Genomic DNA, 72089 nt, shown 5'->3' on the forward strand with positions numbered 1-72089 from the left:
AGGAGTACTCTTTTTTCTTTATTGAAATATATTTGACATATTACATTGTGTACATTTAAGGTGTACAACACATTAATTTGATACATGTATAAATTGTAATATGACTGCCATTGTGGCAATAATTAGCACCTTTATCACATTACATAATTATCTTTTCTTTTTAGTGGTTGAAATAATTAAATTCTAGTCTCTTAGCAAGTTTGATGATTATAATACAATATTGTTGTCTATATTCACTACTCTGTGCATTAGACCTTGGGGCTTATTTACCACTCATTATAAGTTTGTACCCTTAAACAACATCTGCCCTATCCCCCATTCCTATCCCGTGGAACCATCATTTTACTTTCTCTTTTCACGAGTTTGGCTTTTTAGATTCTACATATAAAAGGCATCATACAGTACTTATCTTTTTCTGTCTGATTTGTCTCACTTAGCATAATATGCTCAAGTCCATGTTGTTGCAAATGGCAGGATGTCTTCCTTTCTTGTGGCTAAATATTATTCCATTTTATATATATATATATATATACCACATCTTCTTTATCTATTCATCCATTGATGGGCCCTTAAATTGTTTCCATATCTTGGTTGTCATAAATAATGCTGCAATAAACATGGAAGTACATACAGCTCTTGGAAATCCTGTTTTCATTTCCTTTGCATATATACCCAGAAGTGGAATTGCTGAATCATATACTGGTTCTATTTTTAATTTTTTAAGGAATCGCCATAATGTTTTCCATAGTGATTGAACCAGTCTGCATTCTTAAAGGGTAACTCTTTGCCTGAGTTGTGGGCGCATGGACATTCAATCTAGAATTGCTTGTTTACTTATATGTTTTTATACATTACCTTTTGTAATAATAATATATTTGAGAATAACAATTAAAAGTACATATATTTTAATGTAGATTTGTCTTTCTTCTCTTCCAGCAAGATTCTGTTTCTCTTATTTGGGGAGTGGGGAGGTGGAATGGGAAAATGGGCTATTTCCCATTTGACTGTCAGAGAGAGGGAGACCCTTTGGACACTTACACAGGGAATATCTTTGTCTTGTTAAATATGATGTTTAAGCATTTTGTCTCCTTGGTTGATTGGGAACTCCATGAGTGCAGGGACTGTTTCTCCAGCCACTTCTCTGCTGTATTCCCAGGGCCAGGACAATGTCCTGCTCAGCCTAGGTGCCCAAAACCTGTCTGGTGAAATAAAGAATTTGCCCATGAAACTATTATTGAATAAATTCATTCCTCAAACTTTTTACTCAGGTGGGATTCAAAACCTAGAATTACTTTTCGCCTTCTCTATGACATTGGGTAAGTTACATCTCTTAAACTTAATTTTCTCATCATGATATCATCTTTAACAAGGTTGTCTGAAGATAAAACATAATTAGGTAAAATACCAAGCACAGTGTTGCCATCTAGTAAGTCCTCAGTGGTTACCATATTGGGGATCCTTTATAGCATTGCAGAAACATCGTAAAACTTATCTTTAAAAGCTAAAATGTTCCCGATGACTTTTTTCCTATCAAATGAGATCTTCAGGCACTCTGCCGTGGTTGGAATTCCACTGCAGAAATCGGTTGTATGGGAAGGACTGAGGGCAAAATAGTTCCCAAGCCCAATTATCTTTAACAATAATGACAACACAACTTAGCAGCATGCAAAAGGATAGTAAGAAGAAAAGCACTTAACAAGTGTATTGGCTTTAGGGCTCCAACTAAGAACGTGTGATTTGTTGTGCCAGTGTAACAACACATTAAGGGGCAGCCAGATCACACCTTTTCCCTCGTTTCACATTAGGTCACAATAAACTTTCCACATCCACGAGGTATTATAACAACATGTCAAGATGGTTTTAAATTTAATGGCAGAATGCACATTCTAGTGCAAGGGAGATATCCTTTGAGCTGGGTAGAAACGAATGTCCTTCCCAGTTGAGAAGAAACAGGAGGCACCAAAACTTCAACTGTTGTCAGAGCAAAGTAAAACAGTACCTGGCTGTTTGGGGATTCCTTTGGTGCTTGTCTGTGACGAGGTGTAGGAAACTAATGCCAGACACCTACTATGATAATTTTGCCAAGCAGAGAAAAAACTTAGCATAATTTTAGGTGTATTCTTTTATATAATCAGCCTCACCCTCTCCTGCTTTATACAACTTCGAGATTAATTGGCATCTTCTAGATCTGCTTAACAGAAAAAAAAACTATTAAAAAAACAAAAAGAAGACATAGTAAAAACGTTAAATTTGTCCAGTTACTAAAACTTCATGGTTGAGCTATGTAATTTTTATGAGAGTATGAAATATTTAGATAGCCTATTTTTCACAACAGTTATTTTTTGCTTACCTGTTGCTTCTTCGTGTTCTACCTTTCGCAATTAATCCTTTCTCCAACTGCTACACCCTCTGGTTATGCATAAACTTAGAATCAAATTTCCTTTCCCTCCCTCCCTCCTCTCTAGCTTCATCCTTTCCTTCCTTTCAACAGACATTTATGGAGCACTTATAATTAGGTACTCCGCTAAAAGCTTTTAATCATCTCGTATTCTTCATGATCACCTTAAGAGGTAGATAATATTATATTTTTCCCCATGAAACAAGAAACAGCTTCTGGAGATGAAGACTGTGAAAAGGCAAGAAGTTTGTTCAAAGCCACGCAAGTGAAAGGTGGTAAAGCTGAACTTCATCCTCAAGTTAACTCCAGATTCTGTTCTTAAACACCAAGCAAAGCTCTCTCTTGTTTGAGTGCAAAGAGCATCAAAATAGCAAGATAAGTGTTTTCATGCATATGTAAAAGGTATTATTAGTCTCAAAATTCTCAGAAGTCTGCTTCATACATTTTGCCAAACATGCATTTTCATAGCAAATCGGAGGATGGTTGAGCACTTTAACATGACAGGTTGGAACCCCATCTTTCCAAAACAACTCCCTGCAAGGCAGTTTGATTTGATGTAACATGCCTAAGTGTTCTCCGCTCGATTTGCAAAATGTTACTCTCTGATGGTTTTATAGGTCTCCAGGCAAGCACTGAAGTGATGAAGTATGCAGGGAGCTTTAACGTGTAATTAAGAATACCTTCAGGAGGGCTGAAAGGTGTTCTTCCTTGTTGTATGTTTACCATTTGTATTGCAAGAGTAGATCTGGCATTGCTTAGCAAAAGTCTCTGTTTTGTCTACTTACGCCTCTGGTCTCAGTGTTGTTTGAAAGAGTTTGCCTTAGCACAGAAAAAGTCATGCACTGAAATTTTTATTAAACCAACGTGCCAATGAAACGCAAATATTTAAACAGATTGTCCAGACATGAAATAAACACAAGTAATCTATTTCTTATCTATCCACTAAAATTCCAGGTTATACAGGATGAATGTATACATGAAAACACATATTACCTTGGAAAAATTTAACTACTTTTGGACCGGTGACAATAAAATTATGCATGCAGTAACTTGTGATTACAATTTTAAGTGGCATTAAATACTGCCTTGCAGTATATGATCTATATGGCTCAGAAAAGAAGTGTAATTATCTCAACTCTTTCCTGGCAGGAAGGTATTGTGGGTACAGGTTTGTTTCTTTATTGATAATATTGTCTGCTGCACATTTAAAAAGACTTTCTTGAGGCTTTGCCCTGTGTTAGAAGCAAGCTTCAGCAGCTCCAGTTATGTAAACGATGCCACAATTATATAATGTTCTTCTATTTTTCAACAAAGCGGAGCATCCTTTACTACAGATGAATTCTCTTGGGAAATTTAAGATTGCACAGAAGATTAAAAACTGATGAAAACTAGGACCTTAAAAAGGATTACAGCAAAGTAAAAAATTCAAAGTAATAAAAGTATTTCCGTCTACTTTTATAATTTTGCATGGTAATTGTTGCTTGAATTTGAATAGTGTATTATTAACACTAGAGAAGTATGCTTTAATATAGATCTAATGCCACAGACATTTGTATATATTCATATATGTATCAGTAGCTTGCTTCTCAATGACATACTGGTATGTATACCTTGACACATGAATCTCCCTAGCCCAAATTCTCTATTCCATTGGCACAGAAAATTCCTGTTTTGACCAAATGTGTCAGTAGATCTGGGAATTTGTGTGAGCAAAGGTGTGTGCAAGTTCCTCTGGAAAAAAAAAAAACCTCAGTTCCTAAATCAGGACAGTTTACACGTATATGTGTAGCACTGTGGAGAATGCAGCGCCTCCACTGGTAGACATAACATGGGTTCAACCCCCCCTTTTGTCAATTATTAGCTGGATTACCTCAAGCCTCATTTCCCCATCTAAAATGGGGATGCTAATCTTTATCATGTCAAGTGGTTTGAAGATGCACGTGAAATGAAATGAAAATTAAAGCAGATCCAGAGATAATGTAAGTTGATGATGGTGATAAAGCTTATTGTATTAGCTATGTGCCAGGCACTGTATCAAGTGCTTTACATAACTCTTTTAAATCTCTCAGCAACCCCATTTATACAATCTACTGTTCCCTGTTTACACAAGGCAAAAATGATCCTTAGGAAAATTAAAAAGAGAATTGTCCAAAGTATAACCATTCATAAGTGATAACATGGGATATGGAACCCAGATCTTTGTGACAAAACTTGGGCTTTTTATTACCATACTTATATGAAAACTCTGGGAAAGAGTATATACTCAATAAGAGTAGACCTTTTTGTATATGTGCCTGTGTATACATTTTCCTGGTAGTAAAAATTTTTCTCTGTTTTTTATCCCATGGAAACTAGATTTTAAGATTCAAATGTCTCCACGTTGTTCTGTAACCCATGTTAAAGGCACTGCTTCTTATTTCTATTATCCTAAATTTTCTTCAAATATTTCTTCAGTGTGTTTGATAAGAAATTAACAGAGTGGTCAGAGTACTTCAACTTTTCAATTAATAGTGACCACAGAGAAGTAATAATGAGAATCTGGCCTCAATGCCATGGAGAATCTTGGTGTTTCCGAACTAGCCAATGTTAATACTTATATTTAAATCCCTTTGAATTTTTTATTAATTCTAATAATGTGTTGGGAAAGTTTGGAAACAGCAAAAATAACTACCAAATGTGAGAGAGTTTTGTTGATGTCTTTCAAAACATCTGGATATGATAATTTAGTAAATAAATGCTTCTGCATAATAATTTTCTTAGTAAACAGTTTCTTCTTCCCCTCATGAAAAAATGATTAACAAATATTTAAAGAATATTAATTAAAAGGAGTGCCAAATTATTTGCCTGTCTGGAGCACCCTTGTGTCTCAGTATACACGTGAAATTTCCCACTGGAATTGTCACCTAGGAAGTTTGCTGCATCTGTGATGCTCAGAGGAGAAGTCTAGGCTGGATGTGTAATTTTGAAAGTCATTGATGTAGGTACGAAAGTCCAAGCCATGGAAATTGGTGGAGTTATATAATCAGAGTATAGACTAGGAAATGAATGGTGTCTAAAACTAAGCTTTGAGGAACTCCAGTATCTAATGTTCAAGGAAATGAGAATGAAATGGACTAGTGGACTAAGAAGGAATGGTAAGAGGGATTTCTCAGAAGATTATGGAAGGAGAGAGCCAGCCCTAATGGTCTAGTAGTTAAAGATTGGTGCTTTCACCACTTTGGCGGCCTGGGTTTGTTTCCTGGTCGTGGAACCACACCACCTGTCTGTCAGTTGCCATGCTGTGGCAGCAGCTCACATAGAAGAACTAGAAGGACTTACAACTAGGATATAGAACCATGCACTGGAGCTTTGGGGAGGAAAAGAAATGAGGAAGATTGGCAACAGATGTTAGCTCAGGGCGAATCTTTCCCTGCCAAAAAACAAAAAGAAGATTAAGGACATATTTTAGAAACAAAGGAGAGTGGCCAATTGCATGCTACTAAGAAGTTAAGTAAGATGGAGATAAAATGTTATTAGACTTAGCAACAAGTAGATCATTGGATAAAGAAACCTTGTGCCCCAGTTTTCCCAGTCCTGTTCTAATTGAAGCCTACTGTCCTGGCAAAAGTGTTTCAATGATGTGGCCTCCTAGTCATTGGTAACTTTAGCAATGGTCATTTCAGTAGAGCGATAGCAGCAGAAGTTAAACCTGAGTAGATTAAGGAATGCATATGAGGTGAGGAAATGGAGACGTTAAGGGTAGATTATTCCTTTAAAAAGATGTGACTATAAAGGGAAGGAGAGAGTAGGACCATAGATGGAATGAAATGTGAGGTCAAAGAATTTTTTTTAAGGTGAGAAAAAGACCTGAATATGTCTCATGGAATACCTAGAAGGGTAGGAGAGGTTGAAGAGAGACAAGTGAGAAGGGTACTTAAAGGGGCAAGTCTTCTGAAAAGATGGCAGAGGGTAGGATCCAGAATACAGGAGGCAGTTGAGGCCTTGAAGGGAAGCAGGGGCACCTTAACACCTGCAACAGGAGAGGAAGCCGGTATAGGAGTAGAATTGCAGTAGATATGGACGTCTGCCGAAGGAAAGTTAAGGGAGTTTCAACCTCCTGGCATATTTTCTCTGAAGTAGGAGGTGAGAATGTTTGCCGCAAATGAGGGGATGAGGCGGAGGTCTTATGGATTGAGGAGAGTAAAGAAGGTGTGAAAAGCTAATGTGCATGCAGTGTGGAAGTGAGAGTTCAATAAAATCTTACAATAGAATTGCTCCGCAGTGTTCAGTGCACAGTTGAGGAAAGCGACCATAACTTTATAATGACAGCAATTTGCGTTTGTGTGATTTGCTCCAGCAGCACCCAGTTGCTTGGTTTCAAGAACATATAAGGCAGATATATCATTTCATATAGAAATAAAGGCAACCCTTTGCCAGATAGATATAATAAACAGGCGAAGGAACAAAGAAGTTGTGAGAACTGGTAATATAATGATTGAAATTGTTAGCAATGAACTCTAAATTTGACAGGAGGATAAGTGAATCGAGGAAGGGGTTTACAGATAGGGTGAAAATACAGAAGATAAACAGCAAGCTATTTATTGGACTAGCTGAAAAGACTGGAAGTTGTGATCAGAATCTGAGATGTTTGAATTAGTGAGTTTGAAAGTAGAAGGGGAGCAGTCATGACTAACAAAAACATACACCTACCTACTCTCTTAGGATAAGCGTAAGTGGGCACTCCACTTTCTAACCTCTGACCTAGATCTTAAGAACTCAAGAAAGCAAATCACTTAAAACATATGCACGAAAAATTTTCTTTCAACATTTATATATAATTCAGAAACTTTAAGGTATTGGAGTTTCTTTTGAAACCTGTCTTTTTCCCTCCAACTGTATTGAGATATAATTGACATATAACATTGTTTAAGCTTAAAGTGTACAATGTGATAATTTGATACACATATGAATTGAGAAATGATTACCACAATAAGGTTAATTAACACATCCATCACCTCACATAATTATCTTTTTGTTTTTTTGTGGTGAGAACGTTTAATATCTATCTCATAGCAACAATCAAGTATAGAATACAGTTTTGTTGTCTATAATCACCATACATTAAATTCCCAGAACTTATTCATCTTATAACTAGATGTTTATACCCTTAGACCAATATTTCCTCCTTTTCTCTACCTCACAGTTCCTGGAAACCACCATTCTACTCTCTGTTTCTTTGGGTTCAGCTTTCTTAGAGTCCACATATAAGTGAGATTATACAATATTTGTTTTTCTCTGTCTGACTTATTTCAGTTAGCGTAATGCCCTCAAGTTTCATCCATGTCGTCACAAATGTCAGTCTTTCATTCTTTCTCATAGATGAATGATATTCATTTTAAGTATGTATCACATATTCTTTATCCATTCATCTGTCAGTGGACACTTAAGTTGTTTCCAAGTCTTGGCTATTATGAATAATGCTAATATGAAAATGGGGGTGCATAAATCCTTTCAGGATGATGATTTAATTTCCTTTGGGTTTATACCCAGAAGGAGGATTTCTGGATCATAAAGAAGTTCCATTTTCAGTGTTTTGAGGAACCTCCATTCTGTTTTCCATATACTGTGCCAATTTGCATTCTCATCAACAGTGCTCAAGGGTTCCCTTTTCTCCACATCTTCAACAACATTTATCCCTTGTATTTTTTGATGATAGCCATTGTGATAAATGTGAGGTGATATCTCATTGTGGTTTTGATTTGCATTTTCCTGATGATTACTGATGTTGATCTTTTCATGTACCCGTTGGCCATTTGTATGTCTTCTTTGGATAAATGTTCATTCCATTCCTTTGCTTGTTTCTTAATTGGATTTCTTTTTTATATTGAGTTGTATGAGTTGCTTATATATTTCGGATATTAACCTCATATCAGGTATATGGTTTACAAATATTTTCTCCCATTCCATAGGTTGCCTTTTCATTTTGTTGATTCTTTCTTTTAATATGCAGAAGATTTTTAGTTTGATATAGTCCCACTTGATTTTTGCTTTTGTTATTTGTACTTTTGGTATCATATACAAAAAATCATTGTCAAGACTAATGTTAAGGAGGTTATTTCCTAGGTTTTCTTCTTGGAATTTTATGCTTTTACATCTTATATATAAGTCTTTAATCCATTTCAAATTCACTTTTGTGGGTGGTATAAGGTAGGAGTCCAATTTCATTCTTTTGCATGTGAATATCCAGTTTTCCCAGCACCATTTATTTGAGAGACTATCCTTTCCCCATTGAGTATTCTTGGCTCCCTTGTTAAACATTAGTTGGCCAGATATGCATGGGTTTATTTCTAGGATCTTGATTCTGTTCCACTGGTCTATGCATCTGTTTTTATGTCAGTACCATACTGTTTTGATTTCTATAGCTTTGCAATATAATTTGAAATAAGGAAGTGTGATGCCTACAGGATTGCTTTTACTCTTCAGGGTCTTCGTGGTTCTATATGAAATTTAGGATTTTTTCTCTTTCTGTGAAAAATACCATGGGAATTTTGATAGAGATTCCATTGAATCTCTAGATCACTTTGAGAAGTATGGCCATTTCAATAATATTAATTTTTTCAGTCCTTGAGCATGGGATATCTTTCCATTCACTTGAATCGTCTTTCTTTCATCAATGTCATATAATTATTCATGTACAGATCTTTTACCCCCAAGGTTAAATTTATTCCTAGGTATTTTATTCTTTTTAATGCAATTATAAATCGGATTGTTTTCTTAATTTCTTTTTCTGATAGTTCATTGTTAGCATATAGATACACAATTGAGTTTTGTTTATTGATTTTGTAACTGCAACTTTAATGAATTCATTTATTCTAACAGGTTTTTGGTAGAGTTTTTAGGGTTTCCTATATATAATATGTCATCTGCAGAGGCGATTTTACTTCTTCCTTTCTGATTTAGATGCCTCTTATTTCTTTTTCTTGCCTAATTACTCTGGCTGGACTTCCAGTACTAGGTTGAACAGAAGTGGTGAGAGTTGGCGTCCTTGTCTTGTTCCTGATTTTAGAGGAAAAGCTTTCAGCTTTTCACCATTAAGCATAATGTTAGTTGTGAGTTTGTCACACATGGCCTTTATTATGTAGAGGTACATTCCTTCTGTACTTAACTTACTGAGAGTTTTTATCATGAACAGATGTTCGATTTTGTCAAATGCCTTTTCTGCATCTATTCAGATTATTTTACGATTTCATCCTTCATTCTGTTAACGTGGTGTGTCACATTATTTGTGTATGTTGAACCAATCTTGTATCCCAGGGATAAATCCTACTTGATCATGGTGTATGATCCCTTTGACGTGCTGTTGAATTTCATTTGCTAGTATTTTGTTGAGGATTTTTGAATCTATGTTCATCAAGTAATTGGTCTATAATTTTCTTTCTTTGTAATGTTCTTGTCTGGCTTTGGTATCTGGGTAATGCTGGCCTTGTGAAACGGGTGTGGCAGTGTTCCCTCCTCTTCAAATTTTTGGAAGAGTTTGAGAAGGATTGACATTAATTCTTCATTAAATGTTTGGTAGAATTTATTCATGAAGGCATCTGGTCCTGAACTTTTCTTTGTTGGGAAGTTTTTGATTACTGATGCAATCTCCTTACTTGTCATTGGTCTGTTTACATTTTCAATTTCCTGGCAGTTCAGTCTTTGTAGGCAGCATGATTCTAAGAATTTATGCATTGCTTCTAGGTTGTCCAATTTGTTGGCATATAGTTGTTTATAGTAGACTCTTATGACTATTTGTATTCATGTGATATCAGTTGTAATGTCTCCTCTTTCATTTGTAGTTTTGTTTCTTTGCGTCATCTCTCTTAGGTTGTTCTCCTTTTCCTAATTCCTTGAAGTATAAAGTTAGACTGTTTATTTGAGTTTTTTTTTTCTTTTTACTGTTGATATTTATTGCTATAAACTTCCCTCTTAGAATTCCTTTGGCTGTATCCTATAATTTTTTGTATGTTGTGTTTCTTTTTTATTTGCCTAAAGACATGTTTTTTACTTCTCTTTGGATTTCTTCTTTAAGCCATTCTTTTTGTTTTTAAATATTTTTGTTACATAATTTTTTTATTAAGATTATGATAGTTTACAACCTTGTGAGATTTCAGTTGTACATTATTGTTAGTCATGTTGTGGGTACACCACTTCACCCTTTTTGCCCTCCTCCCACCCCCACCCTTTCCCCTGGTAACCACCGATCAGTTCTCCTTGTCTATATGTTAACTTCCACTTATGAGTGGAGTCATATAGAGTTCGTCTTTCTCTGTCTGGCTTATTTCACTTAACATAATACCCTCAAGATCCATCCATGTTGATGCGAATGGGATGATTTTGTCCTTTTTTATGGCTGAGTAGTATTCCATTGTGTATATATACCATATCTTCTCTATCCAATCATCAGTTTCTGGGCACTTAAGTTGGTTCCACATCTTGGCTATTGTAAATAATGCTGTGATGAACATAGGGGTGCATGGGACTCTTAGAATTGCTGATTTCAGGTTCTTAGGATAGATACCCAGTAGTGGGATGGCTGGGTCATAAGGTATTTCTATTTTTAACTTTTTGAGAAATCTCCATACTGTTTTCCATAGTGACTGTAAGAGTTTGCATTCCCACCAACAGTGTATGAGGGTTCCTTTTCCTCCACAACCTCTCCAACATTTGTCACTCTTGGTTTTGGATATTTTTGCCAATCTAACAGGTATAAGGTGATATCTTAGTGTAGTTTTGATTTACATTTCCCTGATGATTAGTGATGATGAGCATCTTTTCATGTGTCTTTTGACCATCCTTATATCTTCTTTGGAGAAATGTCTGTTCATGTCCTCTGCCCATTTTTTCATCGGGTTGTTTGATTTTTTGTTGTTGAGCTGTGTGAGTTCTTTATATATTATGGAGATTAACCCTTTGTCGGATAAGTAGCTTGTAAATATTTTCTCCCAATTAGTGGGCTGTATTTTTTGTTTCAATCCTGTTTTCCCTTGCCTTGCTTGAAGAAGCTATTTAGTCTGATGAAGTCCCATTTGTTTATTCTTTCTATTGTTTCCCTCATCTGAGGAGTTACGGTGTTGGAAAACTGATGTCAAAGAGTGTACTGCCCATATTCTCTTCTAGAAGACTTATTGTTTCAGGCCTAATCTTTAGGTCTTTGATCCATTTTGAGTTTATTTTTGTGAATGGTGAAAAAGAATGGTCAATTTTCAGTCTTTTACATGTGGCTGTCCAGTTTTCCCAGCACCATTTGTTAAAGAGACTTTCTTTTCTCCATTGTAGGCCCTCAGCTCCTTTGTCGAATATTAGCTGTCCATAGATGTGTGGTTTTATTTCTGGGCTTTCAATTCTGTTCCATTGATCTGTGCACCTGTTTTTGTATCAGTACCATGCTGTTTTGATTACTGTAGCTTTGTAGTATGTTTTGAAATCAGGGATTGTGATGCCTCCGGCTTTGTTTTTCTTACTCAGGATTGCTTTAGCAATTCACGGTCTTTTGCTGCCCCATATGAATTTTAGGATTCTTTGTTCAATTTCTGTAAAGAATGTCATTGGGATTCTGATTGGGATAGCGTTGAATCTGTAGATTGCTTTAGGTAGTATGGACATTTTAACTATGTTTATTCTTCCAATCCATGTGCATGGAATGTCTTTCCATCTCTTTATGTCGTCATCAATTTCTTTCAAGAAAGTCTTATAGTTTTCATTGTATAAATCTTTCACTTCCTTGGTTAAATTTATCCCAAGGTATTTTATTCTTTTTGTTGTGATTGTGAATGGGGTTGAGTTCTTGAGTTCTTTTTCTGTTAGTTTATTGTTAGTGTATAGAAATGCTACTGATTTATGTATGTTGATTTTATACCCTGCAACTTTGTTGTAGCTGTTGATTGTTTCTAATAGTTTTCCTATGGATTCTTTGGGGTTTTCTATATATAATATCATGTCGTCTGCAAACAGCGAGAGTTTTACTTCTTCATTGCCTATTTGGATTCCTTTTATTTCTTTTTCCTGCTGAATTGCTCTGGCCAACACCTCCAGTACTATGTTGAATAGGAGTGGTGAAAGTGGGCACCCTTGTCTTGCTCCTGTTCTCAGAGGGATGGCTTTCAATTTTTGTCCATTGAGTATGATGTTGGCTGTGGGTTTGTCATATACGGCCTTTATTATGTTGAGGTACTTTCCTTCTATACCCACTTTATTGAGGGTTTTTATCATAAATGGATATTGGATCTTGTCAAATGCTTTCTCTGCATCTATTGAGATGATCATGTGGTTTTTGTTTCTCATTTTGTTAATATAGTGTATCACGTTGATTGACTTGCAGATGTTGAACCATCCCTGTGTCCCTGGTATAAATCCCACTTGATCATGGTGTATAATCTTTTTGATGTATTGCTGTATTCAGTTTGCCAGAATTTTGTTGAGGACTTTTGCATCTATGTTCATCAGTGAAATTGGCCTGTAGTTTTCCTTCTTCGTGTTGTCCTTGTCAGGTTTGGGGATCAGAGTGATGTTGGCTTCATAGAAGGTGTTAGGGAGTGCTCCATCTTCCTCAATTTTCTGGAATAGTTTGAGAAGGATAGGTATTAAATCTTCTTTGAATGTTTGGTAGAATTCTCCAGAGAAGCCGTCTGGTCCTGGACTCTTATTTTGGGGGAGGTTTTTGATTACTGTTTCTATTTCTTTACTTGTGATTGGTCTATTCAGATTCTCTATTTTTTCTTGATTCAGTTTGGGGAGGTTGTAAGAGTCTAGGAATTTGTCCATTTCTTCTAGGTTGTTCAATTTGTTGGCATATAGTTTTTCATAGTATTCTCTTATGATCCCTTGTATTTCTTTGGTATCTGTTGTGATTTCTCCTCTCTCATTCCTAATTTTATTTATTTGAAATTTCTCTCTTCTTTTCTTAGTGAGTCTGGCTAAGGGTTTGTCGATTTTGTTAATTTTTTCAAAGAACTAACTCTGTTTCATTGATCCTTTCTACTGTCTTTTTTGTTTCAATATCGTTTATTTCTGCTCTAATTTCCCTCCTTCTACTGACTTTGGGCTTTGTTTGTTCTTCTTTTTCTAATTCTGTTAGGTGTCCTTTGAGGTTACTTATGTGAGATTTTTCTTGTTTAGTGAGGTGAGCCTATATTACAATGAATTTCCCTCTTAGGACTGCTTTTGCTGCGTCCCAAATGAGTTGGTATGGCGTGTTTTCATTTTCATTTGTCTCCAGATAATATTTGATTTCTTCTTTAATTTCTTCAATAATCCATTGTTTGTTCAGTAGTGTGTTGTTTAGTCTCCACATTTTTGCACCTTTCCATGCTTTATTCTTGTAGTTGATTTCTAGTTTCATAGCATTATGATCAGAAAAGATGCTTGATATTAATTCAACTCTCTTGTATTTATTGACACTTGCTTTGTTTCCCAAGGTATGGTCTATCCTTGAGAATGTTCCATGAGCACTTGAGAAGAATGTGTAACCTGCTGTTTTTGGATGAAGTGTTCTATATATATCTATTAAGTCCATCTGGTCTAATTTTTCATTTAATTCTATAATTTCATTGTTGATTTTCTGTCTGGATGATCTATCCATTGGTGTTAATGGGGTGTTGAGGTCACCTACTATTATTGTATTGTTGTTGATGTCTCCTTTTAGTTCTGTTAAGAGTTGCTTTACAAATTTTGGTGCTCCTGTGTTGGGTGCGTATATATTTACAAGTGTTATGTCATCTTGGTGGAGTGTCCCTTATATCACTATATACTCTCCCTCTTTGTCTTTCTTTATCTGTTTTGCTTTGAAGTCTACTTTGTCTGATATTAGTATAGCAGCACCTGCTTTCTTTTGTTCATTATTAGCTTGGAGTATTGTCTTCTATCCCTTCACTCTGAGTCTGTGTTTGTCTCTGGGGCTGAGGTGTATTTCCTGGAGGCAGCATATTGTTGGGTCTTGTTCTTTGATCCACCCTGCCAGTCTGTGTCTTTTGATTGGAGAGTTCAATCCATTTACATTTAGAGTGATTATTGAAATGTGGGGACCTATTGCTGCCATTTTATCTCTTGATTTCAGGTTCTCTTGCATTTCCTTTGTTTCTCGTCCCATGATTTTTGGATTACTAATTCAGGTATGTAAATTTCTGTATTGGGTGTCTTCTTATTTGTAATTTGTGTCTTTATTCTTGTTATTTGTTTAGTGGTTACCAGATGGTTAGTATAAAACATCTCATAGATGAGATAGTCCATTTTCTGATAGCCTCTTATTTCCTTAAATTAAAACCTTCCATCCCTTTTCTCTTCCCCATTCTAGGTTGTTATTGTCAGATTTTTTTTCCCCTTCTTTCCTGTGCTGTGAGTTTGTGGTTAAAATGACAGGACTATATTTATTCTTGGTGTTTCCCTTCATTTTATCTTTAATGTTTTATTTAACTTTTGCTAACCTGTTCTGATGGAGAGCTGCTACTTTCTGTTATTGTCCTTCTACTTATCTCCTTTGCTCTTGGTTTTGTAACCTCTTTCCTTTTTTTTGATTTTTCAGGTATGAGGGTTTTCCTGAACATTTTTTGAAGAGGAGGTTTTGTGGTAATGAACTCCCTTAATTTTTGTTTATCTGGGAAAGCTTTTATTTCTCCATCATATTTGAAGGATATTTTTGCTGGGTAGAGTATTCTTGGCTGCAGGTTTTTGTCCTTCAGAGTTTTGAATATATCATTCCACTCTCTTCTAGCCTGTAAAGTTTCTGCTGAGAAATCTGCTGATAGCCTTATGGGGGTTCCTTTGTAGGTTATTTTCTTCTGCCTGGCTGCCCTTAGTATTTTCTCCTTGTCGTTGACTTTTGCTAGCTTCACTACTATATGCCTTGGGGCTGGTCTTCTTGCATTGACAAAGTTTGGAGATCTATTGGCTTCTGTCACATGAAGTTCCATCTCTCTCCCCAGGTTTGGGAAGTTCTCAGCCATTATTTCTTTGAACAGGCTTTCTGCCCCTTTCTCCTTCTCTTCTCCCTCTGGTATACCTATAATCCTTACATTGCATCTCTTTATTGAGTCAGATAATTCTCGGGGAGTTTATTCATTTCTTTTTAGTCTTAGTTCTCTCTCCTCCTCTGCCTGCAGCATTTCTATATTCCTATCTTCCAAATTGCTAATTCTGTCCTCCATATTATCAGCACTGCTGTTCAGAGCATCCAGATTTTTCTTAATTTCCTCTATTGTGTTCTTCATTTCCAGTATTTCTCTTTGGTTCTTCTTTATAGTATCAAACTCTTTTGTGACATAGCTCCTGAACTTGTTAAGTTGTCTATCTGAATTCTCCTTTAACTCGTTGAGTTTTTTAATGATGGCTGTTTTGAAGTCATCTTCAATTAAGTTATATATTTCATTGTCTTTGGGATTGTTTTCTGGGTATTTGTCATTTTCCTTCTGTTCTGGAGATTGAATATATTTTTTCATATTGCTTGATGGTGTTGATTTGTGCCTCCGCATAGAGATAGAGTTTAGTTACTGCTTCCACTTGTTTTTACTGGTGTGGTGGGGGAACAGCTGTTTATACTGCACTGACCAGGAACCCTATCAGCTGTTGCTAACTGGGCCTGGGCCCCTCCTCGTGGTCATAGTGGTCCTGTGGGGTCCCTCTTCAGCTGTGGGGGCAGTCGCAAGGGGCCTTCAGGCTCCTGGTGCCTATGTTGCAGACCACCTAGACGTGCTCCCTCCTTAGGGTCTGCAGTAGTGTTATGGGCTTTCCCAGTGGCCAGGGGCAGGATCATCTATATTTGCAGCTCTGTCGCTGTCAGAGACCACAAAATCTCACTTGTCCACTATAGGTCACACAGACCTATGGGCATCTTCTGCAGTCTGTGGTTAGCTCACCTAGCTATGCTACTTTTGTCTCAGGGTCTTCCAGCCTGTGGTTGCCAGGTGGGGCCTCTCTACTAGTGCTGTGCAGAGGCTTTTGCTGAGGCTTCTGTGAGATTGTAGTGTTTCCCCCTGGGCCATAGAGCCGGGCCGCTGGAACTCTACCCAGCCCCAGTCCTCTCCTCCAGGATCTTGGGGAGCCCCTTGCCCTGTCTGTGGGATAGCTGGAGACCATGAGTTCAGTGGCAGCTGGCCGGCTGCTGCCCTGCCTGGGATTCTCCTCTTCGGGACCCTCCCGGCATTCTGAATGCCGGGCGGAGCCTCTCCACTAATGGCGAGGAGAGGCTTTCCCTGCTGCCAGAATGGGACCCTGGGGTTTCCCCCTGGGCCGCAGAGCCGGCCGCTGGCACTCCACCCAGCCCCAGTCCTCTCCCAGGAGATCTCTGGGAGCCCCTTGCCCCGTCTGGGCAACACCGAGAGTCCCTGAGACCGGCAGCGGTGGCTGGCGGGCTGCTGCCCCATTTGGGCTCTCTCTGGGAGCCTCCCGGCATTCTGAATGCTGGGAAGGGCCTCTCCACTAATGGCGAGTAGAGGCTTTCCCTGCTGCCAGAACGGGACCCTGGAGTTTCCCCCTGGGCCACGGAACCTTCTGCTGGAACTCCACCCAGCCCCATTTCTCTCCCAGGAGATCTCTGGTAGCTCTGTGCCCCAACCAGGCCACAGACGCAGTCCGTGAGACCGGTGGTGGCAGCTGGCGGGCTGCTGCTCCATTCGGGATTCTCTTCGGGAGCCTCCCGGTGTTGTGGATGCTGGGAAGGGCCTCTCCGCTAATGGCGAGTAGAGGCTTTCCCTGCCGCCTCCAGTGTGGTACTCTGGAATTTCCCCCTGGGCTTAGGTGTATTCACGGGGGGCTTAGGTAGGGCTGTAGTCACCTGTTTCCACCGTCGCTCCTCTGGTGTGCGCACCCTCCTGCCCTTGGTGTGTGGCGATGTTCTGGGGGCATCTGCTGGATGAAAGCCGCTTGCAGGTACTAGGCTGTTCGGGTGTCAGGGTCAGAGAGTTTTCACATATCTCCACCTCCTCCCAGGGGGAAGTCTGTCCGCCTTCCAATGTGTAGCAGCATGGGTCTCTCAGGCATCCTGAGATGCTATATGGATATCTTTTGTTAAGTGATGAATGTCCAATTAGTTGTAGATTCGAAGGGGGAGAGACAAAGAAGACTACTCATGCTGCCATCTTGGTAACATCTCTTCCCCTTTAAGTCATTCTTTATTCAGGAATGTATCATTTAATTTCCACATATTTGTGAATTTTCCAATTTTCCTCCTGTTATTGATTTCTAGTTTCATACCATTATGTCAGAAAATATAGTTTATATGATTTCAATCTTCTTAAATTTGTTTTGTGCTCTAACATATGAACTATCCTGGAGAATGTTCTATGTGTGCTTGAGAAGAATGTGCATTCTGCTGCTATTGGGTAGAATATTCTATACATGTCTTTTTGGTCCATTTGGTCCATAGCATTGTTTAAGTCCATGGTTTTCTTATTTATTTTCTGTCTGAATGATCTACACAGTATAGAAAGTGGGATAATGATGTCTTCTACTATTATTGAATTACTGTCTATTTCTCTCTTCAGTTCTGTTAATATTCGCTTTATATATTTAGGTGGTTGGATATTAAGTGTATATATTTTTACAATTGTTATATCTTCTTGATGAATTGACACTTTTATCATTATATAATGACCTTCTTTGTCTCTTGTGACAATTTTGACTTAAAGTCTACTTTGTCTGATACAAGCATAGCCACTTCTGTTCTCTCGGTTTCCATTTGCATGAAATGTCTTTTCCCATCTCTTCACTTTCAGCTATGTGTGTTCTTAAAGCTAAGGTGAGTCTCTTTTAGGCAGCATATAATTGGATCTTGTTTTTTTAAACATTCAGTTATTCTATGCCTTTTGGTTAAAGAATTTAATTCATTTACGTTTAAAGTAGTGTAAGGACTTACTATGCCATTTTAATTGTCTTCTGTTTTGTAGTTCTTTTGTTTCTTCCTTCCTCTCTTGCTGTCTTCCTTTATAATTTGATGGGTTCTTTTGGTGATATGCTTAAATTCATTTCTTCATCTTTTGTATGAAATAAAAAGATTGTTCATTTATGCTATAGTTCTGATTATTGGAGAATTGTCTGCCTGATGTCTATGCCTTACACGTGGGTGTTGGTGGTGGGATTATTGAGATGCCTCTTGAAGATACATTGTTTATAAATGTCAACTTTTCATTTCTGTTCTTATTTGTTTAGTATTTTTGTTATGAAAAGGAAAGATATTGTTTGGAATTGAAAGTAAAGGTTAAAAAGAAACGTGTTCCTTTCCTTTGGTTCGTTGAAGCCTTACATTGCTATCTTCACATTTGGAGAAGCAATCACCACCTCCAGTCATTACTAACCAACTTTGGCAGAGAAACACCTTCACAAGTCAGCCCAGCTAAAGATTCTGAAGGTTCAGACCTTTTAAATGGATGTTCCCACTCCTCTTGTTTCCTCTTAGGTGGAATGTCTTAGGATTCTGTGCCTTCTTTCCATCCTGCAAAGCCAGGCCAGTTACTGAGAGCCTCTTCTTTAATTTCCCTAGGGCAATGCCATGAAGTATCAAGGTTGCACACCTTTTTCTAATCCTGCAGAGTCAAACTGGCTGCTAAGATCTGCACCTGATACTGAGATCCATGTGCTGTCTGCAGTGGCTTGCAGAGTCATCTGCAGAGGCACATGGGACACTGTGCATTGAGATTCCTGGGGCTCTGGCCATGGAGTGGCACGTGAGTTTCTGGGGGTTCACACTGGTTCTTTGGTGGGGATTCTGTGGGCATGTCACCTTATGGAATTCACAGGTGAGGCTCTTGGTGGAGTCCCTAAGTAGGTTAAAAGGATCCACACCCAGCTAGAGAGATCTGAGCACTATTTGCTGTGAGCCCCAACCCCTTCTTCCTGCTCCTAGCTGCTCCAGACAATTTAGCCAAGCCCATCCCCTCAGTGTCTGATGTGGAATGAGACAGAAGTGGATCTTCTGGGCAATACCCCACAAGGCTGGGGAAGCCCAGTGTTCACTTTGGTCTCACTTTCCCCCATGGGAGAAATCATGGGCCAAGGGACCCTCTCTTGGCCCTCAGCTGTGCCCTCTTAGTTGCACTCTGGGGCTCCCACACAGGTATTCTTGTCTGTGGGTGGTTGCCAAGTTGGTGTTTCTGTGGGGAGATGAAGGCTGGAACCTCCTATTTCACCATCTTGCTAACATCTTTGCTGTAAAAGTCCTATTGAAAAGTATTCCTTAAGTGTTAAAATAATAATACCAATCTACACTTGATAGTTAACAAAGTACCTTTCATAGACTATAACTGATTAAATTCTCAAAACAACTCTCTGAAATACTATAATTCCCACTTCACAGATTATTTAGCTAAAGACAGAGAACTGAAGTTAAGACTGATGCTTCACAAAGATAAGGACATAACTCAAATCTAAACCCCAGTCCTTTGTTATGTAAACCAATTCTGTCTCTTCATTTTTACTTTTGTTGCCCTTACCTAATGAGATAGATCCAAAAAAATATTGCAAAGACCAATATCAAAGAGTTTACTGCCTATGTTTTCTTCTAAGAGTTTTATGGTTTTAGGTCTTACATTTAAGTCTCTAATCCATTTTGAGTTTATTTTTCTATATGGTATAAGAAAGTAGTCCAGTTTCTTTTTTTTTGCATGTAGCTGTCCAGTTTTCCCAACACCATTTTTTGAAGAGACTATCTTTCACCATTGTATATTCTTGCCTCCTTTGTATGGATTAATTGACCATGTAAGTGTGAATTTATTTCTGTGCTCTCTATTCTATTCTGTTGATCTATGTGTCTCTTTTTGTGCCAGTACCATACAGTTTTGATTACTATAGGTTTGTGCTATAGCTTGAAATCAGGAAGCATGACACCTCTAGCTTTGTTCTTTCTCAAGATTTCTTTGGCTATTTGGGGTCTTTTGTGGTTCCATACAAATTTTAAGATTATTTGTTCTAGATATGTGAAAAATGCCATTGGTATTTTAATAGAGGTTGCATTGAGTCTGTAGATTGCTTTGGGTAGTATGGACATTTTAACAAAAAGGTAACCTACTGAATGGGAGAGGATATTTGCAAATGATATATCTGATAAGGGGTTAATATTCAAAATATATAAAGAACTCATACAATTCAACATCACAAAACCAAATAGTCCAATTGAAAAATGGGCAGAGGACCTGACCAGGCATTTTCCCAAAGAAAACATACAGATGACCAAGAGATATATGAAAAAATTCTCAACATCACTAATCATCAGGGAATTGCAAATCAAAACTACAATGAGATATCACCTCACACTTATCAGAATGGCTATCGTCAAAAAGACAGCAAATAACAAGTGCTGGAGAGGATTTGGAGGAAAGGGAACCCTCATGCACTGTTGATGGGAATGTAAATTGCTGTAGCCACTAAGGAAAACAGTATGGAGGTTCCTCAAAAAAATAAAAATAGAACGACCATAGAATCCAGAAATTCTACTTCTGGGAATTAGAAGAACACTAATTTGAAAAGATATGTGCACTCCTACATTCATTGAAGCATTATTTACAATAGCTACAATACGGAAGCAACCTAAGTGTCCACCGACAGATGAATGGATAAAGAAAATGTGATGTATATATATACACAATGGAATATTAGTCATAAAAAGGAAATCTTGTTATTTGTGACAACCTGGATGGGCCTATAGGGAACTATGCTAAGTGAAATAAGTCAGACAGAGAAAGACAAATACTGTATGATTTCACTTACATGTGAAAGCTAAAAAATAAATCAACAAACAAAACAAAACAGAAATAGACTCATAGACTCATAGATACAGAGAACAAACTGGTGGTCCCACAGGGGCGGGGGTGAGAGGCTTGGGCAAAATACGTAAAGGGGATTAAGAGGTACAAACTTTCAGTTATAGAATAAGTAAGTTACAGTGATGTAATAAACAGCATAGGGAATATAGTCAATAATATTGTGATAACTTTGTGTGGTGACAAATGGTTACTAGACTTATTGTGGTGATCATTTCATGATGCTTATAAATGTTGAATTAGTATATTGTACGCCCAAAACTAACATAATACTGTATGTCAACTATATTTCAATAAAAAAATAAAACAATGCCCTTTAATTTTACCATTCTTTCCTAGTGGATAACATATATTTTGATAGTTATAGAAAATTAGAAGTTTGAAAAAGTATTTCATATGGTTATTTTATAATGACATTAAAAGTCTCATGGGGCTGGCCCCATAGTCGAGTGGTTAAGTTTGTGCGCTCCGCTTCGGCGGCCCAGGCTTTTGATGGTTTAGATCCTGGGTGCAGACATGGCACCACTTGTCAGGCCATGCTGAGGCAGTGCCACACATGCCACATCTAGAAGGACCCACAACTAAAATATACAACTACATACTGGGGAGATTTGGGGAGAAAAAAGCAGAAAAAAAAAGATTGGAAACAGTTGTTAGCTCAGGTGCCAATCTTTAAAAAAAAGTCTGTTTATAAAACACTTTAATACTTATTTGCTTGATCCTCCAAGAAAAGCCATCAAATGCCTATAAATACTTTAATACTTATTAATTAATATAGACTGGTGTTTGTGGCAAAGAGTATTTTCATTTACTCTTAAAGTAGTAATTATTTATTTCCAAGATTAGCTTTCATGTTAGATTACTTTTTGTCTCAATTATGCAAAATTGGTTAGATTCGAACAAATAAAAAAATACTATCACATTGTTTTAGTCTTTCAAATCAAATGGTTTTTAAAACTTTAGTTGTATAAAAATAATATAGAGAGGTTGTTAAAAATGCAGATTCCAGGGTATCTCCCAGAAAATGATTATTAGTGAATCTGGGGTGGGAACCAGAAATCAGCTTCTTTAACAAACATCCCAGGTGACTTGCTGCACGTAATTCTTGGACCGCACTTTAACAAACACTGTTCTTGAATTTTATTCTTCAATTTGCATTTGTATGTTTAATTTTTGATAATACAGCAAGTAACTTTTAACCATATGTACACCTGAGACTCTAGACACTGTGCTGTCTAATATGGTAACTACAAGGCACATGTGAATAATTTAACACCTATACTTTATTTTTGGAGCTAAAAATCTAGTTCTATAGCAAACTCTAATCTTAAGATAAAATTGTAATAAATAAAATAAGATAAAATTGTATAACTAAATTTGGATCTCAACTCTATGTATTTGAAGGTAAAAATAGAACTCATGATACAATTACTTTAGGATCTCTAGCTTCTACTTTTAAGAGAGGGTCAGAAGATGACTTTACAATGAGAGATTGCCAACATATTTTGGGACCAATAAATATAAAAAATATTCATTCTTATCAGTGGTCAGGGAAATGCAAATTAAAACTACAAGGACACGCAGTTTCCCACTCTGAGACTGGCGAAAAATAAAAAGCTGTGTGATATCTAGTGCTGACGAGGGCTTACGGAAACTGGCCCACAAGTTAATTACTCATGGGAATGAGCAATGTTGCAATATGTTTGGAAAGATTTGGATGGAAATCTATTGGTAGCTATTGAAATTAAAAAGTCACCTACTTTTGACAATATGTTTATATAATCATATGCACAAAGGTGAGTTTGTATGATTAAATTAAATTAAATTTTAACCTTTCCTTTCAGGCTTGACTCTCTTCTTTATCTGTATCTCATACAGCCAAGGGCATGGCTTTACAAATTACAGGCACTCAATATTTTTTTCTGAGTTTTAATACTCTCATTCAGTTGATAAAGGATCATTGGACTCATAATATCTTTTCTTTTCTTTCAAAAAATACTAACTAAAGGCATAACTTGAGGACGTTCATCCTTGACATTCTGCTCTTCCTCTTTACTCTTATTGTCCCCATATCCAAACACCTAAATAATATTTATGATCAAGTGCTCTGTGAGTGTGTAGATGGGTGAGCAAAAAAGACAAAGTGATGTATTCAGAAAATGACCCTACTTCCACTGCTCTGCTCTTGCTTCCTGATGAAAAGGACTCCCAGCAAGAGTCTCCAAAGCACTGACATTGCCTTCGCATGATTTGGGTTGAATGCATTTTGTCTGTAAAACCTTTACTGCTACAAAGCACTGTGCAGTAAATACAGGAATGCAATGCTAGGTGTGATGCTGAAGTTTAACCACCTCCTTATTAAGTTTATTTAGGAAAATTAGGAAATGTACTTTGCGAAGAAGGGAAGGACATGTGCTGTTGAAGTATGGACATGTTATAGTGAAATATAATTCCCGTGCAGGATTAGGTTTCTTTTGAGGAGCAGATAAAATCCAAAGGACAATGATTCGATTGGGTTTGGCAGAGAAACAGCCCACAAACTTCCAGCTGGTATCCAAGCTAGATAGAAGAGAAAAACAAGCGAACTTCATTTCGTTTTGCAATCAGTGTAAAGTGTTTTTTAATAGAAAAACAAACTAACAAAAACTGATGGTGCATGCACTTTGCTGCTTTGGTTACTATAAACACTGGTGATCTTAGAGATAGTTATTTTGGATTTGCTCGTCTAAATATTGAACTAGGAGGCATTTGTCGATCATTTGTCCATTTAAAGTGAACTGTACAGAGCAAAGTGTAAGACCTGAAGATTGATGGGGACCAAGATCTGTGAATTAGCTGTAATGTGTGCCAGGAGGAGCTGCTGGTGGTGGTGTTCCTTTTGAATTCCTGCATACTGATTTAGAGCAGGTTAAAATGATGATATTTTCCAAATATAGGCTGTAATTAAAAACTTGCTCATCCTTTTCCAATCTTCTGCTAACTTAACTCCTTAGTGATTTTTCAGGTTCATGAAAAGGGAAATTTCTATAGTAAAATGAGCATTCCAGAAGAAGGGGATATTGACATCATCTCTTTGATTCCATGATTAATATCCAAATCTCCTCTAAATCCTGTATCAAGGGCTCTTTATCCCGTATCTGGAGGCTCACTCCTATCTTCAAATTTAAACCAAAACTTACTCTTAACAGGCAAAACATTTTTATTTTGCAATAACAAAATTTGCTTACTTTTTTTGTGTGTGGTCATATCTCAGCTCCTTCCTTTTGACCAAGACACTCTTTTGTACCCTAGTCTAATAATTGAGTGTCTATCCAAATGCTTGATTCGCTGTCCTTTGCCCAAATTCCTATCATGAATTTCTAGTCTAAATATCCTCCCATAATAGTGTTTTTCAGCTAAGGTTGTGCATCAGAATGCACTATGAAGGTTTTCTAAAACAGACTCCTCAGCCATCCCTAGTCAGATTTGTATTTAGCTCAGGAGTGGAGTCAAGGCTTCCACATTTGAAAAATGTCCACAGACCATTACCTACTGCCATGACTTTCCTCAAGAGTGTGCTTCCTTTCATCTCTAGATTCCTTCTGCCTTCATCTGATCTGTTTATCAACTGAGCAACAGCTCTTGTAATAGAAAAATCAAGATCGCACAATTAGAATTTGGGCAAAAACATCAGAAAAACCAGTTATTTATTTGTAATATATGCTTATAAAGTTACTACTGTGAAAAAAGAAATGTGTCTATATTTTGGTCTGTTTTTGGTGTTATTCAAAAATGAATAGGGGAAAAAGAATATATCCAGGAAAGAATTTGAAAATAGCATATGAAACTTGTTGAAATTTTTAAAATTAGGGGTTCACAAAATTTAGTGTTCATAAAAATTACTTAGAGAGCTTAAATATATATTGCATATATATTTGTATATCTACACACATATATACACACATTATATATTTACACACATATATACACATATATATAGATGCACATGCACTTTGGCTTCCATCTGACTCAGTAGGTCTGGAAAGAAGCCCAGGAATCTGTATGTTTGATAGCCACAGAGGATACAGATGGTCTTTGGACCATATCTTGAGAAATAGTGGCCTAAACTAGCTAACATTGTGCATCTGGTTTTCATCCTGATTTTTTTTTTCCTTTTGCTTAGGAAGATTAGCCCTGAGCTAACATCTGTGCCAAGCTTCCTCCACTGTATGTGTGGGTTGCTGCCACAGCATACCTGCCAAGTGGTATAGGTCCCCACCTGGGACCTGAACCTGTGAACCTAGGCGTCTGAAGTGGAATGTGCTGAACTTAACCACTAAGCCATGAGGCCAGCCCCCTGATTTTTCCTTCCCTTTTTGTTTTTAAACTTTCTGTCTCGCAAATATAATTCTATCTCTATGGGTGAGAAATGTGATCATTGAAAAACCAAAGGTAGTTGATGCCTTTCAGCAGGTCTGACTCCGAACATGAAGTGATTATTTTATTTTAATATTACGCTCTATCAAGAAGCTGTGTCTTTTAAAAAAGGAATAGCGCACTTATTCTTTTTCAATTGTGCCTGATGCTGAAGTATTAATATTGACTTGATGGGCTGCAGCACTACCACCCCCGTTGGCGATAAATAAAAATTGCAGGTTTAGTTTCTGATCACTGGATTTACACACATAGTTGTAAAGGGCCAGCTGCAGAGATTCTGCCGTGAGTGATTCTGTTGCCATAAATGGTACTTGGAGGATCTACAAGTTCATTGTCTAGTGTAGGATCTTTTCTTTATGATGATCCAGGCTCATCTCAGCACTATGTATAAGCACTAACATCCTGCTCTGTGTTCCAGGATATCAAATTCGCATTTGAAGACTTTTACAGTATGATAAAAAAAAAAAATCAAAGGGCCTGCCCAGTGGCACAGTGGTTAAAAAAAAAAAAAAATTCTCCGTTTTAGTGACTCAAGGCAATAATACTACTGCTTTACAACACAGTGCTCTAAAGTAACAATGTGTAGATTTTGTGTACTTTAAGAAATTCAGAAAACTCTTGGCGGCCAGCCTGGTGGTGCAGTGGTTAAGTTCTCACGTTCTACTTTGGTGGCCCAGCGTTCACCAGTTCGGATCCCGGGTACGGACCTATGCAGAGTTTGTCAAGCCATGCATGTGGCAGGCGTCCCACATATAAAGTAGAGGAAGATGGGCACAGATGTTAGCTCAGGGCCAGTCTTCCTCAGCAAAAAGAGGAGGATTGGCAGCAGATGTTAGCTCAGGGCTAAGCTTCCTGAAAAAAAAAAGATCAAGGTTGAAAAATGAAAGGAGTAACCTTGACAGAATTCCTTTATTTTCCCAGTGGAGACATTATTATTATTTTAATTTCAGGGAATTCTTGTATCTTTATACTTTGGTGGCATCAAGAATACTCTTATTGGTCTGCCTTTTTATAATAAGCTACAGAAATGTTATATTCTGGAGAGAATAATATATATTAGTTCTTCAGGATTTGGCAGTGGGTTCTATGCGATATGTAAACATGGCCGGCAGACTCATGGATATTTTGTAAGGTCTTCTATTTCTACTCTCCCTTATCCTTTGCATTTATGTTAACAACCAGTAGAAGAAGACAATCTTAACTCTACAGTATCTAGTGAAAGTCCTTTCCCCCAAGATAATAGTTACCTTTCTTTTTGCTACATTATAAAGGTTTATATGCCTTTTGTAGAAATGCACTTAAATAATTACTAACAGGAAAGCAGCAGGACAGAAAAAGAATTACAGTATGAAAATGCAGCATGGAAGGAAAGGGTATTGTCTTTGCAAAGGCTTGCTTTATATTTGGTGGAATACGTGGAAGTAATTTTATGATTTCAAGAGTACCTAAGGCCAAAATTTCATGTCATCTCATGCTTGTAATTTTATTAACATTTAACAAACCTTATTTTCTTATGGGAGAAACTAAACAAGAGAATAGTCCCTGGGACAGACAACATATTAACTTAAAGTTGAACTACTGAGAGAGAGTGAAATAAAAAAGAGAAACGCAGCACCTGAATAAGGGGTTGCCTGGAGGAGTGAAATACCATATAGCAAGGATAGAAGAGCTAAACGCAAATTTTAATGAATCTTCATTTTTATTAAAAGCCAGCTTCTGATTTGGGCTCCCAGTCATATCCTTGGTTAAATGTTGTGCTTCTCACCATCTCTTATTCATACTACATGCTTTCAAAAAGCCATATTTGGGGGCTGGCCTGGTGGCATCGTGGTTAAGTACGCATGCTCCACTTCAGCAGCCTGTGGTTCACAGGTTCAGATCCTGTGCACGGACCTAGCACTGATTGTCAACCCATGCTGTGGTGGGATCTCACATAAAACAGAGGAAGATTAGGGGCTGGCCCCATGGCCGAGTGGTTAAGTTTGTGTGCTCCGCTGCGTGTGGCCCAGTGTTTCGTTGGTTAGAATCCTGGGCGTGGACATGGCACTGCTCATCTGGCCACGCTGAGGCAGTGTCCCATATGCCACAACTAGAAGGACCCACAACAAAGAATATACAACTATGTACTGGGAGCATTTGGGGAGAAAAAGGAAAAAAATAAAATCTTAAAAAAAAATAGAGGATGATTAGCACAGATATTAGCTCAGCAACAACCTTCCTCAAACAAAAAGGAAGACTGGCAACAGATGTTAGTTCAGGGCCAATCTTCCTATCCACCCCCATGTCCCCCAAAAGCCATATTTGGGAGCATCTAAGCTTGTAATTAATCCCCCGTCCCTGCATGTCATAGTATTTAATAAAGTGCTCAGCAATTCATTGTACTGCTCACATTTATTCTCTGCAGAAAAAGACTGAATGCATTCCTAATGCCTGCCCAAGGTAACTGAAAAGAATATTACAATGACAAAGATAGTATCTGAGTACTTTTAGTTCTTTGAAACAAAATATTTTCCTCTATTAATAAAAATAGTGGTCTCCTGGAGATGTGTGTGTAAAAATTTTAATTTTTGTTAAAGAGAAATGAACCATTCCCATTGGTCAGAGAGAAATCCAAGTGAAACAAGACCCCATTAAATGCCACCTTGGGGGCACAGGAAACAAATAACAACGGAACATTCCCACCTAATCACATTTAAGCCAAAATAATACTACAGATTCTATTTCTGTTGAATCATAGAAAGACTATTTTGTTCTGCTTAAATGCATTCCCTAAGGAGTATCTGTGGGAAAAATTGGAGCAAACCTTCTCTCACCATTGTATTTTGAAAGCACATGGCAAAAGAGTACACAAACGAGGATCTTCCTTTCTTCCTGTACTCTGTTTAGCTGTTGACTCTGAACTCTGTGGTTGCTGAGTGGATGAACACATTTGTAAAGGTTTTAACAGGGATCCTCCTCTTTCTTAAATACGGATGACTTGGCTTTAAACCCACATCTGTCCTCACTCGGTTGTGGTGCAATATGGTACCCAGCCCTCAGCTGTCCGAAATGATCCGAGTGAAAGGACAACTCCCAGCATGTCATATACTACAGGTTTGGGTGGGCAACACCAGCATTCCTAGGCTGCAGTCTGATGCTAAACTGATCTATGCACACCCAGATCAGGATATGCATCCTCTGTAGGCAAAACTTAGGTTCACTTTAAGAGAATGAAAATCTGGATATGCAAATGCATGCACGTGCACACACATACACACACTGTTTTAAATAAAATCTTTTTTTTTTTTTGAGGAAGATTAGCCCTGAGCTAACTGCTGCCAATCCTCCTCTTCTTTTCTGAGGAAGACCGGCCCTGAGCTAACATCCGTGCCCATCTTCCTCCACTTTATATATGGGACGCCTACCACAGCATGGCTTGCCAAGCGGTGCCATGTCCACACCCAGGATCAGAACCAGCAAACCCTTGGCTGCTGAAGCAGAACGTGCACACCTAACCACTGCCCAACTTGGCCAGCCCCCACACACTCTTTCAAAGCCGTAAGGAAAAAGACATGCAAGAATCCTGAGGGTTTTATTTTTTGTCTGTGTTTAGATACAGTATCTAACATACCAACAGTGATGGCCATTGCATGCCCAAAGTTGCTCACCGTGTGCTTTCAGGCCACAGGGTTAATGGACAAGCCAATTAACACATTTTCATGTATTAAATATCCATCGGGCACGTAGCAATGAGCTAATGTTGTAATGACCAAATTAATGTAATAAATTAAGAAAAGCAATATTAATAAGCACAATTATACATTATTCTTGAATATGCTGAAGAGTTAAGAAATGTATGAGAGTGATAATGAGTAGGCCAAAAAGCATTAATCAAATCTATGTGCAACCTATTATAAGAGACACTATATAGAATTAAAATAACAAATAAGCAGTTTCTAAACCAAAGTGCTTGTAATATATTTGGAGGAACAAACCAAATATGCGGAAAATGTTTTGAAAACATATGAAATTTTTCCTTTCTACCAATAAATTCAAGTCTCCCAATCCTAAAAATCAAAACTATCTTCTCTTGACACTATAAATGTCTTTAGTTTCTGTAATAAAGAGCGCACCAAAACAGAACTTAGCCTGGTTAAAAAAAAATGTATCTAAGACACTCTTGTTTTTCTCATTTGGGCTTCAGAAACTTGACTGTTATAGTCGAGCAATGACAAACCAATGCAGGTATCATAACGGCTAAAGAATTCATTTTAAATGGGTTAAAAAATATATATATATGTATACACACATGTATGTAACATACACTCATACACACATATGCTTATATTCATATATTTTCCTGTGTCAATTCATGTATAACTAACTATAATGGAATTATAGCCAGTCCTGTGAGTAACCTCCAGTTTCTCCTCACTAGGGAATTAGTGAGAATCCTGAAGTATCAAGGACAAGGTAATACTTTCTTTCTCGAGTGTTCTGTATTATCTTCTCACTATCCCATATCACAGTGCTGTCTGTGCTGGGATGTTCACATCGTATTTTTTCGCTTTATTTATAAATGAGTCTTTGCACTTTTCTCAGTACAGCTTCTACGACCTGCATCTTCATTAGTTAATTTTAATGATAGGAGGCCTTGCTTTCCTCCTATGCCCTTCGCAAAACATTGGCTGCTTCATTTTCTAAATACTGTCACTGGCTCTGGCTTACTTCAGGGCTATTTCCCAAGCCTAACTGGTCCATGACTCTTTTCTCTTTGTTGACCCTTTTCTTTTCCCCCAATCGCTATTCTCCACTGTCCTTCCCTGCCATTGTGGCAATTGAAAAAGGGGATTTATTTAAAATATTTAATATCCTTTTTTTAACCTAAAAAATCACTTTCTGTGCAGTATAGATTGAACAAAAGAATATGGCCAGCACAAGCAGGAAGCAACACACCACATATCAAAGCTTAATCCATTTGGGAAAAACGTCGAGATAGCCATGCACTTTTATTGGAATTTCAAGGCAAGAAATAGTGTGGAACCCAGTTCTTCTTTCATTTCTGTGCCATTGTCTAACCACAGCATGTGCCTACAGAGGAAAGCCCGGCAAGAAAAGAAGTTTTCTTTGTTGTTTTTTGTTGTTATTGTTGTTTTTAAAATAGGCAGCTTAGTTATGTTTCATAAATAGAAATCTAGGTGGTGAGTCAGGAAGGAAGCTCAGTATGAAATAGGGGATGTGAGCTAGAACACGGCACCATTCACAGAAGTAGAGTGGTCTAGAAGTGTCTGCCAGCACCTGCTATACTGTGCTTCCAACTGAAGTGAGAAGGGAACTAACATCTACAGGTTACTAAGCCAAGCACCACAAGCAGACATCATTGCCTTTCCATCCACTGCCACGTCCCTCCCCGTTTTTCCCTCGCTGTAGAGCCATCCTCACACAAGGAAGGAAAATGCTGAATACTCACTTTTCCAGTTTCGCCTGAAGCCTAGACAGAGTCATGTGATACAATTCAGGCTGAGGAACGTTACTGGGCCTCCTGGGATGAACTTTTCCTGACGAGAGACATGCAAAGATATGTGTCCATTTTTCTGCTTTAGACATTGTCGAAGAAGGACAGGATGCCTGGAGCTACTGCAGCCAGGAGAATCACAGAGAAACTGAGCTGGAGCTCTGATGCCATTCCGCTCCTGCACCAACCCAGGGAATCCCTCCTCTGTGTTACTGTTCTTCGAGAAAAATCAACCCTTTGCGTTGAAGTCACTTTTAGTTGAGTATTTTGTTTCTGGCAGCCACATGCATCCTAACTAAACAACACTGTGCCAGACACTTGTAATCTGATCTCTTCTGAGGTTAATAATCATCCTGCCAACTAAGCATTACCCCCAGACTTTTAGAGATGAGGAAAGTGAGGCTCAGAAAGTTGAAGGGGTTTGTTCAATGCCCCAAATCTCTTCGGTCCAGAAGCCAGATTCCGCGTCTGGGATCCTGTACCTGCAATACCTGTGTGTCTCTAATCTCATTCAGTTTCTGCTTTCTATCACGTCCCACTGCCTCTGTGTAACAGCAAATATTTACCAAATGAGTTAGCATTTGAACCTGGCGGGGAGGGTGTAGGCAGGTGTGTCTTTGTTCTGGAGCTATGGCAAGCAGTATAAGAAGTAAGGATTGCACACAAAAGGCAATTTTTGTTGCATGACATTTGAAAAAATGAGAATAATTTCAGATGTTTCTTTTTAGGGCAAGAAGCCTGGGGCACATGTATCCTCAGTTATAATTAGATATTGGGTCACTAATGGAATCTTAGCTTTGCAAATTTCTTTTGGAAACTACTTGACTACAAGACTTTCCACCATGCTCTGCGTCTTCATGCTTCTCCAGCTGGAGCTCTCTCTCCTGGTTCTCGATCCTCTAGTTTCTCACAAGTCCAATGACCTAACTAGAAGGGTTTGGAAATCCGCCTCTAGCAAACGTGAATGATTCCTAGTCCTGTATTTGAAAACCCACAGGATACCTGTAAAATAGGAGAGAGATTAAGAACAAAGGGCAGCACATATATTTCTCTTCTTGAGTACCGCTTGCCTTTTAAAAGGGATTTAGTTCCACAAATTCTATGTGGCCCTGGGCAGGTGGGACCTGCTTATTCGTCTGTTTAATAGTGGGCCCTTTTCTAGATATAATTTTGAAAGATGTAAGATTTTCTTACTGGTGTCACTTTCTCTTTTTGTCCCAGATGAGGGACAGCTGTCTTCTTTAGCCTGATTCCTGGGCCTCATTTGCTTGTTCCAGCCATATCCTTATCACATAGCATTCCTTCTTTGGGGATTTTCCTTTTCTCCCCTTTTCTTCCTAAATCTTGTCTCGAATGCTACCTTGGTAAAATAATCTGGACCGATGTGTTATGGCAATTCGGAGTTAAATTATTACATCACGTACATGTGGGAAGTAATACATTTGCAAGGCCTTAACCCTGAGTAGTAACTTCCTTGGTGTGGAAATTTCAGCCAGGCTCAGAGGATTCCTCTGAGGGACCCAGAATAATACCACATGGGCAGCTGCCTCTTGCCCCAAACAGCCATAGAGGGTGTCAGTGTGTCTGGGCGCCTTAAAACAAAAACTGGAAAGCATCAGGAAAGTATATTACTATAGTCTGTTCTTCAATAAGAAATAGAGATTTTAGAAAACACTGACTTAAGAAAGGCTTTATAATAATGTGACAGCCAGTCACTGTCGTTATTCTCCTAAATTCGTAGTAACACTAAAAAGCAACCAGAGTAGGAAAAATAAATAAACAAATTCAGTTTTCACTCTTTCTAGCCCAAGCCACCATCATCTGTTAACTGGAACTATTGAGATAATTACTTGGTCTCTGGCTCTGCTTTCACCAGTACACACTTGCCTTCTGGATCTGTCTCAAAGTAGCAGCCTGAGTTGTCCCTTTAAAGGCTAAATTAAATCAAGATGTTCCTCCGCTCAAAACCCTCCAATGGGGCTGGCCAGGTGGTGTAGTGGCTGGGTTTGCACACTCTGCTTCTGCAGCCGGGGGTTTGCAGGTTTGGATCCTGGGCACGGACTCATACACTGCTCTTCAAGCCATGCTGTGGCAGCATCCCACATACAAAATAGAGGAAGACTGACACAGATGTTAGCTCAGAGCCAATCTTCCTCAAGCAAAAAGAGGAAGATTGGCAACAGATATTAGCTCAGGGCCGGTCTTCCTCACACAAACAAAAAAACCCCAAAACAAAAAAACAACCCACCAATGGCTCTCTTGCTTACTCGGGATAAAAGCCAAAGTTCTGACAATGGCTTCAAGGCCCTACTTAGCTTTCACCGGATTCCTTCTGTGCCCCCATTTACTAGTCTCTCATTCACTCCAGCCACACTGGCTTCCTTCTGTTCATCGCAAACCACCAGACACACTCCTGCCTCAGGCCTTTAGTTCTCCTCTTGGCTCAGATGCTGTCTTCCCAGTGAGGGTCCCATAATCTCCCTATTTAAAACAAAAAACTGGCCATTGGCTGGACAGCCTTCTTCAGCCAATAGACTTCCCTGCCTCCTTTTTCTCCATAGCTAATATAACAATGTTTTACTTGTTTGGGTTTTTCGTAGGTTTGTTATCTATCATCTTCCTGTTTTGCTCCCGATCCCCCTCACTAGAACGCAAGCTCTAGGAGAGGAAGAATTTTTTTTAATGCTGTATCTACAGTGCATGGTACACTCTTACACATCCCATAAACATCTATAAAATAAATTATCTTCCCATCTGCCTATTTAGTCATGGCTTATTAGCTGCAAAACTACGATATTACCTGGTTCTAAATAATTTAAGCAGGGAAATAATTTATTGAAATGAGATTGGAAGGCCCCAACACCAGAAAATTATTAGGAATCAAAGAAGGCTGGGAGGCAGAATACCCAGGCACTGAGAACTTGGCATTTTTGCCCTGGGGGCTCTCTTGACTCTTTCTCCACCATTGTGAGCAATCTCTAACTGTCCCTGTGTCTTTGCACACTTCCTCTAGTTCTGGAGTGCCAGTCAGCAAGTTGGAGCTTCCTGGGTCACGTGCCAACAATCTAGCAGTCGAGGGCCAGGGGAGACAATGTGTAACCCTGTTAGCTGCTAAGTGGGAGCCTGAGTTTTGCCTCCCACCAAGATGTATACAATGAGGGGTTCCTTGGCATAGGAGCAGATCTGAATTGGGGGCAGACCAAGAAGAAAATACTTTAAAAAAAGCCCAATTCTAACCCACAATTATAAATAGAAAGTGACTTTCATTTGTTGAATTTTATTTGTTTTTCTGTGTTATTTTCTATATTTTCCCAGTGATTTGAATAGTTATATTTGCTTATTTAATGACTTTGATTAGAGAAAATTAACAGTAAACCATATTAAGGTAGTAACAATTTTGGCCAGACCTCAGTTTTCCTCTTGAGGCAGCCCGTGATTTGTGGCCTATCAGTATTTATATGCTAGAATGAGAATTGAGTGAATTGAGAGGTCTTCGGTGAGCCATTGATTTCTTCAGAGTAAACTTTTATACAAAGTCTAATAGAAAATCTTTTGTGTTTCACTAAATTCACATAATGAGATGAAGAGCATCAATGGAAAACAGATTGCTCATCTGACTAAATCATTAATCATTCTAGTCCCCATAGAAAAATAGTCACGCATAGTATTGAACTAGAGCTCAAATTTATTACACAAGATTTTTTGTTTGGTGTAGGATTGTTCCAAAGGTGGATGCAACAATCTCTGCCGTCCTGCAGGCTGCTTTACAAGGTGACTTTTCTGCTCCCCTCATCAGACTCCCTTTGAATCTGAGCTGGCCCTGTGACTTACCTTAACTAATAAAATGATGTAGGATGGACGTGAGTGACTTCCAGGCCTAATCCTTATGTGCAGTGCAGCTCTTGATTTTGAGCTCTTGGGAACCAGCTATGTAAGGAAGTCTGGGTTATCCTGTTGATGAAGCAGCATGGAGAAAAGGCTCTTCAGGATGAGAGGCCACATGGAAAAAAATCCAGAAAACAGCCAGCATCAACTGCCACACATTGTGAGTGACGTCACCTTGGATGGTCTAGGCCCAGCTGAGTCACCAGCAAAATTCAGTCACATGAGTGACCTGGCCACTACGATAAGGAGAAGAAGACTCACCCATCTGAGTCTAGCCAACATGCAGAGTCATGAAAAAGAATTCACGTTGTTGTCTTAAGCCAGTAAGTTTTGGGGAGGTTTGTTATACAGCAATAGATCCCTGCAATATTTAGGATATAAAGTTTAAAAAAAACCACAAAACTTGATTGTATAATGGCATTGTTAAATTTTTCTTGAAGAACAATTAGGAAGTGTATCCCCAATCCCTTTGAGTTTTAAGTGCAGTATATCCTTCTTGGCTGGGCCACACTCTCTAACAAAAATCCAAGGACTGGAAAACAATTGAATTAAAAAATGGATCAAATCTTATGTGTGTGTACGCTTCATCTCCTGTGAAGTGTGTATAGCCCACATCTTGTTGGCTTCCTGAGTCCTGTCTCTGGTTTGCCCCAGTACCCATTACAGGAACTTGAGCACTCACTTGACAGGTAACCTTCAACTATTTCTGGGCATCTCCCAAGGCACAGGTACCTCTACTCACAAGTACTATTTTCTAGCTGTCATATGCCTTTTCCCTTCTCCCCTGCTATTGCTTCCTGCAGAATGTCTGTTGCTGAGGCTGCCTCTACCTCACTGAAGACATTCCAAAGCTGCCAACCAAGGACTCTACAACACTTCTACACAGTTGTTTGTTCCTTTACTGAAGTCACTAACACCATCTGGATTTGATGACCATGGAATATAATCTCTTCTTTTCTGGCCCATTCTACTGCTTTGGCCAGTGTCCTTCCCAAGCTCATCATTCCACAGCTGAGAATATTTCCCTCCTAACTTTCCTTTCCATTGTCCTGCAGGGATTTTAGTGAAACCTTGAATGTGTTCTTTCTCTCTCTAAGGCACAAACATCAATCAGGTCAGGTCAGTTAGTAATTTGAATAAAGGACACTGAGCTGATCACTCTTCCTGCTTGAGGCAGCCTTGGAGGCTATTTTTCTTGACTTTGTCTTTCTTATTTGCTGTTAGTTACATCTCTGGAAGCTCACTCGTCCCACGGTCCTCCAGAGACGCCAACTATATGTAAATTGAAGGCGCGATACAAATAAGAGCCACACTGTAAATGTACTGAAAGACAAATATTCTCTGTCCTTCCCATAGTTATTAACAGTTATTCATATTGGAATAGTAGAGAAGGCCAGAGACCTCTGTATACCCAAGTCCAACACTATTATTTGATGGTCCAAATAAATATTAGAGATTTGTGGTGGTGTTTTCTCCAATTGAGTGTTACAATCATGATATGAGTAGAGGTTCCTGGAAACATAGTTTTTAGCAGCTGGTTTGAGGATGATGATTCCTAATATCTGTTTGCATGATCATCATTTCCCTCTGCCATCTACACCAAATGATCCCAACCACGGCACGGATTATAGAAAGCAGCAGGTTCTCATCACTTCTTTGGCGTAAAGGTAGAAATATATAGAAGCTGTTTATAGAAGACGTTGCTGAGAGTTGCCTATGTGTCTATGTAAGCATGTCTCTTGTATTTCTTATCTACTTGTAGGTTCCTCAGCATCTGGACAGAAACTCAGAAATACTTTCATTCACTTGTAAAAGACAGTTTAGAGCTGGCTGCTCCAGTGTTTTATTGGAAACTACAGTGCCTCACATCTTTTTCAGTGAACTTATAAAAGCTCTCTCCAGATGCAGTAGAAAGATAAATACGTATGACACCATATAGTGTTAGCGCACAGATGAGACTCAATTCTCCTTAGCTGTTGTCAGTCCCAGAGCACAGATCCATCTGTGGTCCAGGCGCAAGTACCCTACAGTGAAAATTCTCCGAGGATTGCAGAAAGTACCCTTCAGTAATACCTCACGGTGCTGTATGAACTCATAGACCCCATGGATTTACGGTATTTAGCTAAAGCTGATCTTGGCAGGAATTGTATGGCATTTCTATCTCTCCACCTTGTTCTCCTCCCCTATCCTCAATCTCAGTTCTTGTTCTTTTATGCTTAAATTAATGGTTTATCTATTACACAATATTTTTGGAAGCAGTTGAGGTATAAGTATTTAATAAGTAAATAGATAAAAAGTGTCGCATTCCTTTGTACCTGCTCCTTCCATAAAGAACAGAGAATGAGGGGCTGGTCCCATGGCAGAGAAGTTAAGTTCATGTGCTCTGCTTTGATGACCCAGGTTTTTGCGGGTTCAGATCCTGGGCGCAAACCTTGCACCAGTCATCAAGCCATGCTGAGGTGGTGTTCCACATAGCAGAACTAAAAGGACCTACAACGAGAATATACAACTATGTACTGGGGGGATTTGGGGAGAAGAAGAAAAAAAATGAAAGAGGAGATTGGCAACAGATGTCAGCTCAGGTGCCAATCTTTAAAAAAAAAAAGAACAGAGGATGAAATACTTGATATATGGGTCCATAGTACCTCAGACATACATGCAAACTAAACTTTTATGAGTGAGCTGATTTTCCATAGTACCTCAGACATATATGCAAACTAAACTTTTATAAGTGAGCTGATTTTCACAAGTCTTGATCAGCAAATGTTTATTGAGTATCTGTCATGTGCCCATTGTTTGGTCTAGAGTAGTCAAATTTAGAATAATGTAATAGGTAAAAATTATCTGATTCCAATTGAGCGACACTACCCAACACATCCAAGCCACCCCATCCCCACTCTCAATCACCGCTCCAAGGTCCAACTTCCCAGGCAGGAGTGTTATACTTCTCCCAAGGTCCACTGTAACTTATCTGACCAGTAGATCCTTCTCTCAAGTCTGAAGGTGTCTTCTAACTTCTTTGATAACTCAATGCTCTGATGAAAAAGGGCAAGAGGAGTGCTCCCTGATAATACATATGTTTTGACTCATCTTAGAGATACTGTTTTGCTTCCTCATGACTTCCATACCTCCTGCCCCTTCCACTCCTCAACTCTACAATGCAACCTTTTAGTTACATCATACAGTGAGAATTTCAGTCTAGTTAGATGGGATATGTGCGGCAATAGTAGGATGATGGGGAAGAGATTTGGGCACAAACGATTTTATCAGATTGGAAGTTTTTTTTTTTCTTTTTTAACAGTATGCTTTGCAGCAAACTTCAAGAGACTCAAATTATAGAAATATTCTAGGCAGCCATTTCAATGTAGTTTTGATGTCGAACATTTAATTTAGACCAAGTCAATATTATAATAAAATAATAATTACTGCTTGTTTTTAAAATTTCTTTCAAGTTACTTAAAATATTTAGTCTATGATGCTTTATTGTATTTCTTAAAGAAGGAAAATTCTATATTCAGTGTTCCTAGGACTTTCCTGGTATGTAGCTACATTTTCAAGGATCTTTGTTAAAGCTCCCAATAGTTCTATTAAAGAGGCAAACTTAAGTAACACTACATAATAACTGCATTTCAGAGAGGCAGCTTTTTAGAAATTGGACTTTGGACAAATGTCTTTGAAGCGAGTTTTTGCTCGTGTACCTAGATGATCTTAACATCAATTAATAAATTGTTATTGCACATCTACTATGCACTGGCTCTGGGATAGGTGATTTGAAAAATGTTAGAAATATCAAATATGGGTTCCTCCCCTAAAAGCACTAACAAACTATTGGAGGGAGAAAAGACCAAACAAGAACAAGAAAACACCTAGGTTCACCCAGCACTTTAGGCAAATACTACTCAGTGCCTCAGTTTCCTTCTCTGTAAAATGGGGTAATAATAATAGATAATTATAGATAATCTATGGAAAGTACTTAGAGATGTGGCTGACATATAGTAAGTATTCGTACATGTAAAACCTTATTGCTGTTAGATACTCCTACGCCACCAAGGGGTGAATGTCACCTTAGTTGTATCATTTCAACTCATTAGTCTAGATATCCGTGTCTACATCTGTGAAAAGGCATATTTTTAATGGTCCCCCTCAGTTCTATCAATTTTAGAAAAAAATTAAGAGAAAATGTGTGGTTAAATATACAGTAGTATTTATAAACTTTGTCATTTTTATAGTTGAAATTTTAAAATCATTTCAGTATACAGACGCTTTCTTTTCATATAACTTTTTCTAGCCTTATATTTTTAATGAGGTTTAATTGACATATAACATTATATTAGTTTTGGTTGTACAGCATAATAATTCAGTATTTGTATGTATTGCAAAATGATCACAAAAGTCTAGTTAACATCAATCCCCATACATAGTTACAAGATTTTCTTTCCATGTGATGAGAACTCTTAAGATCTACCCTCTCAGCAACTTTCAAATATATAACAGTGTTTTTAACTAGAGTCATCATGCTGTACATTACATTTCTAGGACTTATCTATTTTATAACTGGAAGTTTGTACATTTTGACCCCCTATACCCATTTTTCCACCCCTATCCCACATCTCTATCAACCACCAATCTGTTCTATGCATCTATGAGCTTAGTTTTTGTTTTTGTTGTTTTGTTTTTAGATCCACATATACTTGAGATCATACGGTTTTTATCTTTCTCTAACTTATAAAACATAACACCGTCAAGGTCCATCCATGTTGTCACAAATTGCAAGATTTTCTTCTGTTTTCAATGGATGAATAATACTCCATTATGTGTATATATATATGCCTCATTTTCTTTATCCGTTCATCCATTGATAGACACTTAGGTTGTTTCCATATCTTGGCAATTGTAAATAATGCTGCAATGAACATGGGCATGTACATATCTTTTCAAGTTAGTGCTTCATTTTCTTCAGATAAATGCCCAGAAGTAGAATTTCTGGATCATCTTGTAGTTCTATTTTTAATTTTTTAAGAAACTTCCATACTGTTTTCCATAGCGGCTCCACAAATTTACATTCCCACCAGCAGTGCACAAGGGTTCCCTTTTCTCCACATCTTTGCCAACACTTGTTATTTCTTGTCTTTTTGATTATGGCTATTCTAAAAGGTGTGAGATGATATCTCATTGTGGTTTTGATTTGCATTTCCCTGATGATTAGTGATGTTGGTCAATTTTTCATATATCTGTTGCCCATCTGTATGCCTTTTTTAGAAAAATGTCTATTCAGATCCTCCGCCCTTTTTAAAATCAGATTGGTCAATTTTTGTCTATTGATTTGTATGAGTTCTTTATGTATTTTGGATATTAACCCTTTATTAAATAAGTGATTTGCAAATATCTTCTCCCATGGAGTAGGTTGCCTTTTCATTTTGTTGATGGTTTCCATTGCTGTGCAGGAGATTTTTAGTTTGATGTAGTCTCACTTGTTTATTTTCTTTTCTAGCTTTAATGTAAAAAATCATTTTAAAAAACTTTGAAAAACTGAAGAAAATGGAACATTTTGCATTTTAATTTTTTTATGTTATCACTGCCTTTGAATATTATGAATTAAGCTCTAAGTATATCAAGATCACTGGTTGAGGGGCAGCCCGGTGGCACAGCGGTTAAGTGCACACATTCTACTCGGCAGCCCAGGGTTTGCTGGTTCGGATCCTGGGTGGGGACGTGGCACTGCTTGGCAAGCCATGCTGTGGTAGGCGTCCCACCTAGAAACTAGAGGAAGGTGGGCATGGATGTTAGCTCAGGGCCAGTCTTCCTCAAAAAAAAAAAAAATCACTGGTTGCACTAATAGTTCTATTAGCAATGTAGTGATTTGTTTATTTAACTATTGTGGGGTTTTTTTCTTGATTAAGGTACTTATTACCTTCAAACTTCATTTTTTGAGAACATAGAATGATAAATTGTGTATTTCATGCTTAGTTCTCCAAAATGATAGTTTTTGTTTTATGTTTGTAGAGTAAATTAACTTGGTGGAACTATCAGTCGTCAGTTAAATAAACACCTTAAAATCTGACATATCAGAGCAGTTACCTTTGCCTGATAGCTTACTGGTGGAGGCTGGTCAGTGACAAGCTCCTCTGGGGTTGTAAGTTTGCACAGTTCACTAATTATACACTCTTGAGAAGCTCTTGTTCAATCCTTGGCGGCATTTTTTTTGTTGATGTTAATCCTGTTTCTATTAAATGAATAAGCATTTACTTCCAGTGCCTGTTTTATTATAAATGTGTTGTGCTGAACAAAAGGTCATTGTTAATAACCATTTGATAAAAGCATTTTCATTTATTTTTTACTCCCCATTGTTCGCTCTTTGAAGATGAATAATCCACCTTCTCTGATAACTGAGTACTCTGCAGGAATGGGGGGAGAAGTGGGCGGTATTTACTTTATCTTGTGTTTCAAGTGTAACAAAAGTATGTCTCCACTGTAATTTATCACAGAAATTTTCAGAGAAAATCTGGTCGAATCACAGGTTGATGAATAAACAATACATTCTTGTGAGCTCAGAGCCAGGGGGTCTATAGGCAGGCTTTCTAAGTTAAAGAAAAAAAAAGGTCTTTGAAGTGTTTTTGTACTGGTAGCTTACTGAATCATTTTATCATATGATTTATATGTTTTTATCAGGATATGGATATATTTTATCAATATGTTTTGAAAGAAATATCAGAAATTATATATATGTAAAATGTGTGAATCTAGGCAAAGAAATTAAAAATTTTACTGTTAAAAATATCTATAATCTTTTACAGAGAAATTAGTTCAAAATAATTGATTTATCTTTAAGAGAATAATCAAGTAAACTCAAAACAAATCCTTGGGAAAATAGTGGAAAACGAAAACTGTGGTTATTTCTAGAATTGTAAAGCATTCTTTGTCCAGGGAGCCCTGGGATCAAAGCATTACACTCTCAAATTTTAAACTATTAGCTATAAAAAATTTGCTTTTAATAGTCAGTGAGGGGTTCTACCCTCATACACTGCTGGTGGGAATGCAAACTGGTGCAGCCACTATGGAAAACAGTATGGAGATTCCTCAAAAAACTAAAAATAGAACTACCATACGATCCAGCCATCCCACTACTGGGTATTTATCCAAAGAGCCTGAAGTCAGCAATCCCAAAAGTCCTGTGCACCCCAATGTTTATTGCAGCACTGTTTACAATAGCAAGACATGCTAGCAACCTAAGTGCCCATCAACAGACGAATGGATAAAGAAGATGTGGTACATATAAACAATGGAATACTACTCAGCTGCAAAACAGAACAAAATCATTCCATTTGCAATAACATGGATGAACCTTGAGAGAATTATGTTAAGTGAAATAAGCCAGCAAGAGAAAGATAATCTGTGTATGACTCCACTCATATGAGGAATTTAAAACTATGGACCAAGAACAGTTTAGTGCCTACCAGGGGAAAGGTGGGGTGGGGGGTGGGCACAAAGGGTGAAGTGGTGCACCTACAACATGACTGACAAACATTAATGTACAATTGAAATTTCACAAGATTGTAACCTATCAATAACTCAATAAAAAAAAATTGAAAAAATAAAAAAAAAAGTCAGTGAGGGGTTCTAATACATTCTTGGATACAATCATCCAAAAATATCTGTAATCATTAAAATCTGGTCATACGTTTTATGTGTTGGAACAGCATCTTTAAAAATGCTTCTGAAATTAATATCAGGATGAACTATGTTTCATAAATGCATGATGGACTACAAAAAGACATGAGAGCTTAAAGTGTTTGAGTTACTAAGTCTCTGTTCTTTAATTTCAATTTTTAAAGATTATCTAACTAAAATCCTATCCATGCTGTGGTCCGCAAACAAACAAAAGTAAACCAGTGTCGGGGCCAGCACAGTGGCGCAGCGGTAAAGTTACCATGTTCTGCTTTGGCACCTGGGGTGGATCTTGGGTGCAGACCTGCGCATCGCTTGTCAAGCCATGCTGTGGCAGGCATCCCACGTATAAAAAACAAAAGTAGAGGAAGATGGGCACAGACGTTAGCTCAGGGCCAGACTTCCTCAGCAAAAAGAGGAGGTTTGGCAGTGGATGTTAGCTCAGGGCTAATCTTCCTCAAAAAAAAAAAAAGTAAATCAGTGTAATCACATTATATCTATTTAGTTTGTATATGAATGCATCCTTGCTAGAATACTACTCATGAGGTAAAGATTTGAAAAAAATGTTTTGGTTAAAATAGGGGGAAAGTAATCTATAATAATTTTTTAAAAATCTTTCTAAAGTGCTTGAAATTTAATAGAAATAAATGTAAAGGCATTTTCAAATTCCATCAAGGAGCAAAAAAAAAAGAATAACATTCAGATCAATACATGTTAATTATATGAGAAAAATTTTGATCTTGATTTTTGCTGATGGATGCAATTTTCCTATCAAATTCTTTAAGGTTGTTTCAAATTGCTGGGTTGTTTGAATGGCTTTTCTTGCCCAACTTTCTTGAAAAACTTCTGCTTTACTGGAGTAAAGTTCAGACTGCATTTGTCTTGAGTGTACAGCAATACCCTTTACTTGGTCAAAAAAAATCAATAGATTCTAATTTGTTAAACCTGAGAGAAGCTGTTCCGAAAACACAACCTCTCTGCTATGGTGGAGATTTAAGGCTATAATACAAAAATAAAACAACTCCAGGCTAATGCAATGGGAAATTGTGTGGGGACATTAGTGCAACAATGAGCAATGTCACTCTATTATTTATGAAAATATTTCTAGAAAGACTAGTACTTATGCAGAGAAGCCAGTCAAGTGGACATGACCTACAAAGCATTTCTAACTGTGATGCTTTGCCCTAATCTAATCTCAAGAAAGATTTCCACTTTCAATTCAATTTCACAAATATTTGTTGAGCAAGAGCATTCAATATTTGTTGTATAAGAGATCTCAGCACTCTGTCACTTGCCTTGCTTTGAAAAAAATCAGAAATCTATATTTATCCTTGGACAAAACTTTTAACCAGCCTGGGCCTCAGTTTGTCCATCTGTAAAATGAAGAGATTGAACTAAATGATATCTAAGCATTCATAATTCTGTTATTATGGGATTGCCTTGGACATACATAGTGATGACGGATTATCCTTTGCTTTTAACCCGTACCTTTACTGCAGTAATAGGGCAGAGATAGAAAAGCCACAGATTCCATTTGGTGGAAGGTACAGCAGCTCTTAGAAGAAGGAATGTGCTCAGGGGTCTTCAGAGGACAATGGTGGAGAGCGTAGGCTCTGGAGTGGACTGCTGGGGTTGGGGCTTTGCTACTAACCAATCACTTGTCTTTGGACACTTTTTTTGCCTCTTAGGCCTTCAGTTTCCTCATTTGTAAAATGGAAATAATAACTGTACTTACCATATAGGTTGTTGTAAAAATTAAGGAAGTTGATGTATATAAAGCACTTAGAACAGTGTCTAACCCAGAGTAAGCATTCAATAGGATTAGCTATTATCCTGGTTAACTGCTCAGGGCCAAATGTCAGCATTGACATTTGTCGGGGCATTGCTTAGTTACTTTAATTAATAGTAGCCACCTCACAGGATTACTCATGGATTTATATATTTATAAATAAATTCATCTATATCTATATCTCACCTGCAACAGTGTCAGTACCCAACACATAGTAATACCAGGAACTCAAATATTGAGAAACAGAGGAAAAAATGCATGCATGTGCAGAAGTCTTCACGTGTTGGGCTTCATACATAACAGCCTTATGAATTTAATTATAGTGAGATTTTGCAAAATAAATATTTAAAACAAGCGTTTACAGCCTTGTAATTGCATACCTAGCACATGGTAAGTGTTTAGTAAATGTTTATTTTTATTATCATTAGGTGCATTAAATCCTCTTCTAAAGGTTGGAGCAATATTTCTTGACTTTTATTAAAAAAGTTAATTTCAATATGTAGTAAAATCATTTCAATAAAGGAAAAAAACTTTTAAATGATAAAGTTAAAGAAAATGTTTTCTTATAATATGGTTAAAACTTTGTCACAAAAATGGCACAGTAGCTTAAAGGATTAAAGGAAAATTCATAACTATAGCTTAATAAAATAGAATTTATTGGAATGAAAAGCTATTCTGCTTCAATTATGTCCATTTAATCAATTAAATCCCCAGTAGTATTTAAAAGAATAATGGACAAGTGCTTTGGCTGCTAAGACTCTCTGTATTCTTGGCAGAAACTACAATCTCTTTAGAAAGGAGTTTATTTTCACTTAGCTAAAAATTGAAGCTACAAGTGCATCAAAATCATTGTCTAAAGATGCTGTAGTCCATGTATTGGCACTCAGCGTAATGAGAAGGAATGTGTGTCAAACTCCATTAATACGTTTTCAGAGAATGTATATGCTATTGAACTAGGTTCATAGTTTACACATTCTGTAATAAAAAGTTTCTATAAAACTCTTTTCAATAAAGATGTAATGTGACTTCTATGTGAAAGAATTTGTATAACTAAATATGATATGTCAGTTAGGTCAAGAAACTCAGGATAAATATTACAACTTATTGTCGGAAGTGAGGCCTTGATAGCATTAAAATATATGGTTGGATATATGACCCTCTGAGGGATCACAAAACAACTATGGACTCCAGCAGTTTTCTAACTTTATTTTTTACCTCTCTATATGTGTCGCATAAAATTCCTTTGTGCAATGTACAGACATGCATACTCAAAATCAAGACTAATTCATCTACTTCAACTTCTTCCCTTCCCTATGCTAAGCATATTGGAGTAAAGAGGATTAAAAGTGGCATTATTGGACAGGCTGGCCCAGTGGCGCATCAGTTAAGTGAGCATGTTCTGCTCAGCAGCCCGGGGTTCGCCGGCCGAGATCCCGGATGCCAACGTGGCACTGCTTGGCAAACCATGCTGCGGCAGGCATCTCACATCTAAGGCAGAGGAAGATGGGCACAGATGTGAGCTCAGGGCCAGTCTTCCTCAGCAAAAAGAAGAGGATTGGCAGCAGATGTTAGCTTACGGCTAATCTTCCTCAAAAAAAAAAAATAAATAAAATAAACAAATAAATAAAAGTTTTTAAAAAAGTGATGTTATTGGAGAAGATTTTTACTTTCAGTTAAGATTGAGTAACAGGAACTGGATTTACTTTCCTACTTGAAGCTACTAAAAAACTCAACAAAAAATGTAAAATAACAGTTTTCGGATGTTGGACAACAAGCAATGCAGGTGATCCCTGAGAGAGGGGCAACAAACAGGTGAAACCTATGATTGTCCCGATACATAGCCTAGAAAGAGTGTCCAGGATGCAGTGTAGGAAGGGGAAACCCAGATGGAGCTTAGAGCTCCCACTGAGTTGAGGAGATAGAGCTGGGAATCTGGGGAAGGTGAGTTGGTTAGTGTTTTCAGGACAGAGTTCCAGAGAAGAAAACAGTGCAGAGAGTAAGAGCCTCAGAGGGTCCCCCTCAAGTCTTCAGCTCAGTACTAATTAGCACATGTGAGAAGGAAACCTCTCAGGTTTATGGGATAACATCACCCAAAAGGAGCAGAGGAAATAATCCCTGGAGCACACATAGGACCAGGAAACGTTTGTGTTCCCACCAGTCATTGTGAAAAATCTCATAATTCACAAGGCATTGCCTTGGTAGTGGGAAAAAATCAACTCTAGACTAAAGGCTAGTCTGACCCTGCCTAATGAAGTTGAAAAGCAAGGCTTAAAAGGCTCAAACTGTTTATAAGTAACTTAACTGCATCCTAGACTAAGGGTCAGGAAATATTTATGAGGATTCAAAAATATCCAGTACCCCATAAAGTAAAATTCACCATGTCTGGCATCCAATAAAAAATTACCAGTTATGCAAGTAAGTGGAAGTAAAGGAAAAACACTCCTGTGAGTATCCTCTAGTCTCAATACTCTACTCACAGAATACTTAACTTCTGACACTCTGGCTTCCAAATGTGTAGAGTTTTCCTCCACACCAACCAATTCTTTGACACCAGCTGGGTGTCATATAATTCAACTCAATTATGACACTATCTACCTAGAGATAGTGTCAGATCCCACAAGTTAAGGGCTTGTCCCACAAGACTGCACCTCCCAACTTCAGGTGCCAATCACAAGTCCAGGTTGTTACTTGTCCTTCTGACAAACCGGCTATAAATCAGAGATTCCCATGGCCCACTCCTTGAGTCCAATTAATTTCCTAAAGTGGCTCATAGAAAACTGAGGAAAACACTTTACTTACTAGATTACTGGTTTATTTTAAAGTATGTAACTTAGGAAGCCCAGATGGAAGAGATGTGTAGGGCAAGGTATGTAGGAAGGGGCTCAGAACTTCTATGACCTCTCCTGGCACACCACTCAGCTAGCATCTCCACGTGTTCACCAACCTGAAAGCTCTCGGAAGCCTGTCCTTTTGGATTTTTATGGGGGCTTCATTACATAGGCATGATTGATTAAATCATTGGCCATTGGTGGTTGAACTCAATCTCCATCCCCTCTCCCCTCCCTGGAGGTCTGCAGGGTGAGGCTGAAATTTCTAATCCTTTAATCACATGGTTGGTTTCCCTGGCAACCAGCGCCCATCCTTAGGGGCTTTCCAAAAAATCTCATAAACTCAGGTGTGGTTGAAAGGGGCTCGACATGAATAAGAAAAGGTACCTTTTACTCTTATCACTTAAGAAATTCCAAAAGTTTTAGGAGCTCTGTTCTGGGAATGGGGACAAAGATCAAATACATATTCTGCATTGCAAATCACAATATCATAATGAAAATAACTCATAATGTGGAGAAAAATCAATCAATAGAAACAGTTCCAGAAATGAAACAAATGATAGAATTTTTAGGCAAGGACATTAAAACTGTTATTAAAACTATACTTCATATAGTTATGGAATAGTCTATATGTTTAAGAAGCTAAGGGAAAGATTGAGCATTTAAGTTAGAGACATGGAGGATATAAAAAGAGACACAAATTGAAGTTTTAAAGACGTCTGAGATGAAAAATACACTTAATGGGATTAACAGCAAATTAAACATGACATAAGGAAAGATTAGTGAATTGAAGGTATGACAATAGAAAGTATCCAAAATTAAACATAACAAAAGACTGAAAACAGATGAACAGACATCAGAGAGTTGAAGGACAACTTCAAGTAGCCAAATATAAGTGATATTGGAGTTCTTGAAGGAGAGAAGAGAGAAGGAGGAAGAGCAAAATATTTGAAGAAATCATAAACATTTTCCAAATTTGATGAAAATTATAAATGGATAGATCTAAGAAGTTCAATGTACCCAAAGTACAAGAAACAAGAAGAAAACTACACCAAGGTGCACCATAATCAAATTGTTTAAAAGCAGTGATGGGGCCGGCCCTGTGGCTGAGTAAAGTTCCATGCACTCTGCTTCAGTGGTCTGGGATTGTAGGTTTGGAACCTAGGTGTGGACCTACTCAACTTGTCAGCCATGCTGTGGCAGCAACACACATACAAAATAAAGGAAGACTGGCAGAGATGTTAGCTTGGGGCGAATCTTCTTCAGAAAAAAAAAAAACAGTGGTAAGAAAAGAAAATCTTAAAAGCAGTTGGAGGGGAAGAACACATTACATATAGAGGAAAAAACACAAGAAAGACAGCAGATGTCTTATGGGAGACAATGTGAACCAGAAGATAGTGGAGAAACATCTTTAAACAACTGAAAAGAAAAAGAAATCCCAAGTGCATAGAATTCTATACTTAGAAAAGTTATATTTGAAAAAGGAAGGCAAATGGGCTTTCTTACATATAGGAACACTGAAAGAATTAGTCACCAGCACAAATTTCAAAGGAAGTCCAGTAGTCAGAAAGAAACTGATACCAGATGGAAATCTGTATTTACACAAAGGTTTGAAGAGCATGTGGTAAATATGTGGGTAAATATAAAAGATATATATTTTTTTATTTTTAAAATCTCTTGAAAAGCTATTTGACTGTTTAAAGTAGAATGAATATCAATGTATTGTGGTGTTTAAAACACATGTAGAAGTAAGATGAAAGTACACTGTTGTAAGGTTCTCATCCTGGATATGAAATGATATAATATTACTTGAAGGTAGACTGTGATAAGTTAAAGATGTATACCGTAAACCCTAAAGCCACTACTAAAAACCAAACTCCGAAAAAGCCAACAAATGAGATAAAATGGGGAAAAACATAAAATTATTATAAGTATAGCAGAATGAAACTTTATAGTCAAAAAATAGGTTTTACAAAAATGTGTAACTGTTACTTGTCAATTTAGCTCATGAGCCCAAGTCTTGTCACCTTGAGGAATCCCAGTCACCTCCAGTTTAAAACGCACACTCTTTTAAGCAAATTGTCAGTCCAGGAGTCTTTTCTCTTCCCTCTTCACCTTGGTGTCTCCCTGGAAGTGATGCCCATTCCTGGGGGCATAGTCCTGATGCCGGTGGCTTGGATCCAAATGTCAACTCTATTATTACTTATCTGCTCTGCAACCATAGGCTGGTTATGTGCCCTTTGTTTGGTGCTTTTCTTTCCTTATCTGTAAAATGGGACTATTAAGAGTGGAAATTATGAAGGCTTATTATGAGGATTCAATAAGATAACTTAGGAAGCACTTCGTACAGTGTTCTTTACATATTAACCCCTTAATGAGTGATACTTTGACTATCTGTCCATGATATTCTCTGCCCTTGCTGCATCTGCAGCTGATGTCCTGGGCCTGCTGGAGGCACTCATAGGTGCCACACAGCTGAAGACTGCCTTTTGTCTTCATTAGCCACCACCAGCTCAGTCAGCACTTCCACACTTCCCATAGGAGTTTCAGAAATATTGTTTAATTTTTCTGGACTGGGATGGCCAGGACTCAGTGATGGAGTCCTCCAGTCCAGTCTTCAGGACCCTTCACTCCACCATGGCTTGTCTACTCCTCTGTCAGAAATGTCCAGGCTCCCCAGGCCACACTCCTCATAGCAAGGTACAAAAATTCTTTCTATGTCTCTCTGGGCCACCAGAATCTGGCTTTCAAGCCTGATGTTGCTGATATGAGCTCAAAACTCTCTCTTTGGAAACTCACTGCCGAGCAGTAACTTCTGTGATCTTGCCATAGCCATCTTCCACATAGCTGTGCATGCAGACAGTGAGCTCTCTGCCTCCATTCTGAGGGCTGTTACAGAGGTGAGAAGAATGACAAGAAGAAAACTAGTAATATTGCCAAATATTAACTGCTCCCAAGTGGCATCCTTGAATCTACTCTAATACACGTGCAAAAGTTCTTTATTTAACTTTAATTGTTATTAGTAACAAATTAGTTATGACATACCAAAAAGTGATTGCCATCCATCAATGTGCCATGATGCCACAGTGGAGAACTGAAGATGCCTGAGACCCTGGGACTTTTTGTTACCCCCCACAGGAAGAGATGTGGACACATTTGGAGAGTCCTGGGAGCACCATATTTACTGAGGTGGCCCTGAACATCCCCAGAGGCTGCAAATGATCTTGATTCAATCTAGAAAAACTAAAGTCTATAAGATAGTAGGCCATGTGTTGAGTTCCAGTTCAGATATGAACAATTCCATGAAACCATTTCTGATCATTACAGCTGGAAATGACCTCTCTCGGCATGTTTTTCCAGTGGTGATTGTCACACACTGACTTGTACTGCAGTCATTCACATACTCTCTGGTCTCCACTGGTAGTTGAGAAGCTTCTTGAGCAGTGGGACTTATTCACACCTTGGCATTCTCCACAGGGCCTGCCAGAGTCTTAGAGGAAGTTGTATTAACATCACCACCCCCACTAAACACAAGGAGGCCATTCCAGACACTGCCCCAGGGGCTCCACAAATATGATTCCATTTAATGCTCACAGGGCACTCTAAATTATTTATTGTCTTCCAATTTTATGTATAAAATAATTGAGATTCAATGTAATTATGAGATTTATGCAAGACAAAAAGCAAGGGACCACAATTCTACCCAAACCTGTGTGACTCTCATGCCTTATTTCCAGTCAGGACAATATCACATTTCCTTCACATAATGCCTCTCAGCAGTGACTGTTTCTGAGCTTATCTCCTTTCACTGTAGCCAGACTTTACAAACCTTCTGGTGGTCAGGCTGCCCTGAGAAGGCATTTGAACACAGAATAGAGACAGAATTTGTGGCTATTGAGAAAGTAGAGGTTACAGTATTACCAAACATACAGTCCATTGCTTCAGAACTGCCTGTGAAATTTTCATAAAGAACAGTCAATAACAATTATTATTTTACACATATCTCATAAAATTACAATCACTTTGGGGAAAATTTTATAGCTGGGAATGAAAGGAATTCAGAGGAAGGCATCTGAGTACTTTTAATCTTTTCAATCTACATTTGCCGGAATCACATTTTTTTTCATAGAAAGTGAGAAGTTTAGGGTCATATTCACTTGTTTTGGTTTGGAAGTTCTGGCCTGTGATCTGCATTTCAGAACTGCTAGATTGCATTCTACTCCAAAGAGCCACATGACTTCTGAGCAGAAGCACATGGTGAAGTGGGCAAAGCTTGTCTTCTGCTGCACTCACTTCCCCTTATTCAGCCCTTTCCCCTCTTTACATGCCTTTCTCCCTCTTACCTCCCCCTACCCCAGTTCTCAGTGCTCTGCTCTAAGTGTCCAGCGACAATAAGTCACTAACACTTTAAGAAAAATGAGTCTGAGAATTTGTAACTACCCCAAAGGCAGTAGCTCAAAAGAATAAATCTTTATGATAGAGATGACTAATAGCGGTTTTTTAGCTACTGTGGCTTCTAGTGAAGGGCGTTATTTTGGTGGTAAATTATACCATTTGAGAGGCAAATTGCATCATTAAATCACTTGCCGTCCCTTCTTGGTGGCCTTAATTAGTGCTCTAAGATGGTAGGAAAACAATTTTCCCCTAGCCGTGTATGAGGAAACGCCCAATCCTAGATTCGATTCCATGTTAGTATAGAGGCTGAAGTGTTGCTAATAGCGGAGCAGGATGAATGGAAACTTCCAAGGGGTTCTTTGCTAACGATGCGCTGCTGCTGACCTCGCTGCTGACCTTGCTCCTTCTTTCTTCCAATACATGTCAGTTAAGTGGACTTTTGGCTGCTGGACATGAAGAAATCATATAATCAATGAAGCAATCAATCAGCAAATGTATAATGGACTTCCACAATCCTCAAGGCTCTGTGGCAAAGTGTACAAGGGATGCAAAGATGATTTATGAAGCAATACTGCTGTTTTCAAGTGGTATATAATAACTGTCAAATGAAGAATGTGCATAATACATGCTACAGGAATCAGAGAAGAAAGCAATCCCTGTGGCTGATGTTGTCTAGAAAGGTTTTTTTTTTTAAAGTAGCATTTGCCCTATTGAGTAATATTGTAGAAAAATAGTGGAATCCTTGAATACATTTTTGTGGCAGGCACTATGTTAAGTTCTTTACACATAGTATATTTAAAGTACTTAGATAAGTGAGTAGCACATGATAAATGCTAAGTAAGTGTTACTTATAGTTCTTCTTATTATTGTTTTACTCCTTCCAAAACCTTTCACTAGGAACAATTATTTCTCCCATATTATAGTTGAGAAGACTGGGGCACATCAATGCCACATAACTTGTTCAAGACGTACAGCTAGTAGGTGTGAACTCAGACACTGACTCCAGAGTCCATACTGCATATTGTGTGGGATTGATAAGATTGGTAAGTAAAGGCAGAATTTGGTGCATGTTGGTGGGGCAGAGAGTAGATCCAAGGAGCAACAGAGCCAGATGGAGAGTGGTGAGACTTCCAATCTTCTTCAAGAGGTCGGGAAGTTAACTAGAGTAGAGAACTTTGGTTAAAAAGCTCTGGGAGGTATGACTAGAAAAATAATGTAGAACAAGTTATAAATGGTTTTGAATATTAACTGGGAAGGGTATTAAAAGAATTTCAGCTTTAGTCTGTATGTACTGGAGAGTCAACAATTGTTACACACACACACACTAATATGAAGCAAAAGAAATCTTTGTAAAGACTAACTAGGGATATTCTCGGGGCTAACTTATCCATCAGACACAGTAAGCACAGGGTCTAGAGCCCACGGCACTTTTAGAAGCCCACAAAAATATTTTAATTTTATTTATTTTAAATCAGAAGGACAAAATGAATACAATAATTATGAATATATAATAATGAATACAGCCTGGATTATATTCATCTTTACACCAACATAGTCATAAAATAGAATTTTTAATTCTTTTTTTTAATAGCGGACAGGGCAAAAGTGCTTACGGCCCACAAAAGTCACACTGCAGCCCAGATCTTACGCTGAATCATCTAGAAGAGGGAGTGACTAAGCATAAGTCAAACAGTTAGGGAACTACTAAAATCATTGTGTGTAGAATAACACAGGCTTTGACTGAGTTTGTGGCCCTGCCAATATAAAGAAAAACAAAGACATTAAAAATAAAAAGCTCAGAGAAGTTGATAACTGCCTCTGTTTGTACGGGTGTGTGGTGGAGTGTGGGGTTATTAGTTACAACTAAGTACGTAAAATGTAAGTTTTCTGGTTCAAGATAGTGGGTAAACATATACATTTACTTTCTTTGTGTTCCAATACTTCTAGAAACAGCAGAAGAGATATTTTTCGAAATCCATAATAGTGCTGAAAAAGCGAAAGTCTGAATCAGCAGACTACAGGAAGTTTTGAGATCTGATTGATGAAGAATCAAACTGAGGAACATGAAAGAGTTACAGGATTCAAGTCAGAATAAACTGGTCTAGGAACAGACATTCACCATAAAATGACTAGTGTAATGATTGAACGATTATGACACAACGACATCAGCTCTGTATAGGGCTACTGGTTGAAGTGTTTGCCTCCAGGATGTAAACCTAATGATTACAGCTTTTAAAATAAAATGGAGAATCTGCTGGTCCATGGTAGGTGGGCAGAAGGGATGGTAAAATCTCAACATGGTTTTGATGCTGAAAACAAAATAATGCAGAGCCTGGGTGACTTGAAACCCACCCAGAGAGAGATAAGTGGGGGAGGGAATAATTAGCTCAACCCAGCAGTGAAACAGACTTTATTTTCCTTCAGATTTTGGCATTTGGAAGAGGTCCTTGCCTTGCTTGCCAGCTTTCCACCCCTAAACACACCAGTCAGCATAATCTTGCCCTTCTAACTCGAGAGTTTAATCAGATTTCCCCATTATTTAGGGGGATGGGCTGGTAAGAAATCAGACATATAATTTTTAAGAAAACCTATACTAGCTATGTATGTGAATCAATAGTCTTTCATTTTCAAATCTGTTATAACAAAAGAATTTCCATGCATTATCATAAAAGATAACCTAACAGAAGAGCTGACCTGTAGGAAATTTAAATATTTTTTTTGTGTGTGAAGAAGATTCACCCTGAGCTAACATCTGTTATCAATCCTCCTCTTTTTTCACTTGAGGAAGATTAGCCCTGAGCTAACATGTGTGCCAGTCTTCCTCCATTCTTTGTAGGTGAGATGCCTCCACATCATGGCTGACAAGCAGAGGATGTTGGCGCCCGGGATCTGAACCCATGAACCCAGGCTCCAAAAGTGGAGTATGTGGAACTTTAGCCCCTTGCCACGCCCCAGGAAATTTAAACATTTTAATTCATCTTCACAAAGACTAAAAAGGCTATTGAAAGCCATGAATCAAGTACAAGCTTCTAAGTAAAAATGTACAATGGGAAAATTTAAAAAGAGTTCTAAGAAGCTAAAAATGTGACTGCAGAAACAAACACACACACACATACGTACAAATACATATGGGTCAAACAATAAAACTGATAGATCTGAAGGCCAATTTATTAGGTGAGTGATAAAGTTTAGGAAACCTCTCAGAACATAGAGAAGACAAAGAGATAGGAAATATTAAAGATCGATAACTTAAGAACTATGGTAGATAATGCCAGAAGATTCAATAACCATCTAAAATAATGAATGGCAAGAGGAAAGAATAAAACAGAGAGGTGGATAGAACTAACATAGTAAAAAATGTCCTGAATTGAAGAAAGATCCAAGTGTTCAAATGAAAAAGTTTTTGATCAGGAACAAAGAAACGCATACATATTCAGACACATTCTGAGGAAATTTTTGAATTCCAAGATTATATAGTAAATTTTCAGTTTACACAGGAAAAGAAAGAAACAAGGCAAATAACTGAGACTCAGACTGATATGGACTTCTCAGCCTTCACATAAGTGCTAGAAAAATGCAGCAATAACCTCAGTGTCCCAAAGGAAAAAGGATTCATAACTAGGACTTTATACGCAGCCAATTAGTTCTCAAATATTTGAGAAACATAACAATTTTCGTTGGACATGAAAAGTTGCAGTAGATCATTCAGGAAGTGAAGTACTCAAGACGTATTTCAAGAAAGAAAAATTACTTGAGATGTATTTTATCTATTCAAAATTAATCCAGAAAGAAGACAGGGTATATATTAAAGTCAATGATTATAGACATCAATTGACTATACTGTTAAACCTAAGCAATTATTGACAAATTGGCCATAAATTTCAGTATAGTTCATTACAAAAAGAATCCCTAAAGTAGTAAAGGCATTGTATATAATAAATGAATAAATATAACTAAAAATGATTAAAAATGATACATGGAAACTGTGAGTGGGATAAAGGATATGTGAGGACCAATTTTTATGTAAACTAAAACTATTCTAAAAAATAAATTCTACTAATTAAAAAAAATACGTGGGAAATGGAAGAAAAAGTGAAGTGAAGTAAAGTAATGTCAATGGCATTTCTTTTTCAGAGGAGGGAAAATAGATACTATTTGTCCATATTCACTGAAAAATAAAGTTTGTATTTGTATCTCAAGAATTTAAGATATATAATGAAGTGGATTTAAACAGCATTTAGAATGTCCAAACCACTCAAAGTGAAAAAAGGACACATAAAATGTTTCATTTAGCAGAAAATAGGAAAGAAAAGGAGAAAACAAAGAAGGATGATGAGGAGGGGGAGAAGTAAATTACATATAAAATATGGTATAAAATAATAAAATGTAAGCTGGCAAGGTAAAATATATACTATCAGGACCACAATAAATATTAATGGATGAAATTCCCAAATAAATAACGACTCTCAAACTAAATTAAACAAATTTTAAAAAGTGAAAAATCCAATTATGTGCTGGATACAAGAGACCAGTCTGGTATGAAATATGTCCTCACTCAGTAGATCTTTCCTCTTGTTGAGATGTCTGACTGTGTATTCTGTTTTGAAGGGCAAAGATTTCGGAAGCAGGTGAGGGAGAAACGATCTACAGAGCTGTGGAAGATGTATCTGATATAGACACTCAGAGGAAAATTGATGGTTTCCATCGTATTTATTAGAAAACAAAAAACCCTGGGCAAAATTGGCAATTAATTATGCTCAATTAACTGAACCAATATAGCATAAGAATACATTAAAAAGGTAGTAGGCTCATATAGCTTTTTGAGTGAATTCACTAAAATCTTTGAGAAATAGATAATTCTCATATGAAATTGTCCAGATCATCAAAAAAGGTAGAAAGTCTCAAAAATTGTTTTACAATGCTACCAAAGTTTATGTAAAGATGTGCAAAACAAATTGATAGTTCAAATTTATGTATTATTAGCTGTAAAAAATATAAATGAAATAGTAACAAATCACATACAGCATGATTTTAAAGAATAATACACCAGGGGCAAGAAAGGTTCATGTAAGGAATTCAAGGTTAGGGAGGGAAAAGTTGAGAGGATGAAATGGAATAAGGACAGGAATGAGAGACGAGGAAGAAGGAATTGCTTTGGGAGACTATGGCCAAGAATTTGAGGAGTGGCTTACTGAATTGGCCACAAGTTTCCCAACAAACTCTGATATAAAGCTGTACTATGTGGGATGCCGCCTCAGCATGGCCTGATGACCGGTCCATGTCCATGTCGAGGATCCGAACTGGCAAAACCCTGGGCCCTGAAGTGGAGCATGCAAACTTAACCACTTGGCCATGGGGCCAGTCCCTCAAGAAAATAAATTTTAAATACTTGTTGAATGAAGATAATTTCCATGAGTTCAAAATTGGCATTAAATAAAAACCTTTATGAGAGAACTGTTGCCAATTTTTCTCCATGTTAGGCGAAAATCAGAGAAAATGGGCTTAAATTTAATCAGGAAATTTGATCAGCCTTGAGGAAATCTGTCTGGGCTTCAGGTGATAAAACAGTAGCTCTGTTCCTGGAGAACGTTTAAGAGCAGGGACAAACGCCTGGACTGGGGTGGATAGTTTCCATCTGTCTTGAGACAAGAGCTTAGAACAGGTGACGTCTTGAGGCTGTTTCCTTGCCTAACAAGGTTGAGGGGGAAATTTTATGGAACTCAAAAAAGTGTACTGCAGTAGTCACTTTACATGGGTTATAGAACTTAATCATCATGGAAACCCTATTAATAACTCCATTTATAGGAGAGGAAACAGGTTCCTAGAAGTTGTGTCCAAATCACGTAAGTATGAAGTGGGAGAAGTGAATTCAGTTTGTCTGGCTCCCATGCCCACATTCTTTCCATTAAGTCTCATACTTTAAGTTTCCTGTAACCACTTGATTGCCGTGGGAACTGTCTGAGTCCTCACCTGCCGAAGCTTAGATCCCAGCAGTACATCACGGTGGCTGAGAGTCTGGACTCTGGGGCCCAGCTACTTGCATTTGAATCAAAGCTCCTTCCACTTATAAACTGTGTGAATATGGGCAGATTATTTAAACTTCGTTTTCCTCAGCTTCCTTTTCTTCCCTTTTTTTTTTGGTAAAGATTTATAATAGTATCTACAGCATAGAGTTACTTATGTACAATACATAGAACAAACATAACACATAGTAGCTACACAATATGTATCTATTGGCTAACACAACATAGAATAGAATTTTTTTCTTTCATTATTTTGAGGCTTTTAATATCAACATTTAATTTTTCAAATACTTTCTTAGTATGCCACACTAATCTGCATAATAAAAAGCAGGAGCTGGAACCCATTATGAAAGAAGCTCTAAATATTTTTAAAGATCATTTTAATGTTCATCTGGCCCCAAGTAAAATATTATGAAACTATAAACCATGGGTGTGTGAAATTAAGATCCTGAACACTTGCTTTTGTCATTTTAACTCTTTGGGTACCACAGCTCCTTTTTATTTTGAAAATTGTACTTTTGCATGGGATTTAACTCTCTGATAAGGAAAATAATTTTGAATTCATTTTTCCCATATTTACTGTCCCACAGACAATCAAAATCCCAAATTGAAATGAGTTGATTCTGTTGTTTACTATTTTGTTTGTTTTCATAGCTCTGCTTTGTGTGTTCTCATGACTTACCTTTTCCGTTGCTAGTTCATAATTCCAGGTTTTGAATCTTTTCTTCCTCTCCCCTTCCTCCTCTCCCTAGTCCCCGTATCCATGTGAATGTCCCATGTCCATTCATCCTGTGTCTGGGCCCTGTTTCGTTGCTCTCTTCCTTGTTTGTAACCGTGGCTCTCAACTCAGAGTGTGCATAGTATTCCTGAGATGAAGCAGCAGACTAGACGGATTGCAAAATCAACGTAACAATTACCAATAATTATTAGCCTTCAACCTCAAAGTCCAAAGTGTCTCCTGCTTACCCTCTCAGCCAAAGACTATCTGTTTGCCTTTTGGCATTTTAGTAGTAATTTCAGGTACTCAAGTGTTTCTCCTTAGCCTAGGTGACCTTACAGCAGAATGGAGCGCTACTAATAATTATGCCAAAATCATAAGTATAAATGGGATTTGAGGTCACCCTATCTAATCCCCAAACCTCCCTGACCACCAATAAAGGAGATAATACTCTGAGAATTATGTGCTCTGTTTCTGCCCCTTTGATTCCTCTTGGCTAATTGTGTCCTTGAATTTTTAAATGTATCATCTTATAGCTACAGTCACAATAAAATTAAACTCAATAATACCATTATAATATTCAACTCATATAATTTTAAATTTGGTTTGAGATCTAAAGACAATAAAAAATCTAACTCATGGAAATTAATTTTGTTTTTAAAACTTAATGATATTTGTGAGCCAGTAGTTTACTCCTGCATATAAATTCAACTGAAATGTGTACGTGTGTTCATATACATATGCAAGAGTATTCATAACAGGACCATCTGTAGTAACCCCAAACTGGAGACTACTCAAATTCCCATCAATGGTAGATCATATAAATTATGATCTATTCACACAGTGGAACACTATGCAGCCATGAGGGCAAACAAATTACAGCTACACACCGTGATATGCAAGCCGGACACAAATGAGAACGTATTGTTTAATTCCGTTCATATAAGTTCAGAAAGAAGCAAAACTAATCTATGCCATTAGAAGTCATGAAAGTGGCTAGTCTTTGGAGAGGAGAGGAGAGATTTAGGGAGCACCAGGGGAGAATCAGGGATTCCATTAATTTTCTTCCGAGGGCTGGTTAAATGCATGTGTTCAGTTTGTGAAACTTATGGAAGTTTATCATGCTATATCCCTATGATCTGTGCACTTTTCAATATATATCTTATCCTCTGATAACATTTCAAAGATATATAATCATATATAATACATTATAGTTACACACACACACACACACACACATATATTCCTCTTAAGGACACTGACATTACTTGTTTTATCATATGGGGACCAAGCTCTTCATAGCCCAATAGGGCAAATGGAAATTTGAAAAAACTGAAAACACCAACAGTAATAGTCCCTAACTTTTGAGGGGCGCCCTCATTAAATAAAATGCAAAATTAGGTACAAAATGAGTAGCTATTTAGAACAAAAAAGGAAATCACAAAATACAATAAAGCATTTTTATTAACTACCTGAAACATCTATAAAACTTATTTTCCTATATATTACAACTGCAAATTCTTTGATTGCATTCTCATATGATATACTTTATAATATTTTCTACAGAGAGACTACAAAGTTTTTTTCTCTAATATGGTCTACCCAATATTTTTAAATTAAAAAAAGAGATTTCATATGCAGACACATTTACTTTTTTGTTTGTTGTATTACTACAAGCTTAGGCTCTACAAACACAAGAATTCCAATAAATTCTGTTCATTGCAATTTCCATAAAAATGAATGGTACTTTTATTATTTTATACCTTGCATTATAAAATATATCACCAACAGCAGAGAACTTCCATTTGACTAGGAACTTTTAAGAAGTGAATCCTCCACTTGAAATTTTGCCTAATAACCAGGAAAAATTTCCCACAGACTAGCCTCTTTCATCTCCACTGTCTACGTTCTTCCAGACACTCAGCACAGGACACCTTTATAATGCAAACATCTTCATGTTAACACTCTGGGTCAGTCCACCCAAATGGCATTAGGAATATTCCTGGTTTTCCTGCACCAGGACAGCTAGCAAGAACTTAAAAACAAGACAGAGGTGATAGATGTATCCCACTAAACCCAAACTAAATGTATGACCGACTCAACTTCCCTGTAACTGGATCTCAAAAGTGCCCATGACTGCTTCACTACTCTCCACACAGGGGAAGTGTGATGGAAACTAAGGTGGTTAGAAAGAGGCAGTGATCTCAACCAACTGCTGTTAAAAGACTGCACTTCTGAAAATTTTACAAGAACAAATGGTCTTGTGAACCCAGTGCTGGCTCCCTTTCTAGTGCCTTGGAAGACGCCAGTCAAGCTGCACTTGCTTCTCTGTGAATCTACCTCTGCTTCCTACTTTCCTCACTGGATGCATTTCGCTGCTCCTGGAAGTGAGCTCTCCATCTCTAATTACCCTCCAAACACTGCACCCCCCGACTGCTGGCTCCTTTGTCAGCTGTGATAGTCTTCCCACCGTCAACAACAAACTGTGTGGCACTATTTAGCTTTCTCCTTCAGTGGCTTTTTATAGAACTTCACCTGCCTGCCCCTTGGATGGCCCATCCTAGCTTAGTGGACAGCAGCTGGTGCAGTTACTGGCTTTTGTTACCAACCATTGTTAAGAGGTGACGAACTGAGCACAGTTGGGAAGCAGCCATTAAGCTTTGATGCAGCAGAACTGGCCCAGCTTCAAGACCTTAATGGTTTTCTCTCGACATTTGATGTCGATTTGATACCAGTGAGTAGGGTGGAGCCTCTATGGCTACTCATGCAACAGCGGTATTTTTAGTCTTTACCCTGATTACATAGTTCTTGATTCAGTTCATCGCTTGCCCAGGCAGGAACTGCTTTTACTTATTTGTGCTGACTCCTGACTATTTTACACTTGGAAAAAGTACTCAGAGCTTTTATTCCCTTTCACCCCATAATGCATATTTGCTTCACAATACGATATACATTTGTGCTTACCATGGATTTTGTGAGCACTTATAGGAGAATGATTGCATAGGGAAAATATTTACCTCATAAATTAATTTTTGCAGTCTAATGATATTCTATGCTGAGTATCTTCTTTCTTTTCAACCTAAAGAAGTAGTTTATTATTCTAAATTAATACAAAGCTTTTGCATGCAGCATTGAAATTTATGTAAACTGAAAACATTGGGTTAAATAACATGAATTTTGTGTGTGTGTGTGTGAGAGGAAGATTGGCCGCAATCCTCCTCTTTTTTTGCTTGAGGAAAACTGGCCCTGAGCTAACATGTATGCCAGTCCTCTACTGCTTTGTACATTGGTTGCTGCCACAGCACAGCTGACAAGTGTTGGAGGTCCGCACCCGGGAACAGAACCATGAACCTGGGCCGCGGAAGCAGAACGTGCTGAACTTCACCACTATGCCATAGGACTAGCCCCATGAACTTCTTTTTCGCTAGTGCTCAGAGAATCTTAAGATTATAAAATATGTTGACAATGACTGTTGGGAGAAGCTCTCCAGTTTCTAATTCGTTTTTCCTTTTGTTTAGTCGAACTCAATAAGCACTTGTAGTCAGTGTTTCACACAAATATTATTCCATTTAATTCTCATAACAAAACTTTCAGGAAGGCGGCATTATCTCTGTTTTGGGGAAACTGAGCCTCAGATGAGGGATAAATTTGCCCAAGTTCACATAAGCAATAACTGGTGGATCTGATATTCAAACGTGGGTCTGCTGACCCTGAAGCTCGTGCTTAATAACCACTTCTTTCCTTTTAGAGTTAGCAGGTTGGTAAGTAAGAAGAAACCAGAAATAAAGGATAATTGTTTTTAACAATTCTCTCAAATATACAATGAGCTGGAGTTCTACTCTTACATTTAGATAACTGAAAAAATTAATTTGTCATCTCCAAGCTTAAAAGCAACTTCTTCTTCTTTATACTAAAAATGCCTTGAGTTAATATTCAATTGGGCTGTACTTTTGAGCAAATTTATTTTATTTTGGCTGGTCTAACACTGTTATGCAGTTTCACTCAAAGTGTGATCACACCCTTGACGATCTTCTAAGACATCTGTTGAATGAAGAGTTCTGGGTCCGTTGCAAAGCTACAGCATCAGACTCACTTAGGCTGGTATCAAGAAATCTGCATTTTTAAACTAAGAATTAGATTGTGATTCTGAAGAACTCTAAAGTTTGCCTTTAGAAGAGTTCCCCATGCCCTTGCTGTGGTTGATATTTCTTGGGTAGTCATTTATATGGTTCTTTACAATCTTGATCCAGAATCTTAGCAGAACTGGTTATCTGAGGAAAGCCCCTGGTAGTCATTAGGCTTGTTCACAAATATCCTGGTTCTTCTCCTCAAAGCACATGATGAAATTGCATTTCCCTGCCCCCTTGAAATCAGATGTAGCCGTGTGACTTCCACTGGCCAATGGAATTGAGCAGAAATGATGTGTGCTCCCTTCCCTGGCCCCGGGAACCATCTATATTCCAGACAGGAGAGGGTTTGTCAGCTCACATCCCTGCATGAATATGAAATGGAGTACAGCCCAAAGCTGATCCACAGTGGATCTGGCAAAATGGAAGACTAGCAGGATACTAGTTATTTTCCAGTATTCATTCTGAACTTACTTGTTAGTTATAAGAACACCAAATTTTTGTCAGTCACATTACTATCCAGCTAAAAGATTTTCCAGTCTATGTTGTAGCTAGATACAGTGATTATGTTATGTTTTGGTGGGGAGATGTAGGTGGAAATTATATTTTATTGCTAGCATGTATCTTTAAAAGACAAGGGAGCTCTCACCCTCTTTCTTTCCTCAATCTTCCTGGAATGCAAATATAATGACTGGAGCTGCAGCAGCTCTCTTGGGCTATGAAGTGAGTTTTAAGATGTAAGCCACATTCAGTAAAGCAAAAAAAGACAGAAAGAGCCTGGCTCCCTAGCTTCCATTTTCCTTGGAAAGCCTACCCCTGGATTTATTTTATATGAATGAGAAATAAACTTGTATAAGTCACTATTTTTCAGAGCTTTTTTTTCCTACTGTTCTCTCTGGTACAAAGCACTATATTGGCTTGTAATTACTTGTAAGTCAGGATTCCACCACTAACTGTATCAATTTGGGTAAGATGTTTCGTAAATCTGGGCATTTTTCTTCACTCACAATGAAAGAAGTGATTGTGAGCACTATAGTTCCAATGCAGGTGAGATAATGCAGCATTGCAGGTTGCATACCTTCTAGAAGTGGGACATGATTCCTATGCACATTAGCCAGGCTTCTAAAATGATACTCTGTATTTTCTGAACCACTTTGCCAGCTCACCTGCAATCAGCGCAGCACTGGTCAGCATCCTGTTGAGATAGATGCAGTTTGTGATGGATGGCCAGTCTCCCTCAAAAACAGCTAGAGGAGTGATTTTTGTGAACTCACCAAAAATGGATAAGCATTTCCTACAGGAATTTCAAAGTAGCTGATGAATATATTTATTTTGGTACTCATTTATTTAGTGTAAATTCATACTGATCAGCTCCAGATAAAATGTTGCTTTGTGTGGCACTCTTCATTTTTTTCTTTTTTTGTGAGGAAGACTGGCCCTGAACTAAAATCTGTGGCCAATCTTCCTCTCTTTGCTTGAGGAAGATTGTCCCTGAGCTAACATCTGTGCCAATCTTCTTCTATTTTGTATGTGGGATGCCGCCACAACATGGCTTGATGAGTGGTGTGTAGGTCCACACCCAGGATCTGAAACTGTGGACCTCAGGCCACCAAAGCAGAGCATGTGTAGTTAACCACTACACCACTGGGCCAGCCCCTGTGTGGCACCCTTCTAATTGTCAGCTGTGGTAGAAGTCTTCAGTTGGAGGAGGATTCAGAGCTTTCAGAGTTCAATAACTGGATTTTGCATTTGAGGAAAACAAGCCTTAGAAACAGAAATGGCTAATCAAGAGCCACTCAGCTAAGCTCAAGTTAGAACCAAGAGCTCCGCTGTTCTTTTCTCTAAACTAAGCTTCCCCTAATGGTCATCTCAGACCCCTTTCTCCTGCTTGAACTTCAATCTTAACTCCATAGCACATACTCACTCAGCATTTAGCTGAGATCTTTCAAGCTGAGTTCAAGTTTTGCATTTCTTCTGGTCTTATCTCAACACTTCTCCAGCATAAAAAACTGTCCCTTCTTGATGTTTTCTCCTGAATTCCTAAAGTAAATGACCTCTTTAATCATTCTTCTTCTTTTTGGGCATCTACACTCTCTCCCAGACAGTTACTTCCCTCTTCTTACAAATATACATAGGTCTTTCCTATCTTTACATAATCTACACCTTCTAACATTTTAAATAGAATGTGTTGGACCATCTGAGCTTTCAGATTTGGCTTCATTTTCTGGGCAGCTTTGTTCAGAGACGTTTATTCCAGATCTCTTATCATTCATTGCTTTGCCCTTGTTTATATTTTTCCTCGTTCTCTGACTCTCCCTTTTTCTCGTTATCCAATTTCCTGTTGTTTATTTGAAATATCCTTGACTCTCCAGTGGCTAGCATAGTGTCTGGTATATGTGGAATATTCTGTAAATGTTTCGAATAAAGTAAAAAGAGAATAGTTCGTAAATGGCTAAAAAAATTTATGATAACCATGTAGAAATCTGGCTGCTCATTAAATATCCTTAAGTTGGAACCCTGGCTGTCTGTACAAACATACAAAGGAGGAGCTCAATAGCTTATCATGTGCTCACTATGTACCAGTCACTGTTCTAATTACTGTACATGATACTGCCTAATTTAATAATAATAATGATAATAGTGAATACAGATAGTGCTTAGGATGTTCCAGGTACCATTCAGATCATTTTACCATGTATTCGTCTATTTATCCTCACAAGAACACTATGAGGTAGGCACTTTGTTATCCTAACAGAGATATATAGAGAAATAGCTTCTGCATTCACATAGCAAGTAAATAGCAAGGTGAGAACTTGAACTTAGATGTTCTGACTCAAGAGTCTGTACTCTTGGCCCCTCATAGCATACTGTTTATCATCAAAGATTGCACAAGTAGAGTTGATGCTCCATAAAAAATACACTCTACATTCTACCTAAAGCACTGTTCCCAATACATCTTCTTTACCAGCTTGTATGATAAATGACTGAAATTTTTATTATTTACTCATAATCTTTACAGAAGGTACTTGAAGAAATGAAAAAAGAAAAACCCCACAAACATGCCATATGTGGTAAATGACATAAAGCTCTAGCCAGCCATTAGCATTTTAGCATGAAATAGTTTATCAGATAAACATAATTGATCCTTGATAGATTCTTGAGGAAATAGAACATGAGACAGCAAGTTGAGTTTTAAGACGTTGGAAAGGGTAGAGAGTCTTGAAATGTCGGAAGAGTAAGAAAGAAAGACCAAGTCGAATGGTTACACTGTAAGATATTTGAAGAAAAGAGGGAAAAAGCAGGTTTGAAATTTGGCCAAAATGAAAATGATTTGAATTTGCTACCACCAAGGTATTCTGCTGTTTGGCCACTTCAATCTCACCTGATAGTGCCTAATTTCTTTTTTCTTCTTCTCCCCAAAATCCCCCGGTACATAGTTGTATATTCTAGTTGTAGGTCCCTCTGGTTGTGCTATGTGGGACACTGCCTCAGGGTGGCCTGATGAGCGGTGCTACGTCTGCTCCCAGGATCCGAACCAGTGAAACTCTGGGCTGCCGAAGCTGAGCGTCCTGACTTAATCACTCAGCCACAGGGCCGACCCCTGATAGTGCTTAATTTTGAGTATATTTATTTTATTTTAGGTTTTATATCTTAGTTTGTGTCCTATCATTGGGACCAGCAATTTCTCTAGCTGTGGCTGCATATTTTAAGAGATATTATTAATAAGCATAATTTAGACAGCTTTCTCTTACCTGGAAGAAGAATCTCCAATTTTATAGCATGAGTCCAATGGGAAAGCTGAGTCCAACACAAAGAATTTTGCTTCAGCAATTTTTTAAAATTAATATCAAAGTTTCTCCATATACTGAGGTGCCCCTGTAAGGATCAAATTTTTGCTTTAAGACACAGCCTTTTGCTAGGTATTCCTGGGTGACAGTCAGCTTCTAGTTTCATTTCATGCCTGCCAATTCTGTGCCTTTTAAGCTTTTAATAAGGCATAATTGGTTTAAGCAATTTTTTTTTAGCAATCCCTCGCATATGGAACCTCATGTTACATGTTTTGTAAAGATATGTAGCATCATTTGTTATCAATTTTGATCTTATGAGCCTTTCAGTCAGTAAATCCCTTTTGTTTTTCTCAAGCCAGTGAGGTTCTACATGTGTATTAGACATGAATTACCTGTTTTTGTTAGCAAGTCACCGGTTCAACAAATCATGAATCTGGATGAAGAACTACTGACAATTTAAGCCTCCTTAATCTGGATGACATCTATACTGAAAAAGGCAAATTATTACGTGAACAGTAGCAAAGTCCAGGTGTTTGGAAGAGTGATTGTACCAAGCATTTCTCTAATCCACCGGATTTTAAAACAATTCCAAGTTATACCAGAGTTTACTTAGTCAACCTTGGGCAGCAGAACTTTCTTTGGAAACTTCACTCAAAAAAGTAGTCTTGTATTTTCTTTCCTTTTAATAAAGTTAAAGTCAAGATTAGGCACTGGGTGGATACTTTCTAAGTGTGCACTCTCAGGGTGCTAGCAGTTACTTCGATCTCAGATGAACTTTAACTTTCATTCTTCAAGGCACTAACATAGAAACAGAGCATTTGGAGAAGCGTAACAGGATATCAAAATATGGCTCTTCCTGTCTGGGCATTCAGGCCAAGGCCCCAAAGCTGAGAATAACAAGTGCAAAGTACTCCCGAGGTTAAAGCAAAATGGACCATTTGTAATGGAAGTGACAAAGAATGATTCTGCCGATGTGTACCCAAAATGTAAGTGATGGGAGAGCGAGGGTTATTTAAAGAGGGAGTTACCCTTTCCTTGGCTAGAGGAAGTCTCCTCAAGAGAGGGAGACCTTTAAGAGAGTCACAAAAAGTGCTTGGGCTTGTGAACTCTGAAATTCAGGAAAATATAGAGTCTACAACCTGGCTTATATCTGGGAAAGTCAAATGACTAGCAAGTTTTTCCAAAAGCCAAGATAAGAGAAAGAATTTGGGGAGAAGCAAGGTGAACCTCCACGCACATGACACAAAGTTATGTCTTTCCTATGGACCAGAGGTGGCCCATGGGAGGCAGGCTGCCTTGAGCCCTCTTGACAGGCCTTCCCCCTAAAAGACCACCTGGAGGGTTAACCACTAGCACAAGAGGATGCATTGCCAGAAGTCCGGGGCTTGAGAGCAATCATCTCTGGCTGGCTCAAGGAAATATCACTAGTGCCAGGGAGCACTGGGCCTCTTTCTTCATCTTCAAAGCTGGAAATAGTAGGGGAAGTCCTTATGCTTCAAATCTCTCCTATATCTTCTATTGTCACATCTCTCTGACTGCAACCAGGAAGGATTCCGTGCTTTTAAGGACTCAAGTGATTAGACTGGGCCCATGCAGATAATCCATGATAATCTCTCCATCTCAGAGTCCATACTCCTAATTGCATCTGCAAAGTCCCTTTTGCTGCATAAGGTGACATGCTCACAGGGTGCAGTGATGAGCTTGTGGACTTCTTTAGAGAGCCATTATTCTGCCCACCACAGTATTAAAGCCTGACAGCCGCTAGTTTCATGATGAAGCACAAGACTCTGTCGTTAGTTGAGAACAAAGTAGGCGGTGTAATCAAAGGAATACGATTCAGAATAGCTAGAGTGAAGAATGAGAATAGGAGTAAATTAGGAATTATTTTTTTAAAGACTCCTGTGGTGGGGATAAGGGATTAAGGGAGGGCTTGGCACGATTTGGCAGAAAACCATGTACAAGTAGGAGTCATGTAATTATCACACTTGCTGATCTGAAAAAGCATCATTCATTTAAAGTTATACGTATTTGCTCTTCTTTGGGAATTCACTTGTGTTTGAATAATTTGCATCACAAATTCTTAACCTTCTTTCTTAAATGGTCATACTCATTAACTTTCAATTAATACATAGCTATGGCTACTGAAGAATGAAAGTAATTCTCTTTTCCATTTGTTAATCAGAACACTGATTTTCAGCAGATGGAGAAATGGTAGTAGGGGTTGGGGAGAGCACAAGGTGGGGTAGAAATCTCTGCATATGCAGGAGGCTTAGGAGATTAGAAAAATTATATTTAATATATAATTTAATTTTATATTTTGGAAAAGAATAAATGCTTATAAATTTTGGAATATAAAATATGAACAGGGGAGCAATTGAAAGCGTGAACTAACAAGGGCTATAAAGGCAAAGTTCGATATGGTACCACCGAGAACTGGGCAGGGACCCTGACCACCAGGTGCACACCTATGGCAATAGAAAAGTGAAAATGGCAGAGCTGTCTAAAATAGCAACCCCATGTGGTAGACAGAGTAATAGCTTTGTCAGACAGTTCTCTTTTATTATTCTCTATTAAGATAAAAACCAAAGGTGATATAAATGTGTTGAGAACTCAAAAAAAAAAAAAAAAGAAAGAAAAGATATCGCAGTCATGGTAAGGAAGATGGAGTATTGACTCTCAAGTGTTCCTCCAAACTCCCCTCATTTCCCAGACCAGTTCTGGAACAGAGGATTAAAATGATCACCTCTCATTTTTTCAGGCTTATCTCAACATTACAAATTGAATTTCTAGTAAGGTTTTATCTTTACCAGAGAAATAAATTCTCCTTCCTCTTCATCTTCTCCTTCCCCTTCCTTCCCTTCCTGAAAAGCTCAGTCCTAAAGCCAGGGAGTGGAGTTGATTAAGGTAGACGACTGTGCCAGAGCAAGGGAAGCCTCAGTGGCCCAGTATCACAGACAGCAAGCAAGTGAGGAGGGTTTCCCCATGGAGGCGCAGCCTGATGCAAGGTGCCAGAGCTCAAGCAGGATGAGGAGGGCATCACACAGGAGTGCTGCCCAGAGCAGAGTATCAGACCATGAGCAATTTGAGGAGGGAGTGCTCAAGCATGGAATGCCAGAGCCTAAATGGGAGTCAGACGTGGTGTAAGTGGTAGAGCCCGCGTGGGATAAGGAGGGCATTCATGTGGTGGGACAATTCAGTATAAGTGTATCAGAGCTTGGGTGTGATAAAAAGGGTGTCCACACTAGGAGGCAACCTGGCATGGGGCATTGGAGCCAGTGGAGAGTATGGAGGATATCTATACAGGGTATCAGATGCAGACTGACTTGGGGTGTCATGACCCAAGTCCTTGCAGGAGAGCATCCCAGCTCAAGCAAGGTGAGGAGGGCAGGGTGAAGACGCTTCCCTGATGAGGAGTGTCAGAACCCACGTAGGTGAGCAGGATGTCCGTACAGGGAGGGGATCTGGTACAGTGAATCAGAGCCCAAAGTGAGTGAAGAGTGTATCCAAGTGAGGAAGAGGGTGGGCAGAAGCAATGGGAGATTAGTTATTTACTAAGGGATTGAGCAAATAAGTAAAGTGCATAAAGATAATGGGAGCCACATTTCTCACCTTCACAGAAGGGAATTCCAAGTATGGAAAAGAAAAAAACTAGAAGGAGCTCTGTCTTGTTGGATTGGACTTAGAGATATTAATGTGAACTCATGGTTCTCAATCTATGTAGATAAAGAAATACATAGACACTAATGTGAGTGCGTGTGCACATGTGAGTCTTGGGAGGGCAGAGTAGCAGCTGTCCTTCTATAGGCTCAAAGACATCTAGCAGCCAGATCTCGATTTCTAAATACCATCCTCCAGTATATGATTGACTCCAAGCCTGGAGCAGGGAAAAGAGCAAAATGATTGTGAGACATCTTTTTGTGCCAGAAAGAAAGTGCTGACAGAATGATCTGGATGCATTACTAGGAGAGAAAAGGCAGTTTGAAGGGTCTCACATTGCCAAATGGGGAAAAATTTGAACGTAAAATGACAGTAACAGATTAAGAATCTTGAATAAAATAGGAAAACATGAGTCCATACTTTTTGATGAAGGATAAGATATCACCAGTCTCAAAGTAACTCCCCATAGAATACTTATTAGTGACATAGAATACTTCACATTCTACAGTGAAGAATTGTGGTAGCCACCACCTTAACCAAGTGATCAGAGAGCATGAACAGTAATGGACAAACTGAACTATGTGTCACTTGTTAGGATACAATGAGAAGAGCACAGTGTCTCTTCCCTAATGTTCTTGCCAAAGATGCATAACCTGAATCTGATGATAAGGAAACATTGGGAAAACCAAAATTTAGAGTCATCCTACAAAATACATGGCCCGTAACTTTCAAAAATGCCAAGGTTCTGAAAGTCAAGGAAAGGCTGAGGAACTGTTCAAGATTTAGGAATCTAAGGAGACATGACACACATGTAAAGTGTGATTCTGAACTGGATCGTCTGCTCTTAAGGATAGTGCTGGGACAACTGAGAAAACTGAATGGATTAGATAGTACTGGTGCATCAATATTTATTCCCTGATTTTAATGGTTACATTGTGGTTTCGTAGAAGAATGTCCTTGTTTATAGGAATTATACACTATATTAGTTTTCTAGAATTGCTGAATTAAATTACTACAAACTGGGTGGTTTAAGACCCAGTTTAAAAAAAATTATTCTTTCAGTTTTGGAGGCCACAAGTCCAAAGCCAAGACTTTAGTAGTGTTGGCTCCTTCTGGAGGTTCTGAGGGAGAATCTGTTCCATGCCCCACTCCCCTCAGCTTCCGGTGGCTCCCACAATCCTTGGTGTTTCTTGGTTTATAGATGCGTCACACCTATCTCTACTTCCATCTTCACTTGAGTTTTCCCTGTGTCTCTTCTTTGTATCTGTGTATCTTAAATCTCCCTCTCCTTTCTCTTATAATAACACTAGCAATTGGGTTTGGCTTCATCCTAAATCCAGAATGATCCCACCTCAAGATCCTTCACTTAATTACATCCACAAAGACTCTATTTCCAAATAAGCACGATCACAGGTACCAGGGGTTAGGACTTGGACAAATCTTTTAGGGGGGAGTCACTATTCAAACCTCTACACACACTAAAGTATTCTGAGGTGATCAGATCATCATGCTGGCAACTTATTCTCAAATGGTTTAGTAAAAATGTTCTTTGTTATTGTACTTGTTAGTACAATTGTAATTTGTTAGTAAGTTGAGGCTGTTGAAAAATTTAAAAAATTAGAAACAAAGGAATAAGTTTTGTTGACTTAGTTTAGTGGTAAACAGGGCAGATTAGAGTGAGAGTGTCTGGGTTTGAGCTCCACCGCTTACGTCACCGTGTGAATTTGGCTAGTTCACTTCACCCACTTCAACCTCAGTTCCTTTATCTACAAAATGGGGATGGTAGTACTTACTTCATAAATTTGTGAGGATTAATTGAGACAGCAGTCGTAAAGAGCGTAGCAAAGTGTTTGCCACCTAGTAAACAGTTAATAAAAGTTAGTTATTGTTATCATCACTATTGTCATCAACAACATTAAAATGATCTAACATTTACAGAATAACTGAAGGTCAGAGATGTGATTTCAGTGTGATTCAAAATTCCTAAACTTAGCAGGCCAGTAAGACTTGCCCTTCCTATACTAGTTTACTAAAACCATACTTTCTTGCTTTCTTCTTGTAGTTGCAATTAATTGTGTCATGCCTTTAAGCACTGAATTTGTGGGATTTTGACCTTTAAATGTCTTAATCTGGGGCTGGTCC

This window comes from Equus przewalskii, chromosome 29, assembly GCF_037783145.1.
Source record: "Equus przewalskii isolate Varuska chromosome 29, EquPr2, whole genome shotgun sequence".
NCBI lineage: Eukaryota > Metazoa > Chordata > Mammalia > Perissodactyla > Equidae > Equus > Equus przewalskii.